Source organism: Anastrepha ludens, chromosome 3 (genome assembly GCF_028408465.1).
Source record: "Anastrepha ludens isolate Willacy chromosome 3, idAnaLude1.1, whole genome shotgun sequence".
Lineage (NCBI taxonomy): Eukaryota > Metazoa > Arthropoda > Insecta > Diptera > Tephritidae > Anastrepha > Anastrepha ludens.
This window is the reverse complement of record NC_071499.1, coordinates 11,377,432-11,449,520: the sequence shown is the minus strand read 5'-3', so window position 1 is coordinate 11,449,520 and position 72,089 is coordinate 11,377,432. Positions and strand designations below refer to the sequence as shown.

At 34.5% G+C, this 72,089-nt stretch overlaps 1 protein-coding gene across 1 annotated transcript; it reads right to left on the bottom strand.

Moving 5' to 3' along the window:
* Positions 1-23,464: 23,464 nt before the first annotated feature.
* Positions 23,465-61,989, bottom strand: LOC128856526 (frequenin-1-like). Its single transcript, XM_054091828.1, has 7 exons — positions 61,872-61,989; positions 55,069-55,093; positions 44,187-44,235; positions 34,379-34,468; positions 33,693-33,771; positions 28,462-28,550; positions 23,465-23,735 (listed from the first exon to the last, which is right to left on the bottom strand). The coding sequence occupies exons 1-7, from the start codon at positions 61,987-61,989 to the stop codon at positions 23,568-23,570; spliced, it is 618 nt and encodes a 205-aa protein (XP_053947803.1). The 3' UTR covers positions 23,465-23,567.
* Between the last annotated feature and the right edge of the window lie 10,100 nt (positions 61,990-72,089).

Below are 72,089 nucleotides of genomic sequence, written 5' to 3'. Positions count from 1 at the left end.
GCCTCAAATTTTTCTGCAGTGGTCAAAAACGCCATTAATAGACTTGAAATATTGCGCTTATATTGTTTTCAAATACAATTACTTTCCATAGAGGTCTGTAGTAAATTTTCATTTGTTTATAGAAAGCAGACACTTAAATGGGTCTCTTTGATCCTGTTTTCAACGTAAATTTGATAAAAGGGCATCAAAGGGCAGTTAGAAGATTAAAATGATGTACACACAACAAACTTCACTAGAAAGCCTTAAGTGTGTAGAACGGAATGAATACAAAAGGAGGACTCTTGAAAATAGCCGCTTTTGCTGGGAAGAATTGCTTGATGCGACGCTTTGTTGCGTGTGCAATGAAGAGTGAATCGTGAGAGCGCCTTAATAATGAAACCTGATTTGGGCGCTCGTTTCACTTTCTTCTTTGTCCTTTCCTCAATTGTAATTGAAGTTATGTAGAGGTAATGCTAGCCGCTTTTGGTACACTTGTGATCATTTCAAATTATGCCATTGCAAAAAAGAATATCTCATAAGGAGCCTAAGAGGAGGCTTATGAGAAATATTTTGATAAAAAGTAATATCTGGTATTTCATGAATACCGAAAAGTATATGCGAAACTTCCTAAATTTTTGTACTGCAATGAGTACTTCTTAAATAGAATAGTCTGAAACCTTTGGCGTGGCTCAAGACTTGGGACTCTTTGCAAGGCAGCAAAAGGTTCCAAACTGGTCACCTAAGAGGTGTTGTGGATAGCAAGCAGTCATGGAGATTAAATGTAAAAGAGGAAGAGAGCAAAGAAAATCTCTAATACGCAAGCATAAGAATGCTCGGTAAAACTTTTTACTCGTCTCTTCGACTTGCACAATGGATATGTATGGCGGTTATTAGACCAATCATACTCTATGATTCACTAGTATAGGGAACGGAGTGCGATAAAGGCACTTACGTTAAAAGATTGGAAAGCTTGAAAATGATTGCAGAAACCTGTATGACCGGCGCTATGGGCACAACTCCAGCAGCGGCAGTAGAAAGGATTCTCAACGAGCATCCAATAAAACTGGTAGTAAGAAACTCAGCTAAAAGATCTGCTCCAAGACTGAAGATATCAAAAAATTCTCACAGAGGCTTTCTGGTCACAGCAACCATCTGGTTTCAAACGGAAGGTCAGACAACGTGATTCCACAAGTTAAATTTGCCAAAAAGCTTAGCGTCATAATAGAGCAAACTGGTTGGCAGAAAAGTCCATTTTTCCCCCTTGTTCACTCCTCTCGGGAGCATTAGGACAACACTCTTCCATCGTACCGTCCCATGAAATGTCGGCATCTGCTAGTTCGCCCAGCATCGACCTTCTCCAATGGTTTTTTGGTCGACCGCGACCTCTGCTCCCTTGCGGGTTCTAGTCTAGTACCATTCTCATGATGCTATCTGGTGGTTTTCTCGATATGTGACCTATCCATCGCCACTTTCTGCATTTGATTTGCCTAAGGATGGGTTTCCACATACCATTATTAAAATTTCTTTACAGATGGGTCCAAAATGACGGAAGAAGTAGGAACCGCTGTCTTTTGTTTGCAATTTGGTCACCAAAAGTCTCGCAGACTCCCTAAATACTGCAATATATTTCAAAAGTAGTTAAATTGGCTCTGGAATCAAAAATCATACAAACATTTTCAGTTATAGCCTAGCGGCTATTAAAGCACATATGGCTTTTTGGACTACCTCGGAATGTGTTCAAGAGTGCAGATCCAAAATGAAAGAACTCTGTGCAAATGGGCAGGCCACTATTTACCGTATACCAGGACACAAAGGAATATAAGGAAATGAGAGAGCCGATGAGCTCACTAAGCCAGGTATTCGCTTGCCGAGATTGAGGATATGAGACATATAGCCATCACTCTCCCTTCTGAAACGAAACTGAGTGAGGAAATAGCTCTGGAAACGCGGTCGATATAGGAACACTCAACCTAGTAAAAGCTGTTAAATTTATGCTAAGGACTTGGAATACGAAAACTACAAATTTTATTTTATCACTGTCTAGCAATAACGCGGCCAAAATGGGATAAGTCCAATGCTAGCGGCACTTTGGGCCACTTAATTTGCCACTGCCCTCCTCTGTAGAACTCGAAAAATGTGTCTACGGTCAACATATTTTACATCCTTGAAAGATATTGCTGATAAAAGTCTGAACGGTTTGCTAAAACTCGCGAAGGCGTGTTTACAACCTTTTTGGGTGTTTGGCCAAGGTCCTCCTTCTATTTGTTGTACCACAAATGGAGGTTCCTACAGTTTTAAGCCGGCTCCGAACGGCAGATGGTTTTTTATGAGTAGCTTTTCCATGGCAGAAATACACTCGGAGGTTTGCCATTGCCTGCCGCGGGGCGACCGCTATTAGAAAAAACTTTTTTATTCATTTTTACGCATCGCGGAGACTCAAACCTACATGCCCGGAATGGTAGTCACGCACCACCTCATTCGGATACGGCGGTCACATAAAAAATTATCTACATAAAATAATAATTCGACTCCAAATACATAGCACTGGTAACACAATGGACCCTAGAGTCTACCCTAGGTCCCTTAGACCCTAGGTCTAAGTGAGATCTTTTTACAGATCAGTCAGCGCTACCTAACCTAACTTGGGCATGGTTCCATCTGGATAGACAGTGGATAAGCGAGCCCTAGTAAAATATACCATTTAAAATTTTTTTTCCGAACATTTTAACCCTCTGACAACCCATTTAATAAACATAATGGCATTTCTTCATTTATCCGTCTGAGGTTTTCATCTTCAGCGAGCCCTAGAAAAATGTTCTATTTGAGATTTTTTTCGAACGTTTTAACCCTCTGACAACCCATTTAATAAACATGATGGCACTTCTTCTTTAATCCGTCTGAGGTCTTCATCTTCAGCAAGCCCTAGTAAAATATACCATTTAAAATTTTTTTTCCGAACATTTTAACCCTCTGACAACCCATTTAATAAACATAATGGCACTTCTTCTTTAATCCGTCTGAGGTCTTCATCTTCAGCAAGCCCTAGTAAAATATACCATTTAAAATTTTTTTTCGAACATTTTAACCCTCTGACAACCCATTTAATAAACATAATGGCACTCCTTCTTTATCCATCTCAGGTTTTCATCTTCAGCGAGTCCTAGGAAAATGCTCCATTTGTGATTTTTTTTCGGACGTTTTAACCCTCTGACAACTCATTTAATAAACATAATTGCACTCCTTTTATCCGTCTGAGGTTTTCATCTTCAGCGAGCCCTAGTAAAATATACCATTTAAAATTTTTTTTCCGATCATTTTAACCCTCTAACAACCCATTTAATAAACATAATGGCATTTCTTCATTTATCCGTCTGAGGTTTTCATTTTCAGCGAGCCCTAGAAAAATGTACTATTTAAAATTTTTTTTTCAATGTTTTAACCCTCTGACAACCCATTTAATAAACTACCATAAATTGGTTTTGATTCTTTGACAGGAATTTCAATGAAATTTCGAAAATTTTCTTTTGAAAAGTGGTTAAAAAGACATTACACTAGAAGTTTAACCCTCTACCTCCCTTAAAAAAAGTTCCTTACTAATTTTTACTTTTCATTGCAGACAAGAATTATATTTGAAATCAATTTATACACAATAAAATAATTATATTTTTAAGCAAAAAATGAAACTTTAACCCACTCCAAAACAAAAGTTTTTAAGGTAGCGCCAAATTCTTTTGAGGTTTGACCGATCTTTGGAATTGGTAGGGTTGAGGCCCTAAAATGGCTGCTTCACTATGTAATCACATGAATTTAATGCAATTTGCTTAAGCTTTTTTTATATATATTTTTTTTTTTGCTGCCAAAAATTACCAAGTTCATAAATATTCTAGTCGAATTGTGTGCATCATTTTCCCCCTTTTTCTATTTGTATTAATCACAATATTTATTTACAATTGCATTATTCTTTAATATCTCAATAGCAAATTTTTTATAATAAATTAATATATACTTACAACTTTTTTTAACAATGCTCTTGTTTTGTAGTTGATTAATTGATTTGTTTTAATTAAATTTTTTTTTTTTTTAACAAATTAAAAACCATACTTTGTTAAGCCATCTACAGTTAATAAGTTTCTCGTGTTTATTGAAATAAGTAACATCTTTTTATTTTTCGTTTTATTTTTACTTTTAATTTTTTTTTATTTATTATTTTAAATGTAATAAGTTTGCAGCCATTTGCAATGGCTTATAAGGATAGGCTTATAATGATTTTTGATTTTTCGTAATTTTTTGTTTTTTGTTTTATGAATAGTTACGTTTTGTTAGTATAAAGTAAGCGCTTAAAATTGATTGTTGCAGCTAAGTGTTGTCACAGTTTATTAATTTCAAAAGTATTTTTATAGTAAAAAGCGTTCTTGTGTTTAAATTTGCGAGTATTTACTTAAATAAATTCACTTCTACCGCTATTTGTATGCAATTACAATAGAAAATTTTACAAAAAATATTACAGTACATAATTTATAAAAAGTTAGTGATTTTAAGTGAGAAATTGTTGTGAAATTTATTTGTAATTTTTTTTTTTTTGAGAAATTTTAGTGCAGTGCGGTGCTTTCTATTTTCCATAAGCATTAATTATAAGATATATGAAATCGTTAGTGTTAAGTTGGGGAAAGTGGAAGTACATTTGATACAAAAACAAAATAATAAACTGACGTTTTATTTCAGCGGCGTTTGGTAATTGAAAATACTACGAAATAATTTTTGTAAACATGTGAAAAAAATATAAATAAAAAAAAATAAAAATTTGTGGCTTGAAAAAAAGTACAAAAATGTTTAAGAATAGTTTTTCCTGAAAAAGTATTTTGTTTTGAAATACATATCTTTTGAAAAATATAAATAAAAATAAAACTAAATAGGATTATAAAAAATGTAACATTAAAATTTCTGAGAAAAAACTCAGTTTTTCAAAACAAAAAAAAAAAAATACGTAAAATACACAAAAACCGTTTTTTCTCCTGAAAAATATTTTTAATTTTATATTTGTATTAAAAATTTATAAAAAATTTGACCTCAAGAGAAATCTTTGTTTTTCAAAAATAAATACATAAGCAAAAACAATACAAAAATGATTGAAGGGTGTTTTTCAAGAAAAAAAATTTATTTTTAGTTTTGAAAAAAAAAGTTTATTTATTTTTGAAAAAAAAACTATTTTATTTATTTATGGAAAACAATTATTTTATTTATTAAAAAAAATTATTTATGTTTTATTTCTTAAAAACAAAATTCATTTATTTAATTTTCATTTTTGTAAAAAACATTTTTTGTTGTTTTGAAAAAATAAAAGTACAAAAGTGATTAAAAAATTTGTTTCTTGAAAAGAATTTTTATTTGTAGTTTTGAAAAAAAAAAGAATTATTTTTAGTTTTGAAAAAAAAAAAATTATATAATTTTGAAAAAAAATGTATTTTATTTATTTTTGAAACTTTGAAACTTATTTGTTTTGTAATTTCTCTTTTGTTGTTTTGAAGAAAAAATAAATTCTTTCAAAAAAAAAAAAAAAATTATAAGGAAATTTATTTTCATTAAAAAAAATTTTTTTTTTTAATGGTTTGAAACTTTGAACATATTTTTCTTGTTTTGAAAAAAAAGTAAGAAAGTGATTAAAGAATGCTTTTTCCTCAAAAGTTTTTTATATTTATTTTTTAAGAAAAAACATTGTATTTATTTTTGAGAAAAAAAATATTTTATTTATTTTTGAAAAAAAAAATGTATATATTTAATTTTCAGTTTTGAAAAAAAAATTTGTGATTAAGGAATGTTTCTTCCTATAAAGTTTTTTATATTTATTTTTTAAGAAAAAAATTGTATTTATTTTTGAGAAAAAAAAATATTTTATTTATTTTTGAGAAAACAGATGTATTTATTTACTTTTCAGTTTTGAAAAAAAATGTCTTGTTGGTTTGAAAAAAATAAGAGTAGAAAAATTATTAAAGAATTTTTTTTTTCATTTTTGTTTTTAGTATTGAAAAAAAAACTCTTTTATATACAACATTTATTTATTTATTGTTTTGAAAAAAAGAATATACAAAAATGATTAAAGAATGTTTTTTTCCTAAAAAAAATGTTTATATTTATTTTTGAAAAAAAAATGTTTATATATGTATGAGAAAGCAAAATTTATGTTATTTAGTTTTTAATTTTGAAACTTTAAAATTTGTTTGTTTTATAATTTTTTTTTGCCCCTTAAAAGAAAAAGAACAAATTTTTTTTCATAACGAAAAAAATATTTCCAACTTCCAAAATTTTCAAAAAATACATGTTTTTAAATGAAAAATATATAAATAAAGGTATTTTTTTCAAAAATAAAAAATAAATACAATTTGTTTTTCACAAAATAAAAGTAATTTTTTTCAAGTAAAAACACTCTTCAATCATTTTTGTAATGTTTGTTTTGCTTACGTATTAATTTTGAAAAACAGAGACTTTGGTTAGGAATTTTTCCTTCTTTTTATTGCAACTTCTATTAAACGACATATTTTTTTTATTTTCTCTAAATATGTATATAATTTTTTTTTCATTTACTTTTTAAAACTCAAATAGGAGAGGCGATGTCAAAGTGAAAACGAAGAATAAAAAATATACAAATAAATTAAAAATAATAAAATATAAAATATAGTAAATTATAGTCACTTGCAGAGGGTGACCACAAGCGATCACTTACCTAGCAACGTTCGCTTAGCAACAAATCTGCATAGAGAGCATCCAAAACATCACCAAAACGCCTTTAAACTCAAGGCCATGAAAATGCTCTACAAAAAATTTAACTTTTTTCTAAATAGCTAATTTTCGCTAACGAAAATCTTTCTTGAAGGTTTGTCACTGATTTTGTCCATGAGCTCATAGTATCTACCCGAGTAGATTCCTTTCAATCTGTATCAGGATTTATATGCAGGAACGAAAACTATTAAAGGAGCTGCAAAATTTTAGTTCCTCCTGCAAAAATATTGGAGCCTTGCAAACGAAACCGTGAATTCCCCCTGTTAAACGTTTCACAACAAGAAGGCACAAGGCGAGGTCGCACCAAGTTTACTCAATATATTTCTTCGAAACCCGCAAAATACGTCTGATGAACGATTTTTTTATGATGGAAATTGAATTTCGAGATATTCACAATATTTGGTTCCAACAAGACGATTTACTGCGTCGTCGTTTCGGTTAGCCATTTAGCTCTCGTCTCGGACCAGCAGATTGGCCACCAAGCCACCAAGATCGTGTGATGTGTGATATATTTGAACTTTTATTTTGTGGGGGGTGTTTTTTTTTTTTTTTTTTTTTATGTAAAGTCTAAATGCTTTGTAGACAAATCAGCTTAGAATGAGGCATTGAAAAGCCAACACTACTGAAGTTGCTCATGAGATACCGACCGAAGTGCTCCAGCGAGTCATTCAGAGTTGGTGTTTGCGGAAGGCTGAATTAGGGCGCAGTTGCGGTCAACAATTGAAACGGATTATCTTTAATATAGGAATTTCTTGAATGGTTGTACACAAATATAATAAAGATTGTCTAATGAATTTCAATTTTCGTTGTTCTATTTCAATTTGAAACTCGTTACCTCTAAATTAATCAGCTTTTGGTTCACATCAAAGAAAATCGATAGTGCCTAAGGAAATGTATAATGGAAAGCGACATAAATTATTTGTCTGCACTGGCTCCCTCAATGGGGCAGGTTCACCCTGGACTTCAATTATTAGCTTCCACATTAGTTTTTATAGAAGTTCGCGTTGGGCTTGAGGCCATTCGATTGGGGCTTTATATTAATGAAAAGATTTAGGAGCTCTGTGTACTTTTACAGTTTAAATAATATTTAAGAGTACAATGTTTTATTTGAATTTCAAGACTTTTTCCACTAAGAAAATCATAAGGAATTTGAGAAGGCTCAATAAATTTTTAAACTCTTATGCTAATTTTAATTTTTGTTTAAGTTTGAAAAATTGAGAGAAAAGACATGCATTAAGCTATTTGAAAAAATTGTTTGAATTAAATATTGGAAAAAATTAAAAAGCAATAAAAAAATTAGAAAAAAAGTTGAGTTGTAAAGTTAGGTATTTGAGAAAGTGTAATAAATTTTGTTCTTCTTTTTTGCTAGGGGCTTTGAACTAACTATACGATTTAGGAGCTGCATGTACTTTTACCTGCTGGAAGCTCATCTTACATGTTTTACAGTTTAAAGAAAAAAAATTTTTTCTACTCAGAAAATCATAAGAAATTTGAAAAAGTGTAATAAATTTTGTTAAAGCCTAAGCTAAAAAATTTAAATTTATATTTAAGTTGAAAAAACAACAAATCAAAAAAAATCATAAAAAAATTCCAAAAACTTGTTTAATTAAAAACTTAAGAAAAAATCTAATTTTTTTTGGCTTGAGGCTTTGAACTTACGATAAGATTTAGGAGCTTCATGTACTCTTACCTGCTGGAAACTCATCATATCATTTTTACAGTTTAAAGAATATTTAAGAATAAAATTTTTAATTTGAATTTCCAGATTTTTCCGCTCAGAAAATCATAAGAAATTTGGGAAGGCTCAAAAAAAAATGTTTAAAAGTTTATGCCAATTTAAATTTTTCTTTAGTTTAGAAAATTGATTAAAATTTTTGATTAAAATTATTGATTAAAAAATTTGAAAAAGTTTTTGGAATTCAATATTTCTACAAATTAGAAAAAAATTGTAAAAAAATTAGAAAAAAGGTTGACTTGCAAAGTTGAGTATAAAAAATTTAAATATTTTTTTTTTTAATTTTGGTTAAAAATTTTAAAAACAGTTTTGATAAAAAATTAAAAAAAATTTCAATTTTTGTTTTTTTTTGAAAATTTGAAGTTTGACGACTTTTATAGCTTCATCTCAGAAAATCATAAGAAATTCGAGAAGGCTCAATAAATTTTTAAAAGCTTATGCTAATTTTAATTTTTGTTTAAGTTTGAAAAATTGAGAAAAAAAAACATTCATTAAACAATTTGAAAAACTTGTTTGAATTAAATATTGAAAAAATTAGAAAAAAATTTAAAAAAATTAGAAAAAAGTGTTGAGTTGTAAAGTTGAATATAAAAAATGTACATTTTGGTTAAAAACTTTAAAAACTGTTTTGATTAGAAGTTAAAAAAAATTCCAATTTTTTTTTGTTTTTTAAAAATTTTAAGTTTGACGATTTTTACAGTTTTATCTTGAGGTTGGGCATAAAAAATGTGAGTATTTTTGTAATTCTTTCAACTTTTGTGAAACCTTAAACGAAAAGCAAAATACGAACACTGAGAATATTTAAAGTGACTGCTGATTGCTCAGCTAAGAATAGACTGCTCACTAATAAACTCTTGGCCTCCTGCGGTCGTATTAAATCCGGACATGGGTGTCGTACTGGTTGGAATTAGCTTTCGTTTAAAGAGCAGTGATACAAAACAAGAAAGATTGTGAAGGATAAACAAGATTTATTAATTCTATAAATAAATACAGTATAAAATGGGTATCGTTCCCTGCTTTGGCGGCTGAGAGTAGACATACGACCGCAAAGGGTTAATACAACCTCTACCGGTAAGCTTACCAAAACCTGCAAAATAAATAGTCATCCTCGTATGAGATATGAAACCGCGATTTCGTCGCAAACCACATTTCACGCAAATTCTCGAAAAAGCCGCCTATTCTGCAAGCCTTCTTCTTTTTTTCTTTTTATATCTTTTCATGCTTCATGAATTGCGAATATCTTTTACGTACGAATGAATCCTTAAAGCCTCCACTGCGCTCAATTAAATCGTTTACAAATACTTATGGCTCTTATGCGTCATATCCTTCGTAATTTAACGATGTATGTACCTACAATGCGTATTCAAATAGAGATAAATAAGACAAAAGCCATTTCGCAAAAGAAAAAACAGCAAAAGCTTTAGCGTTAAACAACGAAAGGAGGCGATCATAAAAGAGCAAATCAAAAGCGAGCGAAATAAAATGAAAGACAGGAAACACATAAAATTTTTATTTAGAAATTTTCGGGGAAAAATACAGAGAAGCCGATTAGAATTTCGATAAAAGCAAGTAGCAGCAGCAGAAAGTGCTGAGATAACACAGCCAGCCACACAGCATAAGCAGATATTTTATTGCAAGCGGATATGTATGGGTGTATGTGTATATGTATCTAGTATATGTATGTACAGATATTGCGTATAAGTATAAGAGAATAAAATATACATTAGCTTCGAAAGAGCTTAACTTCGTATAGTTATATGTGTGTGTGTATGTATGTGTATATATAAAAGCGACAGCGACAGGCAGGATAGCAAATGCATGGACTATTTTAGAGTAGAGTAGACTGTAATTTTACAAACACATATGCATATGTTGGTGTGTAGATGTGTAGGCATATAGCTAAATACTTAAGTAGTTGGGATTACATACAAGTAGTAGGTACTGGCATAAGGCTTCAGATTTGTTTTTATTTTATTATTGTTAGTTTTTTTATTTTTATTTTTATTTTTAGGTATTAGATATAGGTAATATGTGGTTAATATGCTTCGTTATATATTCTTGAATTGTTTGCATTGAGTACAGAAAAAATAAGTTTTTGTTTGGAAAATTTTTTCAAGCAATTTTTTAACGGACTTCTTCATTTTTCCATAAATTAAAAAGTTTTTGTAGGAATTGAATATTATTTAAGTCCATTTTTGAACCTAACTTTTTAGGTAAATTCCTTCAATTTTTGAATTTTCATTAAATTTAAAATGTTTATAGAAAAATCAATTTTTATTTGAGTCACTTTTTCAAGCAAACTTTTTAGGTGAATTTTTTCAATTTTAATTAAATGAAAATTTTTATTGGAAAATCAATTTTTATTTGAGTCACTTTTTTAACCAATTGCTTTAGGTGAATTTCTTCAATTTTTTAATTCTAACTAAATGAAAATTTTTTATAGGAAAATCAATTTTTATTTGAGTCACTTTTTCAAGCAAATTTTTTAGGAGATTTTATTTAAATTTTTTTAATTTTAATTATATGAAAATTTTTTATAGGAAAATTAGTTTTTATTTAAGTAACAAATTTTTCAGTTGAATTTTTTAATTTTCAATAAATAAGAAATTTTTATATATTAGAAAAATTAATTTTTATTTGAGTCACTTTTCAAGCAAATTTTTTAGGTAAATTTTTTCAATTTTAATTAAATTAAAATTTTTTATAGGAAAATAAATTTTTCCTTAAGCCACATTTTTCAGCAAATTTTTTGAGTAAATTTTCGTAAATTTTGAATTTGTCAAGCAAAATTAATTTATGTATGAAATCATTTTCCTGCAAAATTGTTAGTTAGTTGGACTTGCTTTAATGTTTGTTTAATATTTATTGTTTGTTGCAAAATTTATTTTTATTTGAGTCACTTTTTCAAGCAAATTTTTTAGGTGAATTTTTTTAATTTTTTAATTTTCATTAAATCCAAATTATGAAAACTAGTCCATTTTCCAAGCTAATTTTTTAGGAAAATTTTCAGAAAATGAAAAAAGAATTTGTTATGAAAAAATTTTTGCAGCAAAAATGTGGGTTCGATTTGCTTTAATTTTGCTTTATAGACATTTTTTCTCCATTTTCGCATTTTTGTTAATGAAAAAATTTTCAGGCAAAATATGGAGTTGAATTTTAAGAACTTCAAATAATTTAAAATTTTTTTTGGTAAACTAATTTTTAAATTAAATTAAAATTTAAATTTTCATAAAATTAAATATAAATTTTCTTTTATATCAAAGGAAATTACATAAATTATGTGAAATATTGCAGCGAATTGTTAGTGGAGTTTGTAGAATTTTAATTTAAAACTTAAAATTTCTATAACAAAACTAATTTTATAACAAAGTATTTTTTCAAGGAAAATGTTTAATTAAATTTTTTATAAAATAAAATTGAAAATAAAAATTTTTTCAGCAACATGAATTTATGTATGAAAGCATTTTTTATAAAATATTTTAGTAAAGTTTTTTTAAATTTTAAATATTTTTATGTCAAAATATTTTCATGCAATTTCCTTGAATTTTCGTGGAAAGGTTCTAGTTAAATTTTGATTCAATTTTAATATTTTATAAGAAAACGTTATTAGCATCAAATTTGTTAATAAAAATTTCTGAAAGTTTCACTAAATTTTATTTTTTTAAGTTAAATGGATTTAATGATAAATTTAATTTTTTTGTTAAAGAATTTTCCAAACAAAATTGTTAGTGGAATTTTCTTGAGTTTAAGTTTTCTGATTTGTTTTTCTTTAGTTAATCAAATTCGATTTTTGTAGTGATTTAATTGAGATAGTAAGATAGAAAATGTTAGGAAAAGAGTTTAAAAGATTTGTTTTAGAAATTTTTGGGAAAACTGTTTTTCGGACAAAAATGTTAGAAAAAGATTTTAGGTAAAATTTTTTTACGAATTTTTAGGAAAAAATGTTTTATGAATTTTTAGGAACTTTTTTTTCTGAATTTTTAGGAAGAAAATTGTTTGCAAAATTTAAGCAAAAAAAGAAAAAAATTTTAGGAAAAATTTTTTTTAAGGAATTTGCAGGAAAATTTTTTTAGGAGTTGAGGAAAAATATTGTTTGCTAAATTTTTTTTTTTATAAAAAGTATTTAATTTATATAATTTGATGCTTTTTATATAAAATGTAATTTTCTTTATTTTATTAAATGCAAAATTTCATTAAATTTCAAATTATTAAAGAACTTTCCAAGTGAAGTTGTGGAATTTTTTTTAATTTTCAATCAGAATTTAGGTTTTCTGATTGCTTTTGCTTTAGTGAAACAATCGATTTTCTTAATGCTTTAATTAATATAATTTGATGCTTTTTAATTTTATAAAATTTTTTTAATTTTTAATTTTAAAAAGTTTCATTAAGTTTAAAATTTTATTAAATTTCAAATTAAAGTTTTATGTGAAATAATTTTCTAATTTTCATTATATACTCAACCTTTCGCAAAACTAATTTTCAAATGAAAGAATTTTCCAAGCGAAGTTGTTAATGCGATTTACTTAAATTTTCAATCAGATTTTAAGTTTTCTGAGGGTTTTTGCTTTAGTTGATCAAACTGATTTTTTTTTTTTATAAAAATGATTTAATTGAGGTAATTTCATGTTTTTATTTCGAATTTAGTATTTATATGAAAGAATTCTCCAAGCAAAATTGTTAGTGGGGTTAAAATATTTGTCCTTTAAATTTGCATTAAATTTTCCATCAGAATTAAAGTTTTCTGATTGCCGTTGCTTTAGTTAATAAAATGCGAATTTTTTTATAAAAATTATTTAATTAAGGCGAAATCCATACAAACAAAGTTTTTTCACACTTTTTGATTTATTATTTCCTTTTATTTAATTTAAATTTTACTTCATGAATTTGACTACGTGTAAAATCTGGTTTAACTGCATTTATTTGAAATATTACATTTAAGTGGATTAAATTTTAATATAAATTTGTGATAGACATTTTTTTCGTAAACTAAGTGATTTGCATTTACGTAATTATTTCTGTGGGTAGTTTAGGTATGCAAACATTTTTGATATTTATTTAACAATATTTCATTGTTTGCTTTGTTTTTGTTTTTATATAAAGCTGAACCACATATAAAACAGAAATTATTTTAGATAGGTGATACACTGAAAAAGATAGTGGAGTACAGGTAGTAGACAGACGGCTGAGGACAAGGGTATGAAAAAATATTGTATGTGTGTATGTGTGGGTGCGTAAGAGTATACGCTGAGTAGATGCTTAAAGCACAGTTAGTCTACACTTAACTTAACTTACCATACGAAATTTAAACACGTCAAACAGCTGGCGAAAATAATTTAAATTTTTTTACTATATTACATTTTCTTCTTTACTTATTTATTTATTTAAGTCTATGAACCAAAAAAAAAAATGTTTATTTGTACAGCACTTGAAGTAAAAAAGGCGCTGGAAAATTACTCTTACACATTTTTGCTTTTTGAAGTATAGAAAGAAGAGCTACCGGACAGCGATGTCAATTTACGTAAGGCCGTAACATAAGAATTTAATATACGCTGACTTTTCGGTTTCTTACGTTAAGTTGAGATTCGACTAATTACTTATACAGCTTTTCTTATATTAGATTTTTAAAAACAAAAAACACAACAGCAGTTTACATCAAGCGACAATTTACGTTAATTTAAGTTTAGACTAACTGGGTTTTCAGTAGACGAAAGGCTGAAGAGAAGAGTAAAAAAATAGTATTGTAGGTATGTTCACTTGATTTATTAGCTGAGCACATTTTTCGTCGCACAACAAAGTGTGTTTATTTGGGATAATTAAATTTTTTAATATACCGGGTGTCACAATTATAAAACCACGTCTTTCTTTTAATTTTTCTGACTAAGATGCTAAAAGCTGGATCTTGCTTTAAAAAAAATGTTTTTAAGAATTTAGAATTTGTTTAGGAATAAAATTTTCAAGACAAAAATGTTAGAAAGAGATTTTAGGAACAACTTTTTACGAATTTTTAGGAAACCAATGTTTTATAAATTTTAGGACATTTTCTCTGAATTTGTAGGAAAAACATTGTTTGCAAAATTTAGGAAAAAAAAGAAAACGATTTTCGGAAAAATTGTTTAAAAAATTTTTTCAAGGAATCTGCAGGAAAATATTTTTTAGGAGTTTAAGGAAAAATATGGTTTGCTAAATTTTGGCACATTTTTTTGAGGAATTTGTAGGAAATATTTTTCAAGTATTTTTAGACAAAGTATATTTTTTTTAGATTTTTAGGATAAAATAGTTTAAGAATTTTTAAGTTTAAAAAAAAATTTTTAAGAATTTAGAAATTTTTTAGGAATCAAATTTAAAAAAAAAAAATTTTAGGAAAAGATTTTAGGAAAAATTTTGTAGGAGTATTTGTGAAATCTGATTTTAGAAATTTTGAGGAAAACATGTTTTATGAATCTTTTAAGCAAATTTTTTTTTTGTGAATTTTGAGGAAAAAAATAGAAACAATTTTAGCCACATTTTTTTAAGGAATTTGTAGCAAAAGCTTTTCAGGAATTTGTAAACAAAAAGTTTTTCCTGTAATTTTTAGGGTAGAATAGTTTAAGAACCTTTAGGAAAAATTTTTTTATGAATTTTTCCGAATGTTTTTTTTTGAATTTGAATTTGAATTTTTTGAAAAAAGCAAAAATGGTTTGCAAAATTTAGGCAAAAAAAGAAAACCATTGTAGGAAAAAATTTAAGAATTTTTTTTTAAGGAATTTGCAGGAAAATATTTTTTAGGAGTTTTAGGAAAATATTGTTTGCTAAAGATTGGCGAAAAAAGAAAAGAGAATTTTAAGAAATTTGTAGGAACTTTTTTTTAGGAATTTTTAGAAATTTTTTTTTTTTTAATTTTTAGGATGAAATAGTTTAAGAATTTTTAGGAAATTTTATTTTGGGAAACTATTTTTTACGAATTTAGAAATTGTTTAGGGATCAAATTTTTAGGACAAAAATTTAAGACAAAGATGTTAGGAAACATTTTTTAGAAATTCTTATGAAATCTGATTTTAGGAATTTTTAGAAAAAATTTGTTTCTGACTGAAAAAAATTTGTTCGCAAAATTTAGGCAAAAAAGAAAGCAATTTAAGGAAACATTTTTAAGAACAGTTGTTTTAAGGAATTTGGAGGAAAATATATTTAAGGAGTTTTAGGAAAATAATTGTTTGGTAAATTTTAGCAAAGAAAAAGAAAAAAATTTTAGCAACATTTTTTTAAGAAATTTGTGGGAAAAATTTTTTGAGGAATTTTTAGACAAACAATTTTTTTTTTAATTTTTAGGACAAAATAGTTTAAGAATTTTTAGGAAAATCTTTTTTAGGAAAAAAATTTCGGAAATTTTAGGAAATATTTGTTTTAGGTATCTTCAGGTAGGTTTTGTAGGAGTTTTTAGGAAAATTTTTTTAAGGAATTTTAGGGAAAACATTTTTTAGGAATTTTTAGGAAATTTTTTTTGAGGAATTTGTAGGAAAAATTTTTGTGGGAAGCAAGTTTTTTAGGAAAAAACTGTCTGTAATTTGATATTTTGTATGTACGCGGTGGCCAAGCAATTATTTTTCTTCTGTGTGAACTAAGAGAAATTCTTAGAAGTCGGAAGATTCAAATTTTTGAAATATATGCACCCTTTAACTGCGGGTGGAGCGTAGAGCCACTTTTTACTCTTTAAAGATAAGAGAAAAAATTTTAAATCAAATTTATAAAATTTAATTAATTTTATAAAATATGAAATCTTGATTTTTTTGTTATAAAATATAAGAAAAATTGGCTTGGTCTCGTTTGTGAAATTGAAGCCCTTTAAAAATTGAACAAAATTCTTTTTTAAAATCTGAAATTAATTTATATTAATTTTTGTTTTTAATGGCGTTCAAGTACTGCGCAAAAACAAGCTTGGGCTCATTTCAATTGGTCACTTGGTTGGCTTTCACCTGAATGTGTTTGATTCTCTATTTGCCTTAGATTATTGAAGAAAGTAGTCCCTTTGTGTCCTTTTAGTCCCTTAACATAAAAAGCATGAAATAAGTAGCCGTACTTTTTTTTCTTAAAATTCTTCATAAAAACACCAATAGAATTTTAGAATAGTGTGAAACGCTTAATAATTTATTTTTAAAGAAGTATAAATTCGAAAACATGCAAATAATTTTACGGAGTGTGTAGAAAAAATTTATATTTCTAAATAATAAATCGAAATACGTGGAGATATTGGAGAAAAAATCATGCTTGAAAATTTGTCGAATAGTGTATCAAAAAAAAAATATATTATTAAGAAGAAAAAAATTCCAAAAAATTACCAAATTCATACTCACTTTTGTAAAATGTAGCTACAAATATGAAATCCATTCAATTTACTATAAATCTGATACATTAAGAATAAAGAAATAACAATGGTGAATATTTCAGCCAAATTTTTTAACGTAAAATACTCAACAAAAATAAGCTTGGTAAAAAAATTTAATTGCAAAAAAAATACAAAAAAACTCGCGTTTTTTTAATAAATAGTTTTTGAATAATTCGTCCCTTTTACTAAAAAAATTTTAAAGATAAATGAATAGTGTTTTTATGCAACCTTTTCCTCAAATTTCAACTTTTTCGCATAAATTCATTGACGACAACCGCGGCGAAATTTGTAACTAATTCTCGATGCCTGCACACAATAACGGCGAGCGACAACCTACGAACACCACTACTTCAGCAATATCAAAGTTTCTCTATTCAAAATTCACAACCTCTCACTAAGGTACTCTCATCTTAGTTCTCTCACAGTTCTCCTCTATAAGTACGAACTGCACTGAGAATTCGATCGGAAAAAGTAGTTGAAGGAATACAGAAGATTTTCTTGTTTATCGTTTCCACGACAGTCGTAGAAAATTCCACTGTCCGCTGCATTAACGTAGTTAACCTGACAGATAGCTAGAAACGACTCAGGGAAGACCGTGAAGATCAAGAATGAAAAAAAGGGAGGCTTAAATTTGGTTTCGGGTCGGAACGCCATGGATGATGAGTAAGAATGATAGATTTACAAGGTTTGCTCTTTAACTGTGGTGAAAGAGAATATTGTGAAGTGAACTTCGCCCACTTGGCAGATTTGGTAGCCCAAATTTACGCTATCATTTCACATGTATTCACGCACTCTTTCAATGCGTACTCACGCACTTGTCCAATTAGTCGTTGTTCAGATGCCAACAAAGCGTCATTGGTTGTTCTTTTTCGTATATCACCAACACCATCTCAGTTATGTTATGTAAACACATCCCAAGTGATGTCAACCCATCAGCTGTTTCTGTAAAATTCGCTCAGAGCCGAATAACTGTCTGTTCAAGAGCGCATCTCTAAAAATCGCCATGGATGCTGAGTAGGGAGTAGCTCCTCTATAAAAAGTTTTATTGATCTCCATCGTTTTAACTTTCCATTCTAAACTTTCTCTGGGCTGAGGCCGATTCCTGCAGGAAGCTACTAAGCAAAATGAAACAAACTCTACCAACTCTACCAGAGCACAAACTTGCAAAACAGCGTGCGGTATGTCCTGTACGAAAGCAAAGTATGGGGAATTGTGGTAAACTGCAAAGCCAACCGTAAAGCCCTAGCGACTGTGCAACAAACAGCGGCACTCAGAGCTGACTCCGCTACTGCACTGTTTCTGGTGCTGCAGTATTTGGGATCAGCGGAGAGATACCCGTCGAACTCATGGTGCAGGAACGAATGGATGCGTGAGACTCCAAGAGGAAACACGTCATCACTAGCTTCCCAGAACGGAGACGCCAAACCATGCTGCGGTGGCAAAGCCGATGGTACACTGAACCGAGTGGCAGATGGACGGCGAAACTTATTCCATCAATTGACAAATGGGTCCAAAGGAACTTTGGAGAAGTAAACTACTTCTTAACACAGTTCCTCTCGGGCCACGGATACTTCCGAAAATACCTATACCGCATGGGCAAGGCAAGCGATCCCAAGTACATACACTGCGAAGCACCGAGTGATGACGCTGAACACACGTTTTTCAGTTGTGGTTTGCGGAAAAGATGCTCTGCGGAAGCAGATTGGTGACATCGCGCCGAGCAACATAATCAGCAAAATGCTCGAATCCGAGGGCAGTTAGAACGCGGTAAAGAAATACATCGAGGATGGAAAACAAAGATTGACCTCGACACAGTGCAACAAAGCGAAGCCGCATAGCCAGAGACACAAGAAGACGAGCCTATAACATGAAAGCTGGCTACAAATAAGATAGACCCAGATGTGGGTTAATAGAATTGGGCCTTTATGGATGCCGTTCTGGGCCCTTCCAAGGTAATGCAGAAAGTAGTTCCCGAAAGGGTGTCTCCCCAGGAGGAGAGAAGGGATTGTTTTCATGTCCCCCCCACCCGTCGGAGTAAACGAGGGTCGCTGTAAATGTGGAGGCATTTTGAACCCTACCTCACCCACCAAAGAAAAATTTTACTACTAAAAAATAAGTATTTTACCAAAGGCTCCTGAAATTGATTTACAGGGAGTTTATTTATAATTATTGATTTCTGGGATTTTCATCGAAAATTGGCTGAGATGAAATCGGAAGCGATCACGAAGCGTATACTCTCTGAGAAGTGACACTACACACTGTTCATGGAACTCCAACAGGGAAGTTCGGAAGATCTAGGCGCGCTTATTCTTGAGGCTGCGCAAAACTATAAGGAGGCAGAAACTGCTACTTATCGGCTATGTAACTGCCTGGTCAATTTCTCTTTACAAAAGTAGGTTTTAGTGGTCTGTGCTCCTATTTGCTGGCTAATCTGGCTCAGTCGGCGGATATCGAGTGGAAATTGAAATGCCTGTAAAATGGCATTGTACGATTATTTAAAGTAAAGAACCTGCCTACCTTTTTAAGCCACTCAAAATGTGTGCCTTTAATTTCTATGAAAATTTATGTGATTTTCCGACAATTTAGAATATTCAACGAAAAAAATTTATCGAAAATAAATATTAAAACTTTAATGTGTAAAATAAACATAAGCAGGACTTGATCCCACCGTGCGACAAAAATCAACTTTTTTTGTTAGCCAGGCAGAATTTCTTATGCAGATGGAACTCTGTATAGGTCTTATATAGTATTGCTGCATACTCAGCTTTTCATTTTTTTCTTTTAAAAGCTTGAGAGTTTCAAAGGCGAACGTAGACACAGGAGTTTACTGTCCAAACTGTTTTTGTTAGAAGCAGAGTTCAAGTAATTTTTTTATTTACGTTTTTGTGAAACTGCATGGAGAGTGAAGTTCTGGTGGATATATTAAATACTAAAATTTTTATTTTTTTTATTTTTTTTTTTTGTTCACTCCGCTAGGGCCTCGACAAGCCTCTTTCTCCATCGTTTACGGTTCTGGGCTGTTGTTTCTGTGCCCTGCTATGATGTCGGCATTTGTTAACTCACGCAGCATCGACCTACTCTAAGTGGTTTTCGGCTAACGGCCAACCTTTGCTCCCTTGCGAGTTTCGGATCTTCCACGAATATTTTTTCAAAATAATTCATTTGGAAATTTCAAGAGTATTTGAGGATGCATTTTTCAAAGCTATATTTGTTCTGGCGAAAAGTAACCCACACTTTTTTTGAATAGCTGAATGTATTCACTTTCGTTTGATATCCAGAGTCTCTTTCTTTATTTATAACAAAAAAAAAATTTTTAATTTGTTCAGATTGAAAAATTGTTGAGAAAAAAAAAAAAAAACTGAGTATGCAGCACCTTAAATGGTGCTGGAGTCTGCACACAAGCATATGCAGATGACGTTGCCTGTTTGATAATGGGTCCTTCGCTTACGAACATCTGTAGAAAAGTACAGAAAACACTGGATATGATTGACACTTGGTGCTGTGCAAACCCCAACGAAACTGGTGTTGTCCTCTTTACCAGAAGCAGGAAACTTGATGGGCTCGTTCTGCCTAAGCTAAAAGGAGTCACAATCCAGTTACCCAAAGAAATCAAATATCTGGAAGTAATCCTCGATAGTAAACTTCTTTGGAAGTCACACGTTGAAACAAAGACATCCAAAGCACCGACAGCCTTCTGGCATTTTTGGGAAAACTTGGAGTCCTTCTCCTAGCAAGGTCCTATGGATCTACACGGCTATGATAATACCTATTGTCACCTATGCATCAATGGTCTGGATGAGTAGACTCTACAACGCACTGTGGCCATCTGTTGCACCGGAGCTTTTCTGACTACTTCAGGTCCGGTATTAGATGCTCTGATTGGTTTGCCACCACTTGATGCTTTCATCCAAGGAGAGGCCTTGAAGGCCATCTGCAGGTTGAAACCCAATGGGAACTGGTACGGTCCCTGCCTGGCATTGGGCAACAGAGAAGGCATAGACTTCGATCCAACGATTCTCTCCATGGCCCTTGACTCCATGCCATCAAGAGTCGTACTTGAAAAGAGGTACAGTGTAATGCTGCCAGAGGCTCAGTCGTAGTTAAACTCTGAAAATGAGCCCGGCAAACACTGTTTTCGCATTTTCACGGATGGCTCCAAGACCGAGCTTAGCTCCGGCTCCGGGGTCTACGTGGAATCCACCAGGGCAAAACTGCACTTTGCTCTTGGAATGCGTGCATCTGTTTTTCAAGCGGAGGTGTATGCGGTTCAAGAAGCGATGAACTTTGTTGTGGAAAACCGATGGAGAGGCAGATTTATATGTGCCTGCAGCGACAGCCAAGCTGCGCTTATGGCCTTAGACAGCCCCCCAACCACATCAGGGGTAGTCGAGTCCTGTAAATCTAGGCTGAACTATGTCGGTAGACATAACAGCCTGATGCTAACATTTGTCCCGGGACACGTGGGTATCGTGGGAAATGAGACCTTTGACTCCTCTTTGGCCCAGAGCCCGTTTTGCCCTTCCTTCTACGGCCATCAAAGCTACGATTAACAAACGGGTTACTTTTACCCACAAGCAAGCTTGGCAGGCTGAAAGAGGCTGCAGATGGACAAAGCTGATGTTACCTGTCATGCCCGACCGACTGTCGGAGATCCTTCTCTCAATAAGCAGAAGGGACTGTAGGCAACTGATTGGACTGATGACGGACCACTTTCTATAGGCGAAGTATGTACATCGAAAAGGTAGGAATCTGAGACAGTGCACTCTGCCCTACATGTTGAGAGGAGGATGAGGCGTTGGACTACTTTCTGTGCGCCTGCCCCACCTTTGCTCGAATCAGATTTAAGGTTTTTGGTACTGATGTGCTAAGAAGCGACCAGCTTGGCTCCTTGGCACCACAAGATCTACTCAGATTTCTTAGGAGGTCGAGTATAATTAAAGAAAATTCAAAAGGGAATCCGAGTGTAATACAATGGACTTAATTAATGTCTGAGTGCTGCACTTGCTAGTTGTCCCGACAAAAAAAAAAAAAAAAACTGAGTATGCAGCATTACTACATATAAAAGATAACTTTTACTGCCGCCTGGTGTTAAAATACATTTTTTTTTTTAATTTGCCCTGCAGAACTGAAAGCGCCGCCTTGTAAAACGCTCTAATTTTACAAAATTTTATGAACTCACTATTAATTTTATATTTATTAGATTTTTCTAAATTTATTTTTAATTTTTTTTTATTAACTTTAAGTTTGTGTATGTAGTTTTTAGCGTCTAAGTGACGTGTATTTAAATGAAAAGTAAATAGTTGAAATTTTAAGATATTTTTGAATTTTTAAATATTCTAATAGCTTTTTATGAGTAATAAATTTTAAATTGGTGTTATTGTTCATAACATTTTCGTTTCATTTATATTTTTTTTTAATTTTTTTTGGTTAAATTTTATGCATTTCGTTATTAATATTTTTCTTTTAGCGGCCTAACTTGCGCTTTTCAAACAATTCACGCCTTTAAAATTTTAAGCAAAATATTTCGTTATCATTTTTGATTTTTTGTGTAGCATATTTTAGAAGTTAATTCAATTTAATATCTTCTATATGTACATATTGTAAATAGAAAGTAGGATTTGCTGTGTGGAAATACTTTTTTAATTTATTGTTTAATTTTGTATTTAATTTTATATTATTTTTTTTTTTTAAACGCACCTTTGTATTCGACCTTTTACGCCTTTGCTTAATTTCCAATTTATTATGCAATTTTTTTTTGCCATGATTTCCAATATATTTCCTGCGCTGAAATTAACCTGCACGTTTTGCGAGTGTGCTGCCTAGAAGTTGATCAATTATTTTTTTTTTTTTTTTGCTTTTACTTAAATACTTTTTACTTCATTTTAGTATTTCTATAAATTTTGTGGGCTGCTTTGGCTTCTTATCCGCCAATTTGGGGCAGATTTTGATTTTCATTTCGTTGAATACACTAAAACTATGTCCGTGTGTGTGTATGTGGTGCATGTGAGTGTCTTGCATGTATACGTGTGCGCCTTGCAAGCGCGCTCTAACGGTACATACAGCCACTTGCTGTCTGTTTCCACTTACTGATTTTTCTACACTAAACTCGTTTCACCTACATGCAGAAGATTATGTCTGTAATTCGCTATTTGTTGTTTGTGTGCTTTTGCATTTTCAAAACTCATTATTTGTTTTTAGTTATTCGAAGCTTTTCTACCGCTTGCCCTTTTTACGTGTATCTCCTTTGTTTGTTTTATTGTAGTAGTATTTCTTATTTAGCCTAGCTCACTAACGAGTAACTTTGTGTGTGGATGTGTATGTACATATACGCATATGCTCACAAGTGCAATACGCCGATGCTCTTCGGCCGATATGCACTCGCTTAGGTGTGTATGGCAAACCATGCTCACAAAAAGTGGTTGTATGTGTGTGAAATTTATTTGTTAGTTTTCCCCTTTTGATTATGACACATTACTTTACTTCTCTCTCTCACACGTTATGAATACTGCAAAAAACTCTCTCTACTACTACTACCCACCTACATACATACGTATTCTGCTGTATTTCTTGATTTTGTTGTATTTTATTAATAGTTTATATTTATTTTTGTTTTTTGGTTTTTTTTTTATTCGCTTTACTATTTACTCTTTTTTGTAAATTTTCATCGATTGTTGGGTTCCTCGTTTAATCCGTAGCAGAATTAAACTAAGTCTCTTTTGGTTAATCACTACCTAAACTTAACGCCTGTACTATACGTGGATCAGCTTTACTACCCTCACGAAATTCGTCGAGCGTTAAACGATCATCGTGATTTTTATCCATTTGATCGAATATTTTATCGACGCGTTTTTGCGGTGTATTCTCCTCCTCCGTTTGCGGCTGTTGACCCTGTTTGGGGTGAGAGGAGTGAAAGAGTTAAAATAAATAAAAAAAAATATTAAAAATACCACTTTAATACTAGAAACATTTAGTGTATATTAACAACAACATTACCCAATTGAGCAAATGGTCTGGCAAACTCGCAGAAATGCTCAGTGTTAGTTAGTATAGAGAGCGCCCGTTGGTGAGCGCCAGTGTGGTGAAATTACTAAGTGTGAAAATATCAGCGAAGTTCTGTTTGCATTTTTACTTATGCAGTGGCCGACAGAAGTCTACATATACAATAGTATAATATTGGGTTGGGGAAAAAGTAATGTCGTATTTTGTCAACTGAGCACGACATTTAAACATATCTTGCGTTATACCTATTTCATCGGGTAACACTAAACGGCGATTTGAAGACGACAATCTGTACTACAAGTGTCTCTTTGACAGTGTTCTGATCGTACGTTTCAGTCTTAAGTTATAGCGCGTCAAAGATGGAGTCCACCAAGCAAGAAATTCGTCATTTTTTACGTTTTTACTACCTTTGTGAAGTTTATGGGCCTGATACTGTAACGATTCGTACAGCACAGCGTTGCTTCGATCGATTTCGTTCTGGTGTAGTAGATGTCGTCGTAGAGACTGATAAAATCGTTGAAATTATCCAAAGAGACTGGCATGCTCCCATGCATGTGAGCATTCGCTCGATTAGTCAAGAACTAGGTGTAGTCCACAAAACCGATTGGAACCATTTGCCGAAGATTGGATTCCAAAAAAAGCTGGATGTTTGGGTGTCACACGTGTTGACGCAAAAAAATCTCTTGGACCGCATCAACGCTTAGCGATTCTCTGCTAAAATGGAACGAACTTGACCCATTTTCGAACCGGATGGTGACTACTGGCGATGAAAAGTGGATCACGTACGACAACGCCAAGCGAAAAAGATCGTGGTCGAGAAGCGGTGAGCCGGCCCAAACCATCGTCAAGCCCGGATTGACCGCCAGGAAGGTTTTGCTGTGTGTTTGATGGGATTGGAAGGGAATTATCCACTATGAACTGCTCAACTATGGCGAGACCCTTAACTCGATCCTCTACTGTGAGCAACTTGACCGTTTGAAGCAGCCGATTGACCAGAAGCGGCCAGAATTGGTCAATAGGAATGGTGTTGTGTTCTACCAGGACAACGCTCGCCCTCACACATCTTTGATGACCCGCCAGAAGCTGTGGGAGCTCGGATGGGATGTCCTAGCGCATCCACCATATAATCCGGACCTGGCACCAAGCGACTATCATCTCTTCCGGTCAATGCAAAACGCGCTTGGTGATATCAAGTTGGCCTCAAAAGAGGCTTGCGAAAACTGGTTGTCTGAGTTTTTTGCAAATAAGGAGGGGGGTTTATAAAGGGGGGATAATGAAGCTGCCTTCTAAATGGCAACAAGTTTGCAAATAAAATGGGGCATATTTGACTTGAATCGGATAATTCTAACTACGTAAAGAAAAGCATCAAATTTCGATCACAAATACGACATTTCTTTTTCCCCAACCCATATATAACAGATGGCGCAAAATTAATCAATTATGGAAAGATGTATAATATTTGCAAATATTTTTTTTTTTAGTAAAAAGTTGAATGGTTAATTTTGCGCCACCCTTTGTATAAAATACCGTTAGTCTATTTCTTTCCTTTTCTTATGTTTGTTGCTTTGCTGATATTGATTTTAGCTGGAATTAGAATACTTAAGCATCTGCAATGGCTCCTCGAAAAAAAATATCAGTTGACGGTAGAAATTTAGTTATTCAGCACAGGAAAGAACAAAAATCATATGGCGAAATTTCAAAAATCTTAAACTTAAGTCGTGCAACAGCCCAGACCATTGTAAAAAACTTTAAAAATAGTGGTTTCACCGAAAATAAGCCGCGCAGTAGCCGCCCGACAAAACTATCTCGCAGACGCATCAGCTTGATTCTAAAAGAAGTGGACAAAAATCCAAAAGTTTCTGCTCCGGAATGAGCCGAGGATAGAGCAAGCTAATCCATCAAGTGTGTTTATCCAAGAACAACTCAAAGAGCTCTGAACAAAAACGGCTTTCATAGTAGAACACCACGAAAAAAGCGTCTTATTTCTGAAAAAAAAAAAAACCGTAAACTTCGCCTGGAGTTCGCCAAAGCACACAGAAAAAAGGGGATGGATTTTTGGCAAACAGTTTTGTTAACAGATGAGTAGAAGTTTAATATGTATATTCGGTAGCGATGGAAGAGCAAAAGTGTGGAGGGGAAAAAAAATACTGCACTAAGTCCGAAGTATTTGATATCAACAGTGAAGCTCGGTGGCGGCAATGTAATCGTTTGGGGAGCTGTTGCTGTATCTGGAGTTCGAAGATTAGTATTTCTTCAAGGTAATATGGATCGTTATGAATACAAATCTCTATTGGAAGTCAGTTTTAAATCTTCGGTGGAGGATTTGGAGCTTAGTCCAGGTTGGGGCTTTCAACAGGATAACGATCCCAAGCACACAGCACACATTGTGAAGGATTGGCTGCTTTACCATGCTCCAAGGCAATTAAATACATCTTTGCGGTCCAGATTTGAATATTATTGAAAATGTCTGGGAAATTTTTGAACGAAAAATTAGAAAAAATCCGATTTCAAGCGCTTCAGTACTCAAAGAACGACTAATAGAAGCTTGGAACAATATAATTTCTGCAGAGTTAACAAGGTTAGTCACTTCGATGCCACCACGGCTTCAAGCTGTAATTGATGCTGATGCTAATGGTGGACCAACTAAATACTTAGAAGCAATATTAGAATTACTTAGAGTTAAGTGAAGTTTTTCACACTGGAGTAGGATATTTGTGTACTGTATGCAGACTTTTGTCAACGTTGGTTTTAGATTTTTTTGCCATAGCTTTGCTATTTTATGTTAATGTATGGATTTCTTTAAGTTTATAATGACTAGAAAAAGCTTTCAAATAAAACCGTGTAAACACATTTTTGAGTAAAGTTTTTTGAACTTTCAATTCAGTGGAAATAGGGAGTGTCTGTAGACTTTTGTCGGTCATTGTATATTTTTCAGCCGTGCCGCGTTAGTTTTTTAACTGAAACTTTTGCAAGTTATGCTATTAGTCCGGGAGCCAGGGGTCATTTTGACTTCATCATTTCATGCCGCCTGATTTTAATACTGAAGGCAGACGCCATCCAATGGATGACGAAACCAACTGCCAGCTGGTCCAGTAGCGGTGGGTACGTGCGTGGGATGCTGCAAAACGTGTCGAAAAAAAATTTAATACTGGCTGACATTTTTTTTGTGTATTATTGACATTTAGTAGAATAAAAAAAAATAGTCAGCTGCGCCATAGAGGGGGGAAAAGACGTCAGCTGAACTGGCGAACTTGTAAAATAAATTAAAAAGTAAAACTACTTTATGCCGATTGAAATTTTTTTACATCATTTTAGACACATATGAAAATATAAGAATGATGGTCACATGCGTTTATAGCGGTGGGAAGACCGTCAGCCAAAGCATTGAAAACTCCGCGCGCCGCCGAGATGTATGAACGCAATGATACATTCTTGCTTCGACTCCCGGGCTATATGTTGATTGAGTTTAAAATAATGTTTTCTGTAATGTGTTACACTTTTCATTATTCGCAGATATGGAAGGCACTGAAAACGAGGGTGAGTCAAATTTTTGTAGACTTAAATGAAGGCCTTTTTACGGCATTCGCTTGCCGTCATGGAACTAGTTGCAGCAATTTTTTTACATTATAAAAATTTTATAAAGTAATTCATTAAATTTATAATTAAATTTTAAATTGAAACTAAAGTAAAATAAAAATTATAAAAAAATTTAAACTAAATTTTTTATTTTTATTTTTATAATTAAAATCAGAATTATAATTTTTAAAGTTAAACCCATTAATGGCTGCAATCAACGATGCTTGCAGTGAAAACAAAACAATTGAATTATAAAGCAGGCTTATCCCTAAAATTTACTCAACTTTTTTAGTAGGCAGAAGAGCTAATAAATAATATTTTTATTTCAACTGCATTTGTTGTTCCTTTGAGCTAATCAGTCCCTTTTCCAGAATGCCAGCCCATTTGATCATTTTGGTGTATACACTTAGTGCGTTATAAGAATATTTAACTGTTGAAGTATAATAGCCTTTTCCCACCAAGCTAACTCAACTACAACTTGCGCTCAGCTACCGCTAAACATCGCCTTCGAAAGCTCAAATTCCTATGTAAGCATTCGCAACTCTTTTCATAACAGAGTTGCCTCAACTTTAATGTTCTTATAAAAATTTTAATCCTATCATTAATGTAAACACTTCTTTGCAAGAAACTTTCAGGTGCAGCAAGAGCCTGAACTATACTTCTGCAAGCAATAGAAATATTCTCATTGTAAAATTTTCAAATAAAAATTTGTTCTTTCCTCTATCCTTAGCATACATGTCCATTTCCTGTAGAAAAGAAAAAAACACTTACAATATTTGGAAAGAACTACTTTGTATTAAAAAGTAAATCAAAGGCATCAGACTTATAAAGAATCCTCTAGACATAACAATACAGAAAACTCTGATAGTCAGCTGCCGTAACTTACTAGCTTATTTAACCTCTCTTGCATACAAAAACTAGCTCTTCAAGTTAACTCTCTTTTTGAAGTTTAACAGAGCTCTTAATTGCAGTTAAATGCTTGGTGGAAACATGCTGTAAGAAAAATTATTGTTGTGCCTTAACGTATTAATTTACATACCACCATTTGGTATATTGCATCCACTATGTTATACATTTCCTCTCTCGTTATGTAGCCGTCATTGTCCACATCGTACAACCGGAATGCCCCTGAAATGTTTGAATAGTATTAGAATATACAAAAAAGAGATAAAATTACATGTACTATAAAAAATTAGATTCTCTCAAAAGAGTAATAACTATAAAGGCCCAATGAGAGTAGTGCTCTCTTCAGTGTTCAAATTCTCAAAAGAATCGGCGAGTGTTCGTTCAGTGTTTCAGCAGAATTGGGTGGAAAAGTTGGATTTCAAGCTAATAACCAAAGCATTTAATTCAGTTAAAGCGAAAGAAGAAATGAAGAAGAACCGTTTCTTCGACAGTCGGTTCTACGTTACCGAAACGACTCAGATTTATATCCGGCCAAGGACTGTCAATCCAGCAGCATTCCTCGTATGTAAGTATGGGGAATGTTTATGCTGCTACAACAACCGCAACAACATGAAGGAGAAATTGAGTCGGTACAACACCTCCTCTGTGAATGCCCTGCTCTTCAAAGAAGCCGTGTCAAATATCTTGGCGATTATTTCTTTGAAATTAGCAAAATGTCTCACTGGAGGGATTAATTGCATTCTTTAATAGATCTAAGTGGTTTAAGTAACTTATTTCTTCCTCTTTATTTGCTATTCGTAATCGAATGTAAGCGATTATACAATTTAGAAGTAATACAATACATTTTTTTTACAATTTGTTTATTTTTTGTGTGTTTTTTTAATACAAATTTTGAACTATATTTGAAAATAATTCGCCGTCTCCAGCTACTTCCAAGAGAGCAACTTAGTTACGGATGGAAATCAAAAGCAGGTATCACAATGTGTCTTAGTGTCACCGAGTGTCTGGTCTTAGATAAGCAACCTGGCTAACCTAACCTAACCTAACCTAAGCGATATAAGCCTCTTTTTTTGGAGGATGAATCAATTTATTATATAGTGTTCTTTATACAAGTGCATTACTCCTTCATTTAAATCAAGCATTTTTCCTCATTTTAATACGTTTTTTAGAGATTTCAAAACGAAAAATTTTTGACAATCATCATTATCATAATTTCCTTTATCTCCCATTGGAGTAAAGAGCCATGCTTAACTTCCTTAAATTCAGATTTTTTATAAAGAAGTATATCACATATATCGCGTTTTACTTATTTTTTAAAAGCATCGGATATGTACGTAGAGAGATCGTTTGGGGATTACTTGAAAAAACTTGTATAGGATTTTTTACCAAGAACCCAGATTTTGTCATATGAATGTGGGCTAATCCACTCAATACACATCTTTTCAAGAAAGCTAGCAGTGGGACTGTCTCCTGCAAAGAAACTTATCAATTTATTTCTACCTTAAATCTTCTTGTAACGCGCATCATAACGTCATATCAAGGAGTCCTTAACAGGAAAGGTGGATCATTAGAAAAGTTCCCAACTATCTAAAGGTTATTAATATAGCAGCAGTAGCTGAATGGATTGGCGCGTGCCTACAAAGAGTACAAATTCGAAACGCCGATCATGAAGCACTAAACGATAGGTTAGGTTGGGTTAGGTAGTGATGGTTGCCCAGAGAGTGGGCCTACTTGGACGAAAGAAGTTTGGTTCATCCTTTGTGACACCATTGCAAGAAGAGAAAAGGAGGTGAAGGAAAATAGAACGAAAGGAAAAGGGATGTGGAAGGTTGAGTGTTTGTGGACTACGAACGGTGACTAGTCTGCGGTTGTGTTAACCTCTTTATGCTACTGATGAAGTTTTGTTTTCAATACCTGCTATATCAGCAGGTGCAGAAAAGAAGTGAGAACCAAGATGCTTGAATCTTAGTCCCGCGAGAGCTGGGCAGCTGAGGAGCAGGTGCTGAGATGGTTCCACCTCATCCTCCATACAGCTTATGCAAAACGGGCTCGAAGTAATTCCGAGTCTCAAGGCATGTATTCCCCGCGGACAGTGCCCCGTGAGGATGCCCACGAAATTTGAGAGATGATATTTTGTCATCCTCAGAATATCCCTCGAACGCCTCCTATCCAAACGGGGCCAGAAGGACTTCGTGACCTTACACGTTCGTGTACTTGCCCAGAGCTCGCTGAGTTGGTGCAAATCCTTCCAGGAGTAGAACACAGGTTGTCAAGGGGATCCTGATCTTCTCCTTTCGCGGGGACACTACCTAACAGGTCACTTGTCTGCCCAGCTCGTCGGCTTCGCAGTTTCCAGTAATGTCACTGTGACTAGGTACCCAAATTATCTTTATATCGAAGAATTCTGATGCAATCGACAGAGAGACCAGGCATTCCCTGACCAGCTACACTAAACGATTGAAAAAGTTTTTTAATAGCGATCGCCTCTCGGCAGGCAAAGGTAAGTAACTGAGTGTATTTCTGCTATGAAAAAACTCCTCGTAAAAGACCATTTGCCATTCGGAGACGCACACCATAAATAAGGGGAGGAGCTCGGTCAAACACCTAACAGAAATGTACGCGCTAATTATTATTTATCTATTTTTTTATTTATTAGTGGCAGTACCCTTCTGTGCGCTAATGAAGCTAACGAGCAAAATGTTCAACGAATACATTCCATTAAGAGCTCATCCCGCAGCTCAAATAAGACATGTCGCACGCACCAGCGTCCCATACCAAGCTCTTCCAAAGTGGAGGAGATCGAGTTTACGTTGGGCCAATGTACTCCGTTGTTGTTGTTGCTGTAATCTCTACTTAGCGGTTTTGAACATCACTTGCCATCGTCATCCAATAAAAGTTCGTAAGCCCACCAAGCTAATAAGTCTATTTGATGCTGTTTTGGAGCGAAGATAAACTGTTTAGCCTTCCTCTGCGCTGGACTCTCCACCTACTTTCGTGTGGATTCGTCCATGGTATTTTGAAGTTGCACTTAACTTCACTAGGCAGTCCACCTATTCGTTGCCATAAAAACCTAGTACCCAGCTTAAGAAAGTTGTGCTCTAAGGGTATTGAAGACATCGTTTGATGTTACGTAACATTAAGCCACTGATATAAGCAGTAGAGAAAGCCGAAAAAGTAGAAAAAGCGGCGCTATCTCGGCTCATGGCTACCTCGGGAGGGCTCAAACAACAACGTAGGCTACAGTACGGTAGCGTGGTAAAAAGTGTTTTTCTGTACGGTGCACCTATCTGGTCTGATGCGCTGGATGAAACCTCATATGCACGCGAAATGATATCCTTGTACCAGATTTGCGGTATACGAGTTTGTAGCGCGTTTCGAACTGCACCAGAAGAAGCAGCGCTGTAATATCTGTGTTTCGTCCCATAGACATTTTGGCAAGGGAGAAAGCTGAATACTCAAAAAGTAGGATGAGCCGTCATGCAGCGAAGGATAATTGTTGGCAGAAATGGCAGTGACGGTGAAGCAATTCGCCGACCGGACGTTAAACCCATCTCTTGATTTCTTCTGTAAAAAGTTGGCTAGCCAGATGACATGGGAATATGGACTTCCACCTTATCGAAATATTGCCAGGTCATGCTTGCTTCAAATTTAATTATTCGGACATGAATTATGAATTCGGACATAAATTCGGGGATGAATACGATCGATTCTGCATCTTTTGTGCAAATGCCGTTATTGAAGATGAATTGTTTTTTTTTTCTCTGTCTCTAATTTGAAACAGAAAGGGTTGACTTGAGAACTACTTTATTTCTCCAATTAATAATCAAACAGGTTGAAACCAATTAAGGTTAAGCAATTAAGGTTAACAACTTGGTTGATATTATGTTTGAGTCATAAGAAACCCCGTCCGCTGTTTGCAATGTAGCAAATAAAATCATCACAAAGTTGCGTTGCGCGTTGCGGTTCCGCAAATTTTCATAGAAAGGAAATCAGCTGCTCCTCCTCCGCGAAGTAATACCTAACGGTAGTGCCACGGACAAAGAGAAACGGAGCAGGGCTGTAGGTGTTTAGAGCGGTGAGCCGAAAGGCAAGTAGCGTGGCTCAACCAATTTGGATGTTATTATGCGAGACTGCAGTGCATATAAGGCTGCCTGTCTGCCGGACAAAATGTAGATGACTTTCGAAGCTCTGTCTCTTTGCAGGAATTCTCTGCCAGATACTGTGGGATAACCACCCAAACGTATCGATTATCGAAAATTCGCCTCAAAGATACCTGTACTAGTGACGCCATCCGCAAACTTTGACCTATCTGGGTACCTAGTCAGGTTCGAGGTATGGATTACCTGACTCTCAGACTGCCTGATCTAAAAAATTTATTTTACAATTTTTAGATATGTTTAGCAGATAGTCTAAGCTTGGAAAGCTAGACTTGGCTGGAAACGTCTGAATGCATATTCTGGAATGAGCCTACGGATTGATTGGTGGGGAATGCTTAACATATCTAGTCCCAATGGGGATAATTTTTTATTTTTTTTTGTCACAAATTTCAGCAAAAATACAAAGGTACTAACTTCGACGTTTTGAAATATAAGTTAAAGACCTTGAGTTGATTTTTGAATTAGAATTTATTACCGCAAGTGAATTTGTAACATTGATTGCCAGCTTAAAGATAAATTCGCTTACTGCAAATGTTACAGCTGCCCTTGGACTGCAGGTGTTAACTTATACTCAAGATGCAAGTGAAGACCCTAATATCATGAATATCGAAAATGATAATCTTCATTCTCGTCTCAGTTGTTCACGTTTCTGTTCATTCTCGTCTCTGTTGTTCACGCCTCTGTTTATTCTCGTCTCTGTTGCTTACGTCTCTGTTCATTCACATCTCTGTCGAAACACGAAACCAGTCTGAGGCTTTCGTTACAGAAGCATGAGGTGCTGTATTCGAAGGGGAAGTCTTCGCACTAACGGTTCGCGATCACTCGCGTTCTGTGCCTGCACATTTCGTTTATAGTAGGAGCAGTCTCGCCAAACCTCGCTCAGCCCAATATGAATGATAAGAGCGACTTATAGCGGTTAAGGTGTTGTTATTATAACACATAGGGGCAAATTCGTAGAAGGTACTACTATTATTTTAGGTTTTTCAAAATCAGCTAGACTTATTGATTCAAGTTCTGCTTTAATTCTTAGTTAACATCTATGAAAATTAAATTTTCTATTACACCAAGAATTGTGAACTGTAAAAACTCAAAGACTCAAGAATAAAAATTGAATAGCTTACAAATCTCCCCTCTGCTTTCAGACCAAGTAGTTGCATAGTAAATTCACACCATATGTCTGTATGTATAAATAAATGTTTGTACTTACATTGCAGCTTTTCGTCCAGGTTACCGCGCGATGTAATCGATAACGCTCGAATGAACTCTTCAAACTCAATCGCACCATCCTGAAATAAAAAAGTACAGCAAAAGAGAAGAAGGAAGAAAAAAGTTGGAGAAAAAGGCAGAAAAAGCCAAAAGCGAATATACCAGAAGGCAAACAAAGAACAGTTAGGGATGTATAGAATAGAAAAATGGGCAAAGAGAATAATGAAAAGTTGTAGAACAAATTCGCTTATATTTAATTCAAAAGTAAAAATTTTATCTGAGCAATCGACTTAAGGTATGTCTATGTGTTAGTGTGTGTGTGTGTATGAAGGAGCATTGAGAAAAAATATTAGGAAATTGATTGAATTGAATGAAATTGGATTGCAATGTATTGACTCGAATTGTATTGGATTAATAAATGAGCTGTCAGTTCACATAAAAGCTGCAGTAAGCCAATACTATCAGCCACAACCGGTTCGGAGAATAAGAGAATGGACATGAATAGCAGTAAAAGCGAAACAATAGTTGTTGTTGTTATTGCTACACTAGCCATTTTTTGCTGTTTATTGTTTTTCTTTTTATTTACTTTTTTTTTTTTTTCGTGTCCATTCACTCAGCTAGCAGTGACGGCGAGAAATGTGACAGTACTGGCTTATGCCTCACAAACTCATCCATGCATTTACTCACCTCGTTCTCGTCGAAGACACGAAACACCAGCGAAGCGAATTTACTGGGATCTCCTTGCGGGAAGAATTGTTTGTAAATTTTAATAAAACCCTGTAAAGTACAGCAAAAAACAAAAGACAGACATGAAAACATAAATACGAAATTCGTAAAATTACAACAGAAAGTAATAAAAACAACAAACTTGACATGTTGGTGGGACGCAAGGAGTGTTACGTAGTACAGCTATCAAATGGCGTAGGGGAAGAGAGCGTGGGAAGAAAGCATGAGGGTGTTTGTGTTGATGTATGCACATACATACATATGTGGAAATTGTGTTATGACCAGCATGAAAACATGGCAAAGTTGGAGAAGTATGGCGCCATGTTGTTTGCTTTATTATTAAATATTATTTTTTTGCCTGCAAATTCCGCTGCTCAAGTTTCCCATTCTATTGTTGTTGGGTAGCATTTATGTACCATTGCTGTTGTTACCTCCTATTTGTTTTGTAAATCAAGTAATTCACTAGTATAGTGGCCATGGCTGACGTCTGTGGTGCGACGACGTCAGCGCACAGTGGAGTGATCTTAAAAATGTGAGGAAAGAAGAAATTCGTCTAAAAAATAGAATTAAGAATCTGAAATATTTCGCGTCTTTGTAGGAAAATTTCGTTGTACTAAATAAAGAGAAAATTTATAAATGCATAAGGCAAGATGACCACCACATCAAAAAAAGTAAGAACAGAACAGAACATTTTTTTTATTTATATTAATTTTTTGTTACTGAACTCACAAACATAAAAAATAATTAAATTTGGTATTTTATACATTTTATGGTATTGAATGAATAGAAAATTTATCAATTTATTTTTCTAAATTAAGAAAAGCAGGAGATAGTAGAAAGGTGGGTCGAGTACTTTAGAGAGATGCTGAATCCTGGTGAAATTTGTGCCTTTACAGATATTAACATACTTCATGCGAACAACAACACAGTCCTAGACCACCCTGACGAACAACCACCGACATTACAAGAAATACTAGATGCAGTCAACTATTTGAAAAACTTCAAAGCGCCTGGAGAAGACAATATAACAGCTGAGCTAGTAGTTTCATTGAAAGAATGCATTACCTGACCACAGTGATCTGGAACAATGAAACACTGCCAGGCGACTGGAACACAGCAATAATACTCCCCATTCACAAGGCGATAAATTAAACTGCAAAAACTATCGCGGGATTTGTTAACAAAAGACTTATAGGCCACTCGGAAAGAATACTTCCAGAGTATCAATGCGGATTTCGACCTGGAAGGTCAACAATAGACAATTTGTTTTCTCTCAAAGAGTACATGGAGAAATGCTTTGAGCATAACATTGGGCTGCACATGATGTTTATTGATTTCAAGCAAGCTTTCGATAGCATCAATAGGAGGGCGATCCCCACAATATTTCATAAATGCGAAATCCCAGACAAACTAACCAGAATAGTGATGATGACTCTGAAAGAAACTGTATCGAAAGTAATGATAAAAGATAAAAAATCCGACCCCTTCAGAATTAAAACTAGAGTAAGACAAGGGGATACGCTCTCATCAACAATCTTCAACCTTATGCTATGCTGTGCCATCGATGAAGTAAGTGACGGAAAAAGGACTGGACATATTTTAAACAGAACTACCCAATTATTCGCATACCATCTGAAATTGTCAGCAAAAATATCCACGCCCTAACCAAAACCTTCGCTGATATTGAAATTGCTGCTAGTAAAATTGGGCTTAAAATCAACGAAGATAAGACCAAATATATGATGATGCCCAGACAAAATAAACCAACATCAGGCCAACTGTAAATTGGCGATTTTTCTTTTGAAATCGTTGAATCCTTTACCTATTTAGGCTTCAAACTGATTAGAGACAATTCAATGAGCCTTACCATCGATGAGAAAATTCTAGCAGCGAACAGATCGTATGCGTCGTTAACGAAACTCTTCAAATCAAAACTACTAAACAGACAATGCAAATTGACTCTGTATAAAACCATCATTAGACCAGTTTTATGCTATGCAGCTGAATCGTGGACGCTAATTGAAGCAGATAAAACAAAACTGTAAGCCTTCGAACGAAAAGTACTCAGTACAAGAATGGACGGTACGAGGGCGCAGAAGAAAATCGTAGACGCCAGAGCGTTCAACACTAGAGCAAGAGGAAGGCCGAGAACCAGATGGTCCGACGAACTAGAGGACGACATCAAGAAACTTAGGATAACGAACTGGAAAAAAGTTGCAAGCGTTCAAGACGTATGGAGGTCCCACGTGCAGCAGGCCAAAACTCACAAAGGGCTGTAGAGCGAAAAGATGATGATAAACTAAGTTGATCACCACCCCACACAAAAATAAAAAAACAGGAAAAACAAATTTTTTTTATTTAATTTACTGCTACTAAACTCATAAACATGACAAAAAATTCTAATTTTGTATTCATAAACAGAAAAAAAAATTGGAAAAAATTTAGAGATCAAAAAAGAAAGTTGTATATTATCAAAAAACTCTCAAACCTGAAAAATTTGTGTTTTATAAATTTTAATAAATACAAAATTTATAAATTCATAAATTAAGATGACCGCCAAACAAAATAAAAATATAAAATAATTTACTGTATTACTACACAACTCTCAAACATGAAAGAACTTAAAATTTTGTATTCATAAAAAAAAAATCATGAAAAAAATTTAAATTTTGTATTAAAAAAAAAATCATGAAAAAAATTTAAAGTTAAAAAAGAAAAGTTATTGTCAAGGCGAATCTATTAAAAGTGGTACCGGTAAATCAGCTGATTGTTTTTGTTTCTTTCGCCGTGTCCATGTGGCTGTCAGATCAGAATGAAACAAGGCGAATTCAATCTTTGTTTTCTACTTCGCCAATACTTAGCTTTGACAATCAAACGTACAAAACATTGTTGTTGGTCTAGTGTCACCACCTTTACTGAATGCGCCTTAGTTATTCTCGAAAACTCCATTTTCTAACGATTCTTAGTTAATGCTTTGCAGCCAAATATTGGAATGTTTTTTTATTAATTAAAATTTTGTATTTTTTTATGATTGAAAACATAAAATTTATAAATTTACACGCTGAAACAGCCGCCAAATCAAACTAAAAGCAAAACAAAACAGAAACATTAAATTTTACACTCAATAACAAAAATTTTAAAAATGTAAAAATTAAAACGGAAAATGATTCGTAAAACTCATTTTTCTGCCGATATTCGATTTTTAAGAACAATTTGTTTTTTTATATCGAATTACTAAGAGAAATTCTGAGTGAAAATCAGTAGGAAATTTATCAATTTATAGATTAAAAAATTATTTTCTGTTAAAAAAAATTTTAATATGAGGTGCGCAACCAAGTTCCCGCTGTTTGTCAATAGATGCCACCAGCAGTGTGTGCTAGTCGATTCTAACATACCCTAAACGTCATAAACCAAGCTTAGATATATGGTAAACAAACTACTTCGACACATTAGTGATTTTGTTTTGGTTTTGTGAAAATGAAGAATAATCGTAATTTGCGGAAAGTGTTGATTTTCCTCTTTCATTCGAAAAAAACGGGGGCTGAAGCACATCCAGAGCTACAAAAAGTTTATGGAGATGCTGCTTTAAGTGAAACAACGTGCCGAGATTGGTTCCGCCGCTTCAAATACGATGATTTTAATGTTAACGACCGTCCGCGTCCGAAGGCCAATGTCTTCAAAGACGCTGAATTGGAGGCATTGCTCAATGAGGATCCGTGTCAAACGCAAGAAGACCTTGCTTCAGTATTAGGAGTTACCCGCCAATCCATTTCCAAGCAATTGATTGATTTGGGAATGATTCAGAAACAAGGGACTTGGGTTCCTTATGAGTTAAAACCAAGAGATGTTGAATGTCGTTGTCGTTTTTTCGCCTGTGAACAACTGCTCCAGCGTCTGTTAAAACCAAGCGAAACCATCACTGGAGATCGGTATCGACTTCAATTGATACGATTGAGTCGATCACTGCGCGAGAAGCGGCCGCAATACGCGGAGAGGCATGAAAAAGTGATTCTACAGCATGACAACGCTCGGCCTCACGTTGCCAAACCCGTTAAAATCTACTTGGAAACACTCAAATGGGAAATCCTACCCCACCCGCCATATTCTCCAGATATTACGCCGTCTGATTATCACCTGTTCCGATCGATGGCACATGGTCTAGCTGACCAGCAGTTCCATTCGTGTGAAGACATCAAAAAATGGCTTGATCTGTGGATAGCTTCAAAAGATGAACAGTTTTACCGCGACGGTATACGGGAACTACCAGAAAGATGGGAAAAAGTAGTAGCCAGCAATGGACAATACTTTCAATGATTCACTTGTAACCATTTTTTCAGGATAAAGTTGCACTTAAAAAAAAAAAATAAACAGCGTGAACTTAGTTGCGAATCTAATATGTAAAATTTATTTTATGAAAAAAAAAAAAATTCAGAAACATTTTTAATTAAAACGGGAAAATTATAGAAAATCAGTTTTCTAGTTCATTTTTAAAAATCAAAACGGAAAATGCTTCTCAAAAACATGTCTTTCTGCTGATCTCTGATTTTCATGGCCATTTTGTTGTTTATGGCCAACTACTACGAGGACTTTTGAGTAAAAAAATAGTAAATTTATATATATAAAACTTCAGATTTAGCTTAGAATTTATCAAATTACTGAGAGAATTGTTTAGTGAAAGTAAAGAATTTATAAATATCTAGACTAAGATTTGGCGGCAAAAAAAACTCACATCAAACAAAAAAAATGTTTCTAGTACAACATTCTTAAATAGGAAATGAATAAAAATAATAATTTCATAAAAAAATGAAAAAAAAATTTAAAATTAAAAAGGAAAATTATTCTTGAAAACCCATTTTTCTTCTGGCCTCAAATTTTAAATGGCTATTTTGTTGGTCTCCGGCCAAGAACTGGAAGGATCTTGGAGTGACAAGATATAAAATTGATAAACTTATAGTTTTTAAGTTTTCACCGTCAAGCTAACTCAAGAAAACAAAAAAAAAAAAATTATATTATTTAGTGTTACGAAACTTTTAAATATGGAAACTAAAAGTTTATATTTAATAAAACAAATTTGAAAAAACATAACAATTAGAAAAGGGAATTTTACTCCCAAAAACTGAGATTTAGAGTAAAAATTAAATAGAAAATGTACAAATTTATAAAAGTAAAATAACTAAAAAAAACCAAATAAGAAGTTAGATATCAAAACTCCTTATTAAGAAAATTACTGCAAAGAGTTAAGAGTAGGTTAGGTTAGGTTAGGTTGACGCGGTTGTCCATTGTAAGACACACTCAGGCTTATGGCCCATTGTGATGCCGCGTGGGGAACTATCCCTTATCCCACCTGAAACCAATGTGTGCTATTCAAAATTTCGACAGAGCCGAGGTCTTCTAATTCGTTAAAGAAATGTCCGCTCAAAATGGCGAGTCTACGTCTAGATGGAGCAGGACAGTGGCACAGATGGTGCGGGATCGCCTATTCGTCGTCTAGACAACTTATGCAGAAGCCATGTGCTTGCATAGCCATTCTCTGGGCGTGCCTACCGTCTATGTACTCATCCGTCAATTTGGTACCGATATTCGTAGTTCATCGGCTCTGCAGCTACCCTCAATGTCACAATGGCCAGAAACCCATGCTATCATTAGGTGAAATGACTCAGCCATCTCGTTAAGAGATGCACGGCATTTCATGGCTAAACGCTTTACCGATTTTGAACCGAAAGTTGATATTAGCTCTTTATTCGAAACTCATTTTTTTACCGATGACACAAACATACTGACACTTTAGCCGCAATAACTTCGCTTTCACTGAACCGAATGTCACCAATCTATCACCGGAAGTCAGCTAGGGCTGTAAGTTTCAACTCCCTAACTCATTAAAAAAATGGCGCCATCAAAAGCATTTTTATGACGCCAGTCTTGTTTATTTTGGGCTTCACCTTGTACGAGTAGTTGCGACAAATTCACGAATTACATCCACGTGTTACTGAAAGATAGTCCTTCTTATATCCATTGCAAACTCTTTGGATGACTTGCTTTTGACCAAAAATATTTTTTTTTGAAAAACATATCTATTTTTATATTATTTTGCTCCTATTTTTGTTTAAACTGGTATTACTTTTTTGCTTACCTCCTAGCACAAGTACATAGTACACTTTGAAAGTGTATGCTACGGAGACAAGACACGTTTAGCCGCAAAATTTTCGCACATAAGTACATATATGTATAATATTAGGTTCAATCTCGGAAGTCTGTATATTAGAGAAAAAATACCAAGTAAGTTTTCTACAAAATTAGTTAAATGCTTTCCAGTGTACGGCGATGACCATCACAAATTTGGAAAATAATTATAAAACGTTTTTCAACTACAAGTTTATTTTTAGCAGTATGCACTTTATTTCAAGCGATTTTAAGAAAAAAATCCACAATTTACCAAAATTAGTTCGATTTCGCTATTAAGAAAAATAAAAAATTTCCCCAAACTCATTTCACTGTACTTAGCCTTCAACTCAGGCTACATTTCAATCATAAATTTTATTTGCCAGGCATACTTTCGGGCGCAAAGTCGATGAAGCGAAGAAAATGCCATTGTTGTTGTTGCTATTACAGCTAAAGTGTGACGTAGGCATCCACCTACGTATCCTTTGCATAACCATGAAGCGAACAGCTGACGGCAGAAAATTGGTTTAATACGGCAAGCAGCAGCAGCAGCAGTAGCAACAAACAGGCCAAATGTGCGGGGTGCGCTCGCACAAACAAGAAAGAGGAAGGATTGAACGATACGAGAGAAACAAAAAAACAAGAAGTGAGCGTTAAAATATTTCTATGTATGTGTGCCGCTACATGGAAGAACATGTGGCACAACAAAATTTACATATGCACGCTGTGTGTTACAAGTATGGATGTATGTGTGTCTGTATGTAAGTGTGTGTGGGTACGTCAGGCTAAATAACGTAGAATAATAATATAACAAGAATGGTAAACAGAAATATTTTCACAAAAACACAGACGCTATTTGCTGCTACTGTTTGGCAAGCCGTTATGTAAGTACTTTTCTTTTACTGCTACTCGTAAAATTTGTAAATCCCGGTTAAGGGAAGTGGCAGGAGCGGAATATTTAAATCTTTCGTTATGGTTTAGTGTTAACCACAACAACTTTGTGTTTGCTTGGGTTTATATTTTATTCTTATTTTTATTTATTGTAAATTTTTCTTTTTTGCGTTTTTGCTTTCTTATGGTTTTTGGCTGGTGTTGACCGCCACTATTCACATATTTCTCAAGTTTTATGTTTTTTAGTCTGCTCATTTTCAAGAGCCTGGCAAAAATTGGCCGCAAAAGAGTATTTTGTTGTTGGTGCCTAGCGGACAAGACAACTCTTTAAATCTGTAATTCAAGTATTTAAGTTTGCCACAAATTTGTTTTAAAATTTTCATGGAATACTACAATTGGCTCATCAATCATTAGATATGAAGGGAATCACATAAGGAATGGCAACCCAAGGCGGAAGAAAGTGCTCCGCTGTAGCCAGGTGAAGATTTCCTACGCGAACAAATCCAGGGCGAGTAATTCTTCGATAATTTGGTGGAGCTTGAGTAATATTTTTTATTAATTAGTTTCACTGGAGCTTGAGCACGCGTCTTCACAACAAGCGGAGAGCCTAAATGTGTCCCACTGCAGTTTAGCCGCATGAAGCTGAACTGACCTCTACTTCAGGTGGGGCCGACCGTAATATGGATGTGATATTGCCTAACCGAATTGATTAGTGCGTGACTACTACTTGGAAGTGCACAGGTTCAAAAATGCTAGAAAGGATTTTTTCTAATAGCAGTCGCTCCTCGGCAGGCAATGGCAAACTTCCGGGTGTACTTCTGCTATGAAAAAGCTGCTCACAGAAAAACATCTGCCGTTCGGAGATGGCATAAAACTGTAGGTCCCTCCATTTTGTGAAAAAACATCTAGAAAGAAATTAATAGACACGGAAGAAACCAAGTTGTACGAGAAAAGAATTTTAGAGCTGGCGTAACAAGAGTCATGAGAGCGGTGTGTTTTCGAAAAAAATGAGACTGTGTTGGTAATATACAGGGTGGACCAAATAAGACCTACTAATGTTAAGCACAAATAACTTTTTTATTTTTTGACATATTTATTTTTCTCTTTTTGTGGGTTATAATTGAATTCTTGGAAATTTATTATAGACCCCTACAGCACAACACAACGCATTAAAATTATTGAGTTTTTCTATTCTTACACAATTAGCCACACAAATTGATTTTTTAAATAATGTTTTGATGTCGGATGAAGCGCATTTCCATTTCAATGGTGATGCAAATAAACTAAACTGTAGATTGCGGGGCTCTGAAAATCCAAGGGCAACACACCAACATCAGTTGCACCCATCTAAATGTACTGTTTGGTGCGGTGTTATGGCCACTAGAGTTATCGGTCCATATTTCTTCGAAAATGAGGATGAAACGCCGGAATCGATTTCAGGAGCCTCTTACAGAACATTGATTGAAAACTTTTTGCGGCCAATGGCGGAGCAGTATCCTAATTTGTGGTTTCAACAAGATTGAGCAACTGCGCATATTGCTAGGCAGTAGTCTTTAGTCATTAGTAGGTCTTATTTGGCCCACCCTGTATAATAGAAAAAAAATAAGGGGTTAGGGGCAGTCAGAATTTCAAAAAATTTTGTTTGCATTTTCTTAAAGTATAATATCTTAAAAATAATGAGTGAAAATTTGAAGTGAATCCGACAAATACTTTTCGAGTTATTCAACAATTAACAAAGGGCGCTCGGGCGCTCCGGAGTTCAATAGGAAAACTTTAAAGGCGTTTTTCTGAAAACTATGTTTTTTGAACTGGCGATCATTGTAACTTAAAAACCGCTTAGTAGATTTTATTAAAATTTTTACTGCTTTTGAAAAGCATAAAAATTCGTTCCTGATCGAAGGATTTTTTTTTTTAATTTCGATTTTTTTTTGATAATTGTCGATATTTTTCTCGATAATCTGAAAACTATTTCCTGTCGCAGCCATATTGTTAATTTGAAAAAAAAAATCAGGCACAAGATTATTTATTAAAATAACTAATTTCTCTTGTCCGATTGATTTTAGATGAATCTCCAAGGACTTGTGATGGTCCCTGCAAGGGACTTCTGGAGAAACGGGCTCCACCGAAACAGCGATAATTTCTACAATTATTAATTTTTTTTTTTAAATATTGTTAAACTCAAGTCGAAACATGATGTATTAATGCTATGTTATTATTTTTGTAAAATAAAGCAACTGACTCGCATAAACAAAAGTTATTGAATATCATCATTTTTTCGGTCCTCTGTCTACCCCTAACCCCTTAACACAATGTTCGCTCATGTGGCGTTGTTGCTATCGCGCAGATTTCAGCTGGCGAATACTCCCGCGGCATGGCAGCCGAAGTTCCCCTCACAATTTTGTTTCTCACCATAGTTATTGGCCAAACCTAGTAATCTATCATCCTTGGGGGAAATTGAGTCGTGAATAACAATAAAAATTAAGGCGGTGCAGCTCCGCCTGAAAAATGGAAGTCGGTTCAGCTTATAGTCCGATGCGGCTTAAAATATATATGGGTTAGATGAGCAGATGAGACAAATGCTTGCATAAGCGGAAACTCTTTTCTTCAAAAAGCCAAAATAAACAGAATTCACTTCAAATTTATTTTATGAATTTGAAAGGAGAGCTTCCTTTTAGCGCCAGCGTGTATATGTTTGTGTGCTAGTTATATGTTTACTTACTTGTTCCGTCAGCAGGCCATTCGGACAGTCTTTAAGAAAACCTTTGTGCCTAGGAGAAAGAAAAAAAAAAAAGTAAGTTGAAAATACAGCGATCGATAAAAAGGGTTGTAGTGGGACTTATGTGATAAATATATAATATAACTGTGACTCCTTGCAGCTACACTGTGTAGCCAAATACACTTTGTTTTGCAAAATAAGGTTCTGCCAATGGAATATGATTAAGTACGAAAAGTACCCTCAAATTCAATTTCGTTATATCGAAAGCTCTTATAAACCCATTGTGGAATTCACATTTTGTTGAAGTACTGGGAAGTGGTAACTTTAGATGCTATTTTACCCTCCTTCTGAGGGAGTGATTGTAGGTCTTGATCTATAAGCATGCACTTGTTTAAAAACCTTTTCCTTCTATGCGTCAACCCCGGACATTCGATAATGAGATGTTCTATAGACTCCTCATCTTCGCAGCAGAATCTGCAGGTGCTGGTGTTAGTTATGCCTAATTTATGTAGGTGTTTGTTGCAGCTGAAGTGACCCGTGAGGGCGCCTGTGAGAGTGCGAATGCTCTTTTTGTTTAACGTGAGGGCCATGTTAGCTCTTTTAGCGTTGAAACTTAGGAACTTTTTGGAGTATCTAAGACCCTCTACGTTGTTCCAATGCTGATTTAATAGAGTTTTAGCTCAGTATTTTACTTTTTGTTTTAGGCTGTTTTTGTTGAATCCGAACGTGGGACTAGGTCCGATGAAATTTACATCTGCGCCTTTTTTGGTTTGAAAGTCTGCCTTTTCGTTGCCGTCATATCCCTCATGTCCTGGTACCCAAATTAATGAGACTTTTTTTTTGGACGCCAGGTTATTGAGAGCCTGGTGGCATTCTAAGAGAATTTTTGAGTTGTAGGTATAGCTATCTAAAGCTTTCAGAACTGATTGGCTGTCCGAGAGTATTTTAATCTTTACTCTCTTGTGGTTGCATGATGTTTGCTGCTTCCATTATTGCGTATAGTTCCGCTTGGAAGATAGTGGTGTCCCTGGTGAGAGTGTATGATTTGTGGATTCTGGGCCCCACTACTCCTGCTCCTACACCATAAGGTGTTTTTGATCCATCAGTGTACCATTTTTGTGAATCATCATTCATCCATTTCGGGTTTGTTTTCCACTCTATCCTCTCTGGAAAGGTAACTGAGTATCCTTTTGTGAAACAGAGGGTTGGGTCAATGTGGTCTGAAACTTGAGCCATGCTTATGGTGTTTTTGATTTTATTTAGGATACTTAGGTGACCGGTGAGGTTGCCTAATTTGAAGTTTTCTTTCATGTGTAGCATGAGTGCTTGCGTAGCTGCTTCCTCTTGGATTGCTATATGAAGTGGTGGGAGATTAAGGAGTGCTTCCATGCCAGCTGTTGGGGTAGTTTTCATAGCCCCTGTGATGCATAGGCAAGCAAGCCTTTGTACTTTTCCCAGTTTGGTTATCGCTGTTTGTTGCACAGATTTGCTCCACCATACCAGTGCTCCATACAGTATGATTGGTCTAACCATTTGGGTGTATATCCAGAGGGCCTTACTAAGGCTGAGGCCCCAGGATCTCCCTAGTAATTGTTTGGTTGTCCACAAGGATTTCGTGGCTTTTTTTGTTATATTATTTATATGTGATTCCCAAGTGAGTTTTTTATCTAAGGTTAAACCTAGATATTTGACCTCTTCCTTTAGTTCTATCACTGTTTCATTTATTTTCAATATAGGAAACTCAACTTTTTTTTCTTGTGAAGGGGATAATTGTGGTTTTTTTAGGGTTGATCGACAGCCCTTCTTTTTCACACCATTTCCATGTGGCGTTCAAGGCATTTTGCATTAAGTCCGTTAGTGGCCTTTCTTGGCTGCCTTTTATGTCATCTGCATAACCAATGGTCATAAATCCCTTATTGTTTAGGTGCTGCATCAAGTCATCAACTAGTAGGTACCATAGCAGTGGAGAAAGAACTCCTCCTTGCGGACATCCCTTTACTATTGTGACATTAAGTTCAACTTGGCCTAACGAGGCTTTAATGATCCTCTGATTAAGCATTTGGCTTTGCACCTCTTTTCTGGAGTGCTGTTTCCATGGATTTGTAGTTTGCATTGTCGAAGGCTCCCTCTATGTCCATAAAGGAACAGAGGGCTATTTCTTTTTGATTTAGAGCCTTTTCTATATTGACAACGAGTGTGTGCAGTGCTGTGACTGTGGATTTCCCTTTTTGGTAAGCAAATTGCAGCTTATGGAGGGATTTTTTGAAGATTACTTCTTCTCTTAGATGGTATGAGTTAAAGACTAAGTTGAAAAATTAAATCAGTTCTTAAACTTCAAGCTTCGTGGTTTACAGAGTCAAATGCCTTGGAATGGTCAAGTAAAGTAAGAAAAGTTACACGCTTTTTGTCAATGCTTAGCCTTATATCATCCGACACTGTTAAGAGTGCCGTGGTGCAACTCCTATTGGATCTAAATCCCGATTGCAAGAATAAATATGGCTATTCATTTTATTCCTTGATTGATACTCTTCCTCAGTCGTAGTCACAAATGACTTAGTCAAATGATAATAAAAAATTCAATCATTCAAATGGTGGTGGGGCAGCATCTAACTTTCGGAAGGATATTTTTAGCACGAGCAACATATTTTCATCTTCCTTCGCTATTAAAGGGTGATCAATTTGCAGCTATCGGATTTTAAATGACGAAAATTAAAATTGATGGGAAATCCTTATTATTTTTATGTAGAACCATTCATGACATTTATTTCTTCAAGATAGTCCCTTTTAAATGCTCGCCGCAACTGCGCCGTAATTCGGCTATTCGTAAACACGTAAACACCAATTTTGAATGACTCGCTGGAGGGCTTCGGTCGGTGTCTTGTGAACCACTTCCGTAATGTTGGTTCCCAATGCCTCAATCGAAGCTGGTTTATCCATAAAGCATTTTGACTTTACATACCCGCACAAATAAAAGTCCAAATGTGTGATATTTCACGATCTTGGTAGCTGGTGGCCAATCCACTGGCCCGAGGCGAGAGCTAAATTGCTCACCGAAACGAGGACGCAGTAAACCCATTATTTCACGGCCTGCATGGCAAGTAGCGTCGTTTTTATGGAACCAAATGTTGTGGACATCACAAGCTTCAATTTTCGGCATCTAAAAGTTATTTATCACGACGCGATAGCATTTGCCATACCCAGCCTTGTCTTTGAAGAAATATGGGCCAATGATTCCTTCAGCCCATAGGCCGCCCCAAACGGTTGTTTTCAATGGGTATAAAAGCTATTCCTAAATGGTTGCGGGTCGATCTCCAGCCAAAATACAGAAAGTTTGCTTATTGACGGAGCCATTTAAGCCACTGAGCCAAAAATGGGCCTCATCGCTGAACAAACTTCGGGTCCCAAAATGCGGATCTTCGGCAAGTTTTTCAAGAGCCAAACGACTGAAATTCTGACGCTTTAGAAGATCGACTCTTCGACATCGAGTATCTGTATTTTATACGCTTTCAAATCAAGATCTTTGCGTAAAATCGCCAAAGTAGTCTCATTAGATAAGTCCAAGTTGTTGAGATTGGCGCCGCATCGATTCTTCCGGGTCTTCGGGAAACTCTCATTTACAGCCGGAATATTCTCTTAACTTTGGGCTGTACGTCGTCTAATCGGTGGAGTATCATCCCATAATGTAAAATTCTTCTAAATTTTGTCGATGGTTTGCCGAATAGTGCGTTCGGTAGGACGGTTATGTACGCTATAAGTTCGCCTGAGCGCGCGATGAACACTTTTCACAGAGCGCCGATTTTCTTAATACAATTTTACGATGCGTAAACGTGTTTGAGGTGTAAGTCTTTCCACGATTAAATGCAAATGAAAAAAATTTTTTTCATGTTAATTTTTTTTAATTTTTTTCTTAATTTTTTTTTTTTTAAATTTTTTTTCTAATATAATTTTTTTAATCTTTTTTTAATTTGTTAAATTTTTTTCAATTTTTTATTTATCTTTTTTAAATCTTTTTTTATTTTTTGTTTATTTGTTTAATTTTTTTTCAATTTCTAATTTTTTAAATTTGTGTTTTAATTTTTTTTTTAATGTTTGATTTTATTTTTTTTTTCAATTTCTGATTCTAATTTTTTTCAATTTTTGATTTTAATTTTTTTTCTTAATTTTTGATATTAACTTTTTTTTTTATATATTAATTTTTTTTAATTTTTTAATTATTTATTTTTTTTATTAATTTTTTTTTTTAATTTTTTTTTTTTAATTTTTTATTTATTTTTTATGTATTTTGTTTTTTTAATTATTTTTTCTTTTTTTAATTTTTTTTTTATTTATTGAAAATACTGAAAAAATTACGTAGGAGTAGTTTGACAGTAGATAGTCATGCGTGGTCAGTCGAAAAAACCCTATTGCAAAAAGTGCCTCGAATCTCATCACCCTTTATTTATAACTCAGTAATTCGTCACCAAAGTAGTCACAAATAACTCAGTCAAATATTTGAAATCATATTATCCCATTGCTTGTCACACTGCTACATATCTACGAGTACAAGTGGAAGCCGTGGATCTGGGTTACAATTACACACCGCTGGCTTTGCGCTATGTGGCTAGCAATTCACGCTAGAAGAATTCATTCACCGAGAAAAAATATCGCTAAATCCCACACATATTCAAGCTCCTTATTCAGCTTCGCACCAAAATTAAATTAGTGCCAACGCAGGAACTCAAATTCAATTGAAAAGAATTGTAAAAAATTACAAAATACGACTCCCAGTAAAATACATTTTTCGTTTAATAAAAGCTGACAGTAATTATATTAGGCTGCAAAAATATTCTCGCACTCGAAAAGGGAAGTAGTCGCTGCTTTAACGAAAGCAAACAGGTTGCTTGGTCATAAGTAGCAGATTATGTGGCTTTCTGCTCACATTAGCTCCGCTAATCCTCCTCTTACTACTCCGACGTCGGATACGTATGCGCGTGCGTGTGTATGTGTAAGTACGCAATAATGCTGCCACAAAATTTGTGCACCAAATTACGCTAAATGGAATTTTAATTAGTTTCAAAAAGGCATTTTGTGTAGATGGAATGAAGTTTAATTGCCAGGCTCGCTAACGGCATCAGCAGCTGTGATGTTTGGCAAAAGAAATTTTCAAGACAAGAAAAGTAAAGCGAATTTCATGCGAATTTAGAGATTATCTAAATAAAATGCGGTAAATAGGGAAGAAGTAGGAAAATATTCCACTCGTTTATTCATGTTGTTGTTGTTTATTCATATTGTTGAAAAAGTTTGTAAGGCGACTGAAAGTGTAAAACAAGAAAGAAGATTCTGAGTTCGCTGAAGGGAAAATGGAATGGACTGGGCATTTATATAACCGTTTCATGTTTACAATAAAATTCCATTGTCAAAGTTATGGTTCTTCAGGGATTATACAAATTTATTGTATAAAACCGTAACAGTACTCTAAGTACTCTATTTTAAACGCATTGTAATGCTGGGAAACAACTCTATTTGTCGCTGAAATATCAGCTGTTGAATATGCAGGAATTGGCGAATTTGTCTCTTCTTCTTCTTCTTTTATTTAGGACATGCCTGTTTTTCTTTACCCAATTTCTTAGATACAAAATTTTATAATTTATCATATTAATAATACTGAACTATGTATGTAATATTTAAATGCAATACATAACTGATATTAATTTTCTATTGAAGATGATATCCAGCTTTGTGCCCATATTTTAGGTGGTCTTCCAGGACGTCGCCTTCCCAATGGAATTCCGTCACGTGCAATCTTAATTAATCGGTTGTTGGAGGCTCTTGAAACATGCTCGTTCCTTGCGCGTCTTCTTGATCTTATAAATTTGACAATGTCATCGGTGTTCGTCTGGATTCTAATATCATGGTTTCTATAGCAATTCCTCCTCGTTTTTCCTGCTATCGTCCTTAATGTGTGCATTTCTGTTGAGCGCAATAATTTTTTCGTTTTTGTGTTCTCCGCACGTGCTTCTGCACCGTATGTTAATATCGGTCTTAAGATGGTTTTATACACACGCGTTTTGCTTTCTACATTCATATATTTGTTCTTCCATATAATATCTCGCAGAAAACCTGCTATTTTTGCACCATTTGTACATCTTTCTCTCACTTCTGTGACGATGTTCCGATCGTTCGATACATCTGTTCCCAAATATTTGAGTTGCATTACTTGTTCTATAATGTTCTGGTTAATTTCTAGCTTACACCTTATTGGTTTCTTAGATATTACTATTGATTTTGTTTTTGCAGTTAAAACTTCCATTTCAAACCAGTGGTAACGAAACGGTGCAAGAGCCTTTGAAGATTATCTTCACTATCAGCGATTAAAACTGCATCATCTGCATAGCAAATAATTGTCATGTTTTGATTGTTTAGTTTGTAGCCTTGGAGTTGGTTAACTTCAGAAATAATTGTATCTAAGATTAGATTAAAAAGTTGCGGACTTAACTCTTTCCGTCACGCTCTTTACTGCGACATAAAAAATTTATTTTTTGTTGTTAATTGGTGAAAATGGAATACAAGTAACACACGAATGCAAAAAAAAAAAATATTTACCGTTAGGTTTTTGAGAAACAAGGTGGTAACCAGTAACCACCATGACTGAAGGGTACAACAATTTATTAAAACTAATGCACTCAATTACTTCACTTTTTTATTTATTTTTAGAAAAAAGACAATACAAAATTTGGTAATAAATTTACAAATAATTATTTCTTGTGAAAATCTGAAAAACATGTCTTTCCTTTTCGGAGGCAAAGTGGGACGTGGCATGTTCTGCATTGCCATACTGTGCGGACAGGGACGCTTTTGGTACTGCAAAAGGCGCAACTTCTAGGTGTGCCTCTAAGCGGTTGGTGTCGATTACTCTCATGGCAGATTTCAGCAGGCACGCTAGGCTTATACCGTTTTATAGCAACTGGTACAGGAGATCTTGGGGTTGATCCATTGCTGATCGCCGAACTTCCTGGAGCTCGCTTGTTTACGTAGCAAGGTGCTAACAGCCCCTGATAAATTGAGCGGCGAAAGTCCTTCAATGTCAACTCATCCAAATGAGTAAGTTATATAGCTATTGATAACGCAGCAATCCAAGAAATGAAAAAAATTCGGTGCCACCACTATTGGGATTTTCGGTCGATGGAGTAACACGCTTTTAATTGATCGAATTTATCAACGAAGTTCATATTGCTGTTGTATTTCTTTACAGCCAGAGGGCAATCGATCCTAACTGCACTTCCATCACGTTCCCTGCGAGTAACTTGTTCCACATCTTGAGGTATATCGCCAGGTATATCCATAGAGAAGGTCCTTTTCCATTTAGGAGGCTGCAGGGTCGTAGAGCTATCAGTGTTAATCTGACTTACAAAGTTTGATAATGGTATGTCATCCTCGTCGTCGAATAGCTCTTCATGGATATTCTGTACATCTGCCCCACACACATCCAATATCGATTTTGACACTGGCCACTCAGGCGTGTCTACATTTTCATCCTCATCGGAACTGGCTTCACTTTCAGGTCCTGAGGTAAATCTTCATACAAACATTCTTCAATTCCCCTTTGCGTCAATGATCGTTTCATTGTTGAAATAATTGCCTAAAATATTGTAAATACCAAAGAAAGTCCCACTCATAGTGACCGTATAAAAAAGCAAATTTTAGGAATACTTACGTCACGGTGGTTATTGTTGCCACCACTGATTATAAAAAATATTCGTAACATAATCGAAATTTAAGCGAGAAAGCAACCACTGTGTATCAAACACACCACAAGAACTAAATTTGCACAAAAATCAAACCATAAATTGCGTTATTGAATTTATTATGAATTTTTACTTCTAGCTTTCACAAAAACGCGCGGCCACGGATTTTTACTTTAAATTTTCTCAACACGTGGTGGGTGTATTTCTAGCTATTAGCGCCCTCTTCACTTAAAAGGAAGCAATAATCAATATTCGTGCAAAATTAAAAAGATAAATGTCGCCAACCGTCGTAAAAAAAATAAAAAATAGGTGGTTTGCAGCGCTAACCACCGAGACGGAAAGAGTTAATGAATCCCCTTGTCGTATTCCTGTGGTGCACTCTATACTGTTGGTAAATTTCTCATTTACCATAACTTAAGTTGTGCAATTGGTATTGAGATTCCTAATGACTTCAACAATTTGTCGAGGAACTTTTCTCTCTTTTAAAATTTCCAAGACGTCCTTCAGCCTGACTCGGTCGAAAGCTTTTTTAAGGTCTACAAAACACATGAAGGCTGGACAATCGAACTCAATTGATTTTCCATTATTTATTGCAATCTGTTGTTTATCGGTTTTTATGAAATCCTAGCTGTTCTTCTTGTCCGTGTAGATATGGCTGTAATATTGATGATAGGAGTTTTGTGAAAAGCTTTTGGGTGGAATGCAGAAGCGTTATTCCGCGGTAATAATGTGGATCGTCTTTTTATCCTCTTCTTAAAGATCGGGATTGTTATATTGTTTTCCATTCTGATGGAGCTTCTTCGTGATTCAAGATGATATTGAAAAGTTTTATAAGCTCTTGTTGAAGCTGTATTCCGCCATATTTCAGGATTTCCTTTGTGATATGGTCATGGCCGGGTGCTTTTCTGTTCTTCAAAGTTTTTATCGCATATTCAATTTCGTTAAGCGTTACCACTTCGCTTTCAGTTTCATATTCATAGCAAGAATCAGATGTTGTCGTGGTGTCGTTTTTGTTTTTGTATAGCTCTTTAAAATATGATTCCCATTTGTGAATATTTATTGGATTTAATTTGACAGTTTCATTTACTTCTAACTTCCCGTTTCTTAGCATCTTCCACAATTTCCTTTGTGCACCATCGATATTGCGAATTTGTCGATATAAGAAAATTACATTTTTTTTGGTAGATTTCATTAAAATTTATACAACTTTTAAAAAACATAAAAAGCTCGTGCCTGGTCGAAGGATTTTTTTTTTCGAAAATTTCGATTTTTAAACAATTAATTCTTGGGTTTTTTTCCACGAAAATCTGAAAAATATTTCCTGAGGCCACCATTTTGTTAATTTTGAAAAAAAGCTTCGATCAGGCACAAGATTATCTATTAATAAAACAAATTTCTCTTATCCGATGGATTTTAGATGAATCTCCAAGGACTTCTGATGGTCATCGCAAGTTACTTCTGGAGAAATGAGCTCAACACAAACAGCGATAACTTTTACAATCATTAATTTGTTTTTTTTTTTGTTTTGAAATTTGGCTAAACTCAAGTCGAACCAGCATGTATTAATGCTACATTTTTATTTTCTTAAATTAAAGCAATTGACTAGCAAAAAAACTTATTGAAAATCATAATTTTTTCGGGTCTCTGACTACCTCTAACCCCTTAAACAAAAATATTTGGAAATTGTGACGTGCTGGGACTATTCTGAGTTTATATTTAGATTGAGCATGGAAAAGATTTTCGGAAAAGTGGACATCGGTTCTAAAATGATAGAAGTGCGTCCATCAAAGATTTGTTGATTTTTTTCGTATTCACTAACAAAAAATAAATTTTGTTAAAAACATTCCAAGTTCCTCTCAAAAAAAATTTTTCACCATAGCTATCAAGCAAACCTTGAAATCTATCATCCTTGGTTACACTGGTGCAGTTGCGTGAGAGAAGAATGCAAGAAGGAGAAATTTCACAAATAATGCATCGGAACGATGTCACATACACTGAAAGTGCCTTCGATTCGCCACTTCTCTGCTCGCTATGTTTGAGCTCAGATGAAAAATAAGCTTGTGGAAGCAACGACAAAGTTATTAAGCAAAATTCCCCACTAGCGAGTAACTCTTAAAATCTCACTGTTTTCAATGCAGCAAAATCTCTCTTCTAATATACATAAGGCAAGTCTCACTAAACCGCGGGCATACAGAGTAAATTTTGTTGCTTCAACTTTGGGAATTCTCTTTTGGTATTTCCCGTCGTGTTCGTGTACCTTGCAATAGTAACATTGCAGAGAACGAGAACAGCGCCGTTATTAGGTTCTGAATGAATTTGACAGAATCAGCTGATGCGCTAATATCACTTGGGATGTGTTTAATAAAATTTAGCTTGGTTAGTGATATACAATAAAAATCAACCAATGACACTTTATTGCTGTCTGAACAACGAGTGATTGGACGAGTATGTGAATATGAGCGAAATGATCGTGCGGAATTCGGCTGACCAACCACTCAAGTGACGTTCCGCTCACTATTTTTTTTTTTTATCATAGGTAATTAGTAAACCTCGCTAACGCTTGGCGAATCCAAGGATGATAGATGCCAGGTTTACTCATTAGGTGTGGTGCAAAAAGAATTGTTGAGGGGAACTTTAGATTCTACGTCATTCGTTTTATGTTTCACAAAATTTAGCTTTAACTTAGTGAAAAAACATACGAATTGCGTCGGCATGTCTGTCAAATTCGCTCAGAGCCGAATAACGGATTGGTAGGTATTACACTTCTAAAAATTGTTCACCATTTGGCAAATCGAAGGTGTCTACCGATTCCTTCAAATTCACTGAGAGCGGAATAGTTGTGAGAGATGGGCGCTCATATCTATTCGCCGTAAAGTAGGCGTGGCAGGTGTTGTGAGTGGCTTTTATTCGTCGTGGGTGTGCTTCATTGTCCATTTGTCTACTTAGTTGGAAAGTGTGACAAAATGTTACCAAGTCATTTAGTCAGATTCGATTGAATTCAATGGCAGTGAATTAAAAGAGAAAAGCTGCATAGTATTTTATAGTTTTTATTTGTATTTTTATTTTTCTTTAGAAGTTAATTTCTCCTTCTTTTATTGATTTACTTATTTAATTATTTTGCGTGATATATCTGAATATGTGCAGAATAGATTTATACTTACCATTGTCTGATTTCTTTTTCTGTGACTGTAACGAAAAGAAACGGGAAACGCATTAATTTAGTAAACACATTTTTTTTAAAGATCAGAAAAAATATAAATTAAAAATTATATGGCAACCCTATACAAATATTTGATAATTTTAACTTTAAAGAATACCTTTTTATTAAAGTGGTAGACTTATTTTATTTTTAAAAACTTAGAGTGTGGCAGCCTTATATGCACTTGAATAAACTTAAAAAATCGCTCGTGCTTTTAGCGTAGCTTTTGGTGTGGGTAAAAGCCATGCTGAATAGAATTGAGAAGGTGTAGCCAATAACATACCGCTATCCGGTTCTCAGCGAATTCTAGATAGAATAATCTGAGGGCTGATGTAGCTCTGGTCTCGAAGCGAACAAACTAGTGATATATATATTATAAAAAAGTTTTCATTCGGGTCCTCGCCTTTTGAACATCGATTGGATGGACGGGGGTATGAATGTGTTTAAAATTATCGCTCAGAATTCGGTTTGAGAATCCCTCATGGCATGGTAGCCAAAGGTCCCTTCACAATTTTGTTTTTCATGTTTTGTTTCTTCAACCTTTCATCATCATCATCCTTGGAGAAAACAGATGATCGCGTTTTTATAAAGTCCCACTCAAGCTTCCTTTTTTTTATAAAATTATAGCTCACTGTTTGATAAACCCGCGTTTCAAACTTTATATTGTATAAAAATAAGAAAAATTTAAGAAAATTTTTCGGAAAAATTCCGAGATTTTGATTTAGAAATTCCAGAAAAACTGTAAGTAAGCAGTTTTATAGCCTATTAAATTTTAATATAATAAAGTGCGTGATTGAAGTCGCTCAAATATTTACTTGATTTTTTTTTTAATTTTTGCTTTGCAATGATTGATTTATGAGAAAATGCGCAACACAGCTAAAACAAAAATTATAAAAGATCAACGAGATTTTTCAGCAACTTCTAAATTGCACCTTATTGTATTAAAATTTATAAAGCTTTAAAATGACATACCAAAAATATTTCTACAGAGTATAAGCGCTAACCATATTTCGAATATCTACTAACTCAACGCGAATATCTACTAAAATCAAGGAAAAAACCTAGGGGGACTGGCATATAATTAGTACCGATATTGCTAAAAGAGTGGACATGCATCACTAAAAGGGTTTAAACTGCTTGACTAAAGCTGGATGCGAAAAGAAGCTCAATGGCTGAGTGCTATAACTTTATTAGAATCGAACGGAATTGCAATACTTTCAAGCAAGCGGTTTCTTTTCATAAAAGATTGTTCATCCAGGATAGTAATGTATCAGAAAAAATCGTGGACGAAGCGATCTTAGCTTCTTCAAAAGCAAAGTCAAGAAAAGCAGTGGCTGTGTGTGCTGGGACCGGAAGATAACAGTATATGACAAGAATAATAGAATACAAGATTGCGCCTAATTGCAATCCCAGCAAGAACAGGGCACTGCGTTGTTATTGTTGTAGCAGCATAAGCTGCTGGAGTGACAGTTCTAAGCCGAAAATAAATCTGTGTCATTTATTTTTATTATTAATTAAACATTTTTTTTTTACTTTTACGTTTGTTTTATCAAACTATAATTTATTTTCTTTTATTTTTATTTTTATTTCAAAAAAAGTATACACAATACAACATGCAATTTTTTATTTTTGGTTTTATTTATAAATTTTGATTTTTAATTAAAAAAAAAGTATTTTTATTTTTATTAAAAACAAAAAAAAAAGTATAAACAATACAACAAACAAAATACATTTTTTTTATTCTCCTTTTATTTTCCATTTGAATTTTTTATTTTTATTTATTTTTAATTATTTGATTTATTAATTAGAGTTTTGTTTTATTTTTATTAAAATAAATTAATTTTTATTTTTATTAAAAAAAAATATACAACAAACAATAAAATTATTTTTTTTTATATTTTTTTTTTTTGGATAAAAAAAATTTCTATTTCATTTTTATTTATATTGACAAATCTTTTTTATTTGACAGTCCGAAACCGAAAGTAAATCTCGGCCATAATTTTTTACTTTTTATTAAAATTTTTTTTTTTGAAATTTTTTCATTCATTATTTACTTTTATTAAAAAAATTTTATCTTTAATTTCTTATTTTTGTTTTTTATTAACAAAAAAAAATTTTCAATATGTTTTTATTTTTCATATTTATTTTCATTTTTTTTTTCAAATTTTTTCAATCGTTTTATTTTCATTTTTTTTTTTAAATTGTTATTTTTATTTCTTATTTTTGTTTTGATATAATTTTTTTTTATCTACTATTTTTGTTTTTAATTTAAAAAAAATTTTAGTATGTGTTTATTTTTCATATTTATTTTTATTTTTTTACGTATTATATTTTGTCATTCGCTTTTTATTTATATTTTTGTTAAAAAATTGTCATTTCTATTTCTTAGTTTTGGTTTGATTTAAAGTTTTTTTAGTTTATATTTTTATTAAAAAATATTTTTTATACATAATATTATTTTCATTTTACTCAAAAAGGCCATTTGTTTAATTTTTATTTCTATTAAAAAAAATGTTTAGTTATTTGATTTGCCTAAAAGAAAAATATTTATTGAAACACTTTTTGTTTTTTGAATTTTTTTTATCTTGTACTATTTTACTACTTTTTATTTAAAATAAAAAATTTTGGTCATAATTTCTTATTTTTCTTTTTAATAAAACAATTTTTTTTCAATTTTTGTTTTTATTTTTATATTTATCTAAAAAAATTTTATATTTTATTTTTATTTATGTTTACATATGGGCATTTCTCCAATGTCGAATGCGACATTCGTACGCATTCAAAGTGAAAAAAAACATATACCAAAACATTATTTTATTTTGACAAAAGGCGAAAGCTATAGCACTTGATTAGCACTATGATTGGTGCTAAGGTTGTTTTTGGGAAATTGTTCGTTTTCAAGATAATTACAAAAAATCAAGCCATTCGCATGCGACAAAAACAGAAGTCGCTTTCAAAGCAAAAAAATCAAACACTTTTTTCAGCGAAACCTGAAGAAATATATTAATGCGACTAATTTTTAAATGATATGCATTGATGTATCTTAATAATGCTTTTTATTTTATTCAAAAATATTAAGTAGTTTATTTTTTATTTAATTTTAATCACTGTCGCACGTGACATGTCGCATGCGACATTTTGTTCCATCATACTTTTTATGTTTATTTTTTTACTTTTTATGTAATTAGACATGCAAAAGATGATTATAAATGATTTTTAATGTATTCAATATATTTATTTTAACAACCAAAATTATAAACTTAACAAAATATCTTCAATAAAGAAAAACAAAAATAAGTATATTAATCTTATATACTATGTAAAAGCAAAGAACGGAAACTAACTTAACTGAGAATAGTATTACTAATGTCAAATAAAGTTCTTTTAATGGAATATGCAGTCCTAGCTGCTTCTAACTGTTGGCCATCGCAACAAAACGAATGCAACTAGGATATACCTGGAATATTTTTCACTTCCTTCCATTTTTCGTCCAACTTATAATGAAGAGACAAATTTTCAATTTGAGCAGATGGCATAAAATACATTTTAATTCCATTTGTGTTGTTTTGTGCACATTGATAAAACGATAGTGCATCTGGTAAAACAACGTTTTTAGATTTTGTTATTTGCCACACTTTTCTTTTAATGACGGCTCCAACTCCATCAACGGCTCCCTTTCCGTGAGAACTGGCATTACTAGTCATTAACATAAAGCGCTTAGCTACTAATTTGCCTTCAATTATAATGGCGTCTTTCTTTCCTGAAGCTTGCACACTAATATTATCATTCTGATAAAAAGCATTGATGGCATTAATTAGGCTTTCTGGTACGGTTCTGTTGGATTGGTTAACGTTTTTCTTTTCTTCAAACTGCTTATATTTTTTTACCAGGACTTCAAGAACTTTTAGCCTTCTGTGCATGTCTTTTGGCATCGCTTTCTCCACTTTTTTAACAGCTTTCGCTAAGGTTTGTCTACATTCGTAAGATGCGTTTCGGCTTTGACGTGCATATGACATTCCATTTTCTAAGAGTTTTTGGCGCCTCTCTCGTTGTCGTATGCGATTATATTTCCGCTTTTCTTGAATTATATCTTCTTTGCCTTCAGCCAGTGCTCTCCACGTCTGTCTAGCGTTCCGCATTCTTTCCTTGTTTTTTTATTTATAGTTTTGTAATTTTGTTTCATCATCCTTTAACCTTTCTCTCCACCGTTTACAGTTTTTACTCATCTACATTCAAAAATTTTATATTTTGTATTTACATATACTAATAAAGATATTTTCGAACGAAAATTTATTTCGAATCTGTACATTTTACATTTACGATGTCGCACGCTACAAGTTTTAAATAAGTTAAAAGAGCAAAGGGCTGATTATTTTCCAGCAAAGTTTTGTTTATTTAATTAGCAATAAAAATATCTATTTGCTACTAATATTTGATGCAAATTGTACAACTACCTTCGACTCACTGATAACAAATGTTCTTTTTCAATGTCGCACGCGACATCGAGTTATACGGTAAATCAAAGAAAAAATGTACCGTAATTGGCAATCGCATCGTTCCTTTTACATTTTTCTTACATTCTTTACATATAAACCGAGATTTAAAAAAGCAAATGTCACAGCATAATATATCTCATCAAGATCATTAATCAAAACAAAACATGCAACAGAAATGTTTAAAACGGAAATTTTGCACTGGTTCGATTTTGCATTCGAATATTTCAAAATGTGGTTTGTACAAATGTAAAATTTGTTTACATTAGTTACATTTAATAGATTCCCTATAAAAATATGTTAAAACAACATAATTTTATAGACTTTGAATTTTTTGGCTTCGGTTGACATTTCTGTGGAAATGCCCATATCTATTTTATTTGATAGTCCCAAACCGAAAATAAATCTGGGCCATTATATTTTTATTTTTAATATTTTTTTATTTTTATTTTTATTCAATTTTTTTCAAAATTGCTTATTTTTATTTTTATTTAAAAAATGTTATTTTTATTATCGTTTTTATTTAAAAAAAAAAATAGTCTAATAAATTTTTATTTTTGAAATTTTTAATTATATTTAAATAATTCTTTTTTGTTTTTTATTAACATTATTTATTTATATATTATTTTCATTTCACTCAAAAAAGGCTTTTTGTTTAATTTTTATTCTACTAAAAAAATTATATTTTTATTTTATTTCTTTCAAAAAAGACAAAAGTGTGTCAAATGTTTATTGAAACATGTTTTTCTTGGATTTAAATTGTTTGTATTGCTTCTCATTTTTATTGCTATTAATGCACGTACTATGCCATTTTTTCCTTGCTTGTCAAATTGCTACGTCGCGCCCAGCAATATTCTTACGTATGGCGCAATCTCCCAATCTATCTTTCTTGCCTTTTTTTTTATTACCAAGATTTGTCTCTCAGTCAATTTTCTTCGACGAATAATTTCCCCTTCTCACGAAAGTATAATCGAGTAATCTTCCGGGAATTAAGACTACTTTCTCTAGGTTTATATGTCAGTTTTTTTCAAAATACCGGCGTACTGGTATTGCCGAATTGACTTGTGTAAATTGGTTGAAGCCCAAATGCTCACTAAAAATTTCAACCATTTGCTGATTTTCGATTCTACTGTAAATAAATGAAAAAGTATTCAGCGAAAAAAACTCACTTGAGTTCTTAGTTTTTAAGTTATCTATGCCAAGTTTTGCCAATAATCCAATAAAAATCACCCACACGCTTACGTATCGTGAGCTGAAAACTTTTGGACACTCGACAGCCAATTTAAAATAAATTGTCTGCATTATTCATTGCCAATAACACAAACAAACTTTAAGGCCAAAAACAAACAAAAAACGAATAGCGAATGTGTAAACTTTCATAAATTAGATAAATCATTAAAGAGGATATCGAGAATTGAAGAAAAACATTTCGCAAGGGCACACAAATCGTACCGTAGTTGACGTAAAGGAAAGATATTGAAGTGATAAATTTCATTGCACTTCCGGAGAAAATAATAACTGAAAAGATAAAACGAAAATATTGAAACTCCCAAATGGCTAAATAATGAAAGTAAACAAGTAAAGTCATGTAAAGAAAAGTGTGGGTGTAAAATTTTATACCCCACCTAAAATTTTGGTGAAATTTCGTAGTCATAGTTTTAATTTAGGGAGATTGGTGCTGAAAATGTTGCCTTACTTTAGAGACGAACCAACTTTTACTAACGGGGTTTGCATAGATACACGAAGTATAATTAGGTGTATATTCGTCGCATGCTAGGGGCTTTTCGAAGAAATTTTGCAATCTGAGCAGCTAGAACATTCTGTACAGTCTTGTTTGCCTCCGCACTCGTTCTGATAAATTTCATCCTATTGCGTCTTAGGACTGAAGAAGCTATAAGGATATACGATATACATAAAATGAAGTCATCCCTAAACTTCGGAATACCCTCGGAATAGATTTTCGTATAACGTAGAACTAATTTTACGCTGCGCCAAAGAGTCAAATATGATACTGCTGAAACTGACGGTCAGGTAATTCATTAGGCCGGCATAGGTAGTTCTAGGCCGTAATGACATTCAGACATATATCTTCTACTTCTTAATTGGCGCGATAACCACTTACGCGATTTTGGCGCTAGTCATTTCTTTCGAATGCTAACCGGCGCCAGTGGAAAACACCAAGTGAAGACAAGTCCTTTTCCACCTGATCTTTCCAACGCCGAGGAGGCTTTCCTCTTCATCTGCTACCACCAGCTGGTACCGCATCGAATACTTTCAGAGCCGGAGCATTCGTATCCCTTCGAACGGCATGACCCATCCAGCATAGCTGCTGGATCTATGTCTATGTCGTCGTAAGGCTCACACAGCCACATCCACATCCAGACACACATACTTTAAACTAATTTCAGCAAACAGGAAACTAAGAGCTGCGGTGCTGTATTTATCATTTGGGTGGACAATGGGAGGAACGAAAGTTCAGACTGAATAGTTTATGTTTAGTATCTCAGGTAAAAATTTTCACAATACTTTGTGCCTTAGGTAGGTAGGTTAGATGGCAAGAGTACCCCTGGTAGACTAGAGTTCCGCGTTTGATACCATAATGTAGACCCCTACCTGTGAAACTTAAAGGAAGAAAAACCATCTACAGCCATCCAGTGCTGTTGATGTGGTGGAGGAGACAAACGGAATCTATGTGGGAGAACTTCATCAGGCTACCCCTGAGAGGCACACTGAGGAACCTCAAGTGCCTCACACTAGCCTGCAATATCTTTCTCTACCCGATCCCCATAGCTTTTGCAATGGGGCCTATATGGAAGTCTAAGCTTCTCTGCCTGAGTTCCGATCACCCAGTTACCGTTATGGGTTTGAAAATTTAAAGACATGGGATCTCCAGTACTTTATGTCTCCTGCCTCTGTCGTAATACGGACAAAGTTTTCGTGAGGTAACACACGATAAGATAGAACTCCATCTGTCTTGCATTTTTTCAAGAAAGAATCGTGCAGTTTCTGTCCGGTTCTGTCAATTCCCTCATTTCCCTCTATGTTCCTATGACCTGAAACTAAGATAAGAAAAATGTTTGCTTCACATTTGAGAAGTTTAATCGCCTCCTTACAGTTGTTGGCCAGAGGAGAGCTGTAACATGGCGACGACAGGCCCTTGATCGCATCTTGAATATCAGAAATGATATTTATGTCTCTCTCCCAACAGCCATCCCTAAGCCCTTTGCATACCTGCAGGCTCGCGAAGACCTCTGCCTGAAAAACGGTGCTCGCTTCCGGCAGATTAAAGAAGACTGAAATATTGTCTGATCTAAAGAAAACCCCCGCTTCGACTCCTGATTCCATCTTGGTTACGTCGGTGAAAACAGACGACAGAAATATTTGGAGATTTACCATAGTCCGATACTAGAAAAAAATTGTTCTATCATTGATGATTCATGACCGGAGCTTCTAACCCAGATACTATGGAATGGGAGTAACGCACCGATCCATTCGGCTACGGCGGCACTCAACTTGCTCTCCTATTTATTACCAACAAATCATCACATCTGCAACTAGCTCGGTCGGGCTCAAAAACGTATGACGACAGCAAGACCCTGCTGCAAATACCAGTATTTACTAATACCATCACCGATTACTCACCATCGAACCTTTACTTCACTAAAGATTTCTCTGTGGTATTTACATGTTGAGCGGATTGGAGAAGGAGGAAATTATACATTTTGATGCAGATTAATCGCTCCAAGATAGACTGCGACGCCGAGATATATTTTCTGCTCTGAATCCTTACAACGATTAATATTAATGTACAGTTCCAATGAGGCTAGCGTACTTTAGGCAGAATTGCTAGCAATCAAGGAAGCCTGCAAAGCCATCTTCTAGAGTGTGCAATCTAGTGTAAAAGAAGCTATCTTCAGGGGGACTGCTATAAAGGCGGTAAATCAACACAATTCGTTCAGTCAATGGCACGATATCGAGAGTAACGAGAAGGCAGATGAGTTTGCTAGGCTGTGATCCTCTTTAAAATTGACAGAATTGAGAGTAGTAGAAATGCCCTTCAGACGTACTAAGACGGAACAAAAGAACAGGAAAAATAAAATGTCTAGAACGCTGCAGAACTGCAAAGTGTTTTGTGACAAGTCCGAATAGAAAAAAGTTAAACTTTCTACTAAAACTTGGAGGGAAAGACGTTCGGTTGATGTCCGGTATTATTACAAGACACAATCTATGGGGTCAGTCAACCATTGGAATCATTGAGGACGCGATGTGTCTGTCTTGCTTGGAGCAGGCGGATAGCACTGAGCACTTTCTCTGTGAGAGTCCTGCCATTGCTAGAGCACGGCTACGAGTTTTGGGTTCTGATGTTGTGAGATTGAGTATTCGTTCTCTAAAACTGGAGGATATTTACAGATTTGCCAAAGAATCTGGAAAATTCTCACAGGACTAACTACCTCTGAATCTGTCTTTATTCTTTACTATCTCTCCCTCTGATACTTTTTTCCTTTCCCCCTTGACTATCTACCCTCTTTCAAGAGCTCTAAATACAATGGGCTTTTTAGCGTGAGTGTTTTAGGAGTTACCAAATCTCTTGGTGCTCCTTGGTTCGAGCTACTCAAATTTAAAATTTTTATTTCCCAACAAAATTGACGAAATACAAAAAAAATTGCGCCCTATGGTTTCTGTTTTATTTAGTATGAAATAAATTTTTATAAAAAAAATAAATATAGTGCTGTGTTAATGTTATAGTTCTGCAGCGGAGTGTAAATGAGAGGCAAGCAAAAATTTCCAACTGTAACTGCAGAATGCAAAATGTTCGATAAAAATGTTTTGGCATAAGAAATGGGCCTGATAAACTCGATTACTTCTAGCTTTTCGTAAACATGTGTAACCAAGTTGTTGTTGTTTTAGTAAGTGTTACAGATTTATAACAAATTTTTGAATCCTGAAGGTTTAGTCAAATTTTGAAAAAAATTCTGGTATGCAGATTTACTACAATTGGGTATCGGATACCTGCCGATTTTCTCGAAACAAAATTTTCTTGTGCCGTATTTTATTACCTAGATGTTATTCGCTAGGATAAGTAGGAAGCCTTCGTGGAAACAAACGATTGATGATAGAGTAAAAAAAGCAGCCACAGCACTCCATACATGGAAAAGAAATATGAGAGCAAAATGGGGCCTAACCCCAAAAATTGGCACTTAGGTTAAGAGAATCTTCTAACCTAGCCACTAACAGGAGGGGTCACGCAAAAACATAACCCCCTTCTTACATCAAACGACAGACTTTTGTAACTCAGTAGAGCTGCAGGTAAACACAACTTTTACCACAACTTTCTCAACGAGAGAAGATTGGGACAATGGGGTAATGGACAATAGAAGTGGAAGCAATATCTATACTGATGGATCCCCAGGTAAATGAACAAGTAGGCGGAGGCCTTCACTCTGAGGAGATGAATGGCAGCATTTCACTCCGGTTACCGGGCTACCGGATCACTGTAGTGTATTTCAAACTGAAGTTCTGGCTGTCAGGGAAGGCTTATTAAAGGAAAGTGTTGTCACCACAGAGAAATAAATATATATTCAGATAGCCAATCGGCCCTGAAAGCATTACAATCACCTAATATTAACACGAAGACATTAAAAGAATGTATCTACATTTTGCCAGAACTATCACAGTACTTTACAATAAACCTGCTCTGGGTGCCGGGTCACAGCGACATACCAGGCAACTGCAAGGAAGATGAACTGGCGAGATTGGGGACCACATTACCGATCCAATCAGACAAAGCGAACATACCTACCTATACCTTTAGCAACTTGTAAGATGCTTATAGACGAACACACTATCAGAACTGCCAACGGGCTATGGACTAAGTTCCTTACCTGTGCAACAAGTAGAAAGACATGGCCGGAATGGAACAGTGAACAGGAAGGACATGATAAAGCTTCTAAAGGTTCTAACAGGGCACTGTCTGATTGGCAGGCATGCCAGTAGACTGGGAGCACTCTATAACGACTATTTCAGAAGCTGTAACGACATTGAAGAAGAAGATACTATAGAACAATTTCTATGCGGGTGCATGGCTCTGCATAGAAGAAGGTTCAATATTTTAGGAAAAAGTTCCCAGAATAACTCAGCAGAAGTAGCCAATTTAAAAATAAGAAGCCTTGTTAAATATATTAAAGCCTCAACCTATGGCTTCAATGAGGACAATGTGGAGTAAGGAGAGGGAACAACGCTGGTAGTATCACAATGGGCCTACAGCGGGTCTAGGTGTGTCAATTGACAACCACTACCTATTCGCTCTATGTACCTGTCACAGGCATATCCTTAGAAGTTATTTTAACCAGCAAGTTACTTTTTATATGTTAGTGGCCATAAATCAGAAGAAGCTTGGACTGTGTTTAAACTGTTGCAGAAAATCAAAAGCTGACTTTAGAGAAATTAGCAGAGAGTAAGGGATTCCAAGGGTGAACCAATTTATTGCTCAAAAGGTTCTATAAGTAATCATATGTATGTATATACGTATAACTGAATAAGTATTCAATTGTTATTATTTTTGAAGCAATAGAGAGCACTTTCTTTTGCACTTTCCACTTATATGTCAAGGATTGATGGTGCCTTGTAAAGGCGTCAAATATACAAATGCCGGTCCTTAGCAAGCGTTCGTAGCAACACATTCACTTAGCGCCATTTTTGCATACTAGAATAATAAAGTCCATTCCCATCCCTTAGCAACTGAATATCAAAATTCAACAACTGACATCCAAATTCTTCTTCATGATTAGTTAATTTGATGACACTCTTCAACAGCCAATGGAAATAAATAAACACTCGCGACACGAGCCGGCAATTTCGATTTTTATTTTTGGATTGTTATTTCAAAAGGGTCGGTCTCCAATTGAAATGTCAATTCAGTTCGGCTGTCGGCAAGAGTGTCAGCGGCATATCATAAGCTCGTTGCGGTGTAGTGCTCAATTCACGGCGCCGCAAGCAGTAACTCGTCGTTGCGGTGTGAGGGCTGACTGTTGCCTTTCATTTACATAACTGCGGTCGTATAGGCGCGAGAATGTGTGCAGGCAGCCAACAGTTTGGTATGCAAATCCATTTAGATTTGATTTACTTTTTATAGGCTGAATAAAGTCATCGCCGAATAATGAAAAAATGCGTAGAATTTCATTGTGGAATGCCTTGAATATTGAAGTGGATGTGACGAGTGGATGAGTTGAGTATTTTACTTCTACCAATTTTTTATACTTTTTTTTTGTTGTTTAAAGAAGTATCAACAACATGAATGCGTGAGTTTTATTTGGAAATCTTGCACATATACATATGTATGCAGTCCGGTTTATTTGATTAGAGGTAATAATTTTTATGGAATAAAATGTTATTTATAGCATTTGATCTAGTAACACAAGGATTTCTGATAATGCAATCAAAATCTGGAGCGGTTGATTGCATCTATTAAACGATCATTGCTTCGGACGATAGACTCATCGATATTGTCCATTGTCCAACTGCGGGCAGTTCAGTAAGGACCTACTAATATAAAGGCAGAATTTGGAATTGAATTACCTCGAAGTATTTCCCTGTTTTTCAGAAAAAATCGCTGTTATTCTGGGACCTCGTAGATGACTGTCAAGCTGAGAAATTAGGCTCTCAGTCTAGTCTGTAGTTAACTGGAATAATTTTTGGAACTCTCCTGCAGCCAATTGGATAGGATTCTCCACATCCCGGTGCCGACTTCAATCAACTGTTTGAGGGTTTACTACCTCCTCTTCACGCGATAAGTCATAAGTCAAATACTCGAAGGACGTATTCGTTTTTTTAATAAGTTTTTGTTTCTATAATTTCGACGTTCTAATTAAAACCGATAGCAGTCACCCCTCGGCAGGCAATGGCAAATCTACGAGTGTATTTCTACCATGAAAAAGCTCCTCATAAAAATATCTGCCGTTCGGAGACGGCTTGAAACTGTACGCCCCTCCATTTGCGGAATAACATCAAGACGCACCCCACAAATAGGAGGAGGAGCTCGGCCAAACACCCAAAAAGGGTGTACGCGCCAATTATATATATATATAATTAAAACTGCTAATTCTTGTAATCTTATTTGGAAGAAGGAGAAAATGAGAGTGATTTTTGGGAGAGGCTGGGCTTTCAAAGTTGTTGTTGGTTTGAATGGGTAGCTACCATGATGAAAAGAATAATGAGATGGCGCCTGTCGTGGAACTTTACTTTGCTTTCAGTAGATTTGATAATGAGTGACGTCGTATTATCACCAGTATGGCCAGATTACCATTTTCGTAGCTTGATTTAGCATTTGTTTTGTTATTTAGGCACGGAGTTCTGGTTATTTCTTTATGACATTTTTCTAGCCTGTGCTAATTAAAATGTAATGTTTATAATTTTGTAAAATATACATTTTTTTTTTAATTAGTGTAATAATTAACTCAGTTCTATTTAGCTTCACTTTTTTAATATCTGGCCGCATTGCCCGCGATTGCGGTTATTGTTGGTGCTCTTCTCCTTTCAGCAGCCTTTTGCATATAAAAACGCACTAAAATGTCCATTTAAAGAAAATGAAACACCAAATTTTTATTGAATTACTGAAAGAACTTTGTATGCGTGACAAATTGTCTTTAAAATGAGCGTTTTTTTTTTTAAATAAATGTGTTATGTGCAGTTCAATTCTTAACTTCTCTTCGAATTTGATGACTTTACTGATATCTTAGGGTAGCTGGCTAAGTGGAGGCTGCAGCATTAGCCATTCCATGTTTTTAGATGACATCAGTTTTCCTCTCCCGAAGATTTCCATGGTAATATTCAACAGGGTGCGCTTAACTGATTGCACACGCATCACTCCCATCGCAGCTGTAGGGCAGCTCCGCATCGCCCTGTGATGAACACGCATGCTAAGCGCTGAACCCTAGCTAGCATTTCAGTAAAGAAATAAGAAATGCGTCAAGAAACGCCTTAGAAATTAGTGCGCCTGTGAGAAGGCAGTCTATTAGAGAGTATGCCCGTTTTAAGATGCCATATTGTGCCTTTCACATATGAGCACCAAATATAGGTATTACATACCTTTAGGCGCACTTTTTCTTTCAAATAATTTATATTAAAGATAAAATGTACTTCGTATATACGCTCACTTCCCCAACAACAGCATGGAGAGTGCAGTGTGTCATCGAACAATGGAAAACCGATGAAGAGGCAGATCTACATATATGTGTCTGCAGCGACAGCCAAGCTGCGCTCATGGCCTTAGACAGCCCCCCACTTCCTGTGCGTCTGCCCCGCCTTCGCTCGAATCAGGCTTGAGGCCTTTGGCACTGATGTGTTAAGAAACGACCACCTTGGCTCCTTGGCCCCACAAGATCTACTCAGATTTCTTCGGAAGTCCAGTAGATTTAAAGAAAATTAAAGCGAGTTCAGTACAATGGATTTAATTCATGTCTGAGTGCTGCACTTGCTAGTTATCCCGACCAAAAAAAAAAAATTATTAATTTTGTCATAGTTAAATCTATTGATATACGATGAGTTTTGTAATTGGTGCGGGAAGAGGGAGGTAACACGATTTCTAACGGTACTATGTCAATTTTCATATTTTATGCTAATTTCGTGCTACCACACGCCAATGGTAGCGCATATCAAAAGTCAGCGCATATCAACTAATTGAATTACTGCGCCTAAAAGTGTGCTCTAAAATCTTGAGCTCAAGCATTGTAAGAATGCAAATTTTCTATGCATTTTTCTGACCAGACATGGACTGCGAACGAGCACGCGCTCAAGGAACGTAAGCTTGCTTATGAGAAAACTATTCAGTTTGATGTTGGCCGGCAAGCGAGTAGTTTGATGTCGCATGTTTTTATACCGATGTGCAGAGTGAAAAGTATATGGCTTTTGTATGATGTTCAATGCAGAGTGGGAGATTGAATTGTTTTTTACTTTGAATAGCGAAAATAAGTCGGAGTGTTTACTTTGCACAAATATTGTAATTCCTTCTTCTAGAATCAATCTGAAAATACATTTTGTATTGTTTCATAAGGAAGTTACTCTATTAAGTTCTGATGAACGGATGCTACTCTATTTCGACCTTAAGATTGCCTATTTACAAAGACTACGCCTGGAATAAGCGGTTGATGTACTCGGTTGATGTTGCAGAGAAGCTAAATTGGGTGCTGTGAATTTAGTTTTTTTTTCTATTTCTTCTAATTTTTATAATCCACTTCCTAACTGAAAAACGAAAACCGTTGCATGATGGTAAATTTCAAAGAAGTCGCCTTGTGCGTTCTTGATTTTTTTAGGCAAATGGGTGTGGAGTTAGCGGACGCTGTCCGTGATAGTCTCTCTTTTCGTCGTTCTTTACAGTTATTCGATGAAGTGCCAGTATTACGAAATTTTGTTCGCTGAATTTAGAGTGAAAAATGTAATAAATTGCAAATATGCCAATGCTTTGGACAAAAGTACGGACGTACGAGGCTCTAGCCAGCTAATTATTTGCATATTTTCTCTTTATAAAATATATATTTTTGATTTTATTTAACGCACTTAGAAATGTGTATGCATAGTTGAGCTTTATTATTGATTTTATTGTATTTTAGAAATTAGCTTTCAACTTCGATGTAAATATTTTCTGTATTTTTCTATTTTATACCACGAGAAATTTTTGTAAAGAGCCGGTTTTTGCAGATGCAGTATGTGCAGTACAAAGTAGCGCAAAATTAATCATCCATGTTTTTTTTATAACTTTTTTAATTAATTAGTTACATACAAGGTGGTGCAAAATTAATCATCCATTTTGTTTGCATAACTTTTTAATTAATTAGTTACATACAAGGTGGCGCAAAATTAATCATCCATTTTATTTGTATAACTTTTTAATTAATTAGTTGCATACAAGGTGGCACAAAATTAATCATCCATTTTGTTTGTATAACTTTTTAATTAATTAGTTACATACAAGGTGGCGCAAAATTAATCATCCATTTTATTTGTAGAACTTTTTAATTAATTAGTTACATACAAGGTGGCACAAAACTAATCATCCATTTTTTCAATAAATTTTCTTATTAATTAGTTACATACAAGGTGGCGCACAATTAATCATCCAATTTCTTTTTAATAATTTTTCCTATTTCATTCATTTCCATTTTTTTTTATGACTTTTCTTATTAATTAGTTACATACAAGGTGGCGCAAAAGGAATCATCAATTTTTTTTTTGTATAACTTTTTTAATTAATTAGTTACATAGCCTCCGCGAAGGCAGACACCTTGTCGTGGTGCGAAAGCTTAGTCGACTCACTAATCAGACCTTATCAATGGATGGTAGCGTGGTCGCTTGAATACATTCCAGTATTGAACGAATGCACTCTACTGCCTTGGTTCGGGCTGCCTTTTTTGAACGATGACCAAGCTCTGCTCTGGGTCGGAACAAGGTGTTATACGACCCGTATCGAGGTTCCGCCTGGCTGGGGACCCAGACCAAAAATAGCCCAGTCGCGAACGGAGTGCTCCGGATACCTGGCGACCTCCGGTTCTATCTAGCCTTACCTGTGCACATGGACCTCTGCACAGGCGGACTTCTCTTGTACGACACTCGTGGGGAAAAAAATGGAGAAGAATTTAAATAAACATATTTCTAACAAGGAGGATGGTCCTCCCAAAAAACCGACGAAAGTGAACCCGACTGCTGCCACAGTTGCGAGCAAGGTAGTGGTCAGACCGCCATTAATAGGAGGCAGAGGGTGCTTAAGCGATAGGGCTGGTCCCAGTACGAGTACTGCGGAGGCTTGAGAAAACCGGTCTCCAAGCGACCAACCTCAGAAGTTGCGGGATCAACTCCGTTTAGGGCGAGCAATCCCCATTTCACCTCAACCTCTTTCAGGGGACAGGGGTCGGCACCTGCTTCTAGGTTCAACCGGCAGGTTGCCATAGAAGGGCCTAGTACCTCTAGTTTAGGACGGGGGCGACCGGCTAAACATGTCCGTCCCTCCAAGCAAAACTATTACGAGCAGAAGGCGGCCAGTAGGGTCTTATTTAGACTAGGAGAGTTAGCAACAGAACAGCTAGCCGAAGACCAGGCTAAATCGCTAGAGTGGGCAAAGGGAGTAATATCCGACTTGGGAAAACTGGCGGGTGCTACTCCTAAAAGACAACGGTCTGCAAAGCAGACAATAGAAAGGGTCTCCAAAAGACAAAAGGTAGGTGGATACAAATATCCAACCTTTAGAGGAGGAACCTAGAGGAACACCTCTATCAGGGTAGAGCTAAACTCATCGCCTGCGAAGATACTAAGGTAGAAGAGGTTTGGCCGGGAGCCAAACTCGAAGCGGTCAGCAAGGATGAAATTCCTAACAAGCCTCGAGCTCGGTGAGGAAAGTGACAAGGCAAGCTTGCACAGCAATACTGCAGAAAGTGACAAGGCAAGCTTGCGCAGCGAGATAGAGATAAAACAGACACATTCCCATGAAGTTGATTCAAATTAA

Bases quoted from the DNA above. Each gene is read 5' to 3' on its own strand.
- LOC128856526 (XM_054091828.1), bottom strand. From the start codon at position 61,989: ATGTGTGTCTGGATGTGGATGTGGCTGTGTGAGCCTTACGACGACATA. The intron at 34,469-44,186 runs GTAAGTAAACAT...TGTACTTTACAG, and splicing joins ATGGCCTGCTGACGGAACAA to GGTTTTATTAAAATTTACAA. The intron at 23,736-28,461 runs GTATGTAAATTA...CACCCCAAACAG, and splicing joins ATGCAATATACCAAATGGTG to GGTCAACAGCCGCAAACGGA.